The sequence below is a fragment of the Pseudonaja textilis genome, chromosome 7 (genome assembly GCF_049901715.1).
Source record: "Pseudonaja textilis isolate UNSWEBS1 chromosome 7, rPseTex1.2, whole genome shotgun sequence".
Classification (NCBI taxonomy): Eukaryota; Metazoa; Chordata; class Lepidosauria; order Squamata; family Elapidae; genus Pseudonaja; species Pseudonaja textilis.
In genome coordinates, this window is record NC_141996.1 from 8,775,780 (window position 1) to 8,847,868 (window position 72,089).

The 72,089-nt window shown below is 42.2% G+C and overlaps 1 long non-coding RNA gene across 1 annotated transcript; it reads right to left on the minus strand.

Moving 5' to 3' along the window:
* Positions 1 to 19,311: 19,311 nt before the first annotated feature.
* On the minus strand, positions 19,312 to 53,793 carry LOC148125238 (uncharacterized). The gene is made up of 3 exons (XR_015744400.1): positions 53,664 to 53,793; positions 39,223 to 39,308; positions 19,312 to 19,698 (listed from the first exon to the last, which is right to left on the minus strand). It is a non-coding gene; the product is annotated as an uncharacterized LOC148125238 (long non-coding RNA).
* Positions 53,794 to 72,089: the final 18,296 nt, after the last annotated feature.

The window sequence follows — 72,089 nt, forward strand, 5'->3', positions numbered from 1 at the left end:
TAATGAGTGTTTGATTAAAGTAGTGAGGTAGTATTGAGAGTCTGCAAGGAAAGGGTTAATTGTTTTACTAGCAGCTGTGATTTACTGGGTGGGAGGAATTTATTGCTCTGATTGCTGCTGCTATTACTCTGTAAACAATAGGCTGTAACAAGATGTTCAAAGCACGCTGGATTTTTGAAAGAGAGCAAAACTCGCTGAATTAAAACACTTTAACTACAATCAGTATGTCTCTGAATAAGATTGTTTTCCAATAGTTTCCTAAAGTTCTTCAAGTTGAGTAGTATTAAAAAAAATAGTCCAGAAATTTGGGTTAACCAATCCAATCTGTCCTTTACTTTTAAAGTTACTTCTAGTTGCAATATGCTTTTTTAAAAACTAAATCTGACAGTCACTCCAGATCGTTAATCACAGCTATTTTCCTCCTTTGAGTCCCACTTTCCAAGGAAAATTCCACTGCAGAAATTGGAGTGATTCTTACCAAGACTAAGCACGCTGATACAAGATCTTTCCTTTCTTTTTCACTTCTGTCTCAGCTGCCTTCCTGGCTTCGATTCAGCCATGCTGGCAGTTCTCTTTTTAGTTCGGATGGAGGGGTTTTCTTCCGGTCAGTCGAGGAGAATCTCCTCTCCTCGCCTGAATGCTAGGAATATCAGCCAATAGATGTGGCGAGTCTCTGATCAAGAAAAGCCATTTTCTAGAAACATTCATCTCAATTAAAGAAGAGGAAACAGAATAACTAATTATGTTTTGCTATGAGCCAATTGTCGACTTGGGAATTATCATGGTAGGAAAAGATGATAAAAAATCAGCAAATCAGTTAGAAATCCTCCAAGGAAAATATGATGGGAATGTCACGAAGGTACTTTTGATCGACATTAGCTTCTGAAATCTGTAGGTTTGCTTCTTCCAAATCTATGATCCCATTCAAGAATGTCAAATCTTCTGTGGGACAATATAGATGAGAAAGTTTAGATTCCTCCAACTCCTTAAAGCCCTTCTCCAGCCTCATATTTTACTAACCGTTTGCAGTGAGATTTTCATTATGGTAGAAATAATATTTTAAACTGACATTCATTTAAACAGATTAAACATATAATCAGAGTTGGAAGGGATCTTGTACGTCATCTAGTCCAACCCCCCTGCCCAAGCAGGAGACCCTACACCATTTCTGACAAATCGGAGTCCAATCTCTTCTTGAAAGTCTCAAGTGATGACGCTCCCACAACTTCTGAGGGCAAGTTGTTCCCTTGGTTGATTGTTCTCACTGTCAGAAAGTTTCTCCTTATTTCCAGGTTAAATCTCTCCTTGTTCAGTTTCCATCTATTGTTTCTTGTCTTGCCTTCAGGTGCTTTGGAAAATAGCTTGACACCCTTGTCTTTGTAGAAGCCCCTCAAATAATGGAATACTGTTATCATGTCTCCCCTGGTCCTTCTCTTCACTAGACCAGCCGTGCCCAGTTCCTGCAACTGTTCTTCATATGTTTTAGCCTCTAGTCCTCTAATCATCCTTGTTGCTCTTCTCTGCACTTTTTCTAGAGTCTCCGCATCTTTTTTATAGTGTGGTGACCAAAACTGGATGCAGTACTCTAGGTGTGGTCTTACTAAGGCTTTACAGAGTGGTATTAGTACCTCACTTTATCAACAGATTTATCAACAGATCCATGGACTCACACACTGATATTATGTTCTATTACTAATATGGCAAAATTTAAGGTTAAAACAGTAAATGTGTTTAATATAGTCACTACCCTACAAAAATACGGTATGTTGAGACTCTGGAAAGAGTGCAGAGGAGAGCAACAGAAACAGTTAGAGGACTGGAGGCTAAAACATACAGAATAGTTGTTGGAATTGGGTATGTCTAGTCTCATGAAAAAAAGGACTAGGGGATGACATGATAGCAGTATTCCATTATTTGAGGGGCTCCTACAAAGACAAGGGTGTCAAGCTATTTTCCAAAGCACTTGAAGGCAGGACAAGAAACAATAGATGGAAACTAACCAAGGAGAGAAACACCCTGAAACTAAGGAGAAATTTCCGAAAGTTGCCGGTAATCAATCAATGGAATAACTTGTCTCCAGAAGCTGTGGATGCCCCATCACTAGAAGCTTTCAAAAAAAAAAAAAAAGACTGGACAACTATTTGTCTGAAATGGTATTGGGTCTCCAGGGGTTAGACTAGAAGACCTCCAAGGTCCCTCTCAACTCTAGTATTCTAATATATTCTCTGTTCTCTGTTCTCATATATTGTTTAGTTTAGATTCAAGCCAGATTCCCCCATTTTAAATAAATCCTAAGTAAACATAAACATCTTTTGTTTTACCTCTTGATAGTCCTAATTTTTTTTTCTTTTTTCTTTTTTAATTTAGCTTGTAGAAATTTATGCTGTTCATCCTATGGGATAGCAGCTTTATTTGTTTAGTTTGTTTACTTATGCTAGCGTGCATCCAGAAGTCTGTAATTTTTATGGCGGTGGTGCAGCTACAGGAATGCACTCAGCCTGTTTAGTCATGTTCAGCTGACAACAGACTCTTGTGCAGAAATGTGTGTGTGTGTGCGTGTTTGTGTGTGTTTGTATATGCATGCAAATGATGAAACGTGGCTGATAATATCACCATGACAATGCTGTAATTAACTGAATGACCACAATTTCTTATATGTATCCATTTCATGTATTCATAACTATGTTTATACTTATACCTGTTATCTTATAATCGCTTGACAAAATAAAATAAATAAAATAAAATAAATTGAGCCCAACATTTCTGTTGTTAAGTGAGACATGCCAACTCATAAAACATTCCTATGCCTGTTTTAGTAGTTGCCAAAAAAGGACGGGGGGTGGGGAGGAGGAAGGAAATCTGGAAGAGCAGTTGAAAGAAAAGTACATTCCAACTCTTATCTTTAAAAGATTGTAACTAAACTACCAGAGCTTTTGCCTGTGAATATATTTAATTGGAGAACATGAATGATAACACCTGGCCTGTGAATGTGCTCAATTGGAGAATCTGGTTTATGAGACATTCAGGGGGAGGGGGAAACAGGGTCAGAGGAGACTGTAAATGACGTATGCCAGAGTTGGCTTCATACAGGGCAGTGCCAGTATGTCGCCTCTAAGGAATCCTTTGAAGTTTTTTGAAGTTTGGCTTGAGAATTATGATTTAATTAGAGCAATTGCTGGAATCCCGACAAGACATTTGTTAAGTGAATTTTGCCCCATTTTATGACTTTTCTTGCCACCGTTGTTAAGTGAATCACTGCAGTCAGTAAGTTAGTAACCCAGTTGTTAAGTGAATCTGGCTTCCCCATTGTCTTTGCTTCTCAGAAGGCCACAAAAGGGTGATCACGTGACCCCAGGACACTGCAACTGTCGTAAATATGAGTCAGTTGCCAAGGGTCTGAATTTTGATCACATGACCAGGGGGATGCTGTAATGGTTGTTAAGTGTGAAAGATGGTCATAAATCACTATTTTCAGTGCTGTTGTAACTTCAAACAGTTACTAACTGAACTGTTGAAAGTCAAGGAGAACCGGTAGTGGACATTTTGAGTAGTTTGGAGAACCGGCAAATCCCACCTCTGACTGGCCCCTCCCCCATCTGTTCTCTGCCTCCCGAGTCCCAGCTGATCGGCTGGGTCTTCTTTGGTTGCCCTGCACAGGAGAACGGAACTGGAAAGCAGGTTAGTGGGGTGGGAAGATAATGCGGATTTTGCAGTAACCTTTTTCCAGCCTTGGGGAGGGAATGGGGATTTTGCAGTATCCTTCCCTTGCCATGCCCACCAAGCCATGCCAACAGAACTGGTAGTAAAAAATTTTTAATCCCACCCATTGTTCGCTGAGGGCATGATTGTGCCAAAACCCAGAAACAAGTGTCAGGTTTTGGCACAACCATCATAAATCATGTTCACAGGACTATTAGATGGTGCAAATGGGTATAAATGTGTTTGTGTTACCAAGGGCCCGAAGAATGCTGAGTTTTGCTGACTGTGGGAACTTCAGATCTGGGTCGTAAGTCTCCTTTTTTTCAGGTAGATTGTAACATCGAACAGTTGCTTAGCGACCTGACATAAGTCAAGGGCTACCTACAACCTGGATGCGATTCTTTGCAAAGCTAGGATTCTATGTGGCCAATTTTCCAGAATGTGTTGTCCTCTGTAAAAGAAGATTTCTGCTTTCTGTTTCATTTTTATTGGAAGTGACACAATGCTGTCCCGATATCCATCAATTTTAATCAGGGGTAGGATTCAAAAATTAGCCATGGTGGGCGTTTCTTTCCAGGAGGCTCATTTTTCACCCTCCCCAGGCTCCAGAGGCTTTCCTCAGGCCTCCAGAAGGGCAAAAACAGCCTCCCCCGGGCTCTGGAGGCCCTCTGGAAGCTAGAAATAGACCCATTTCCAGCCTTCTGGAACTTCCGGGAGGCCCGTTCCTGCACTTACCGGCATCCAAAATGGACTCCGTGGAGACTCCCGGGAGGCGGGGCCGGGGGGGGCGGAGCCAGAAAATTGGTTCAAATGCTGGTCTGGCGAACCAGATATAAAATTAGCATCCGGTTCTTCCGAACCGGTCCAAACTGGCCGAATCCCACCCCTGATTTTAATCCCCCCCCAAAAAAAGCCATTTTGCCACCTTAAGCAGCTTCTCTCATAACACCTAAAGATCTTCAAACATCTCCCAAATGACACTGTGCTCCAGTTTCTTCATGCTCAATTTCAATAAGCGAGCATGGTGCACCTTTAATAAACCTGTGGAAGAGAAGAAACCATGCTTCTGAGCTTCCAATTTCCAGCTTCTTTCTGACTACATTCAAGGTGTTAGCCATCACCTTTAAAGGCTGATATGGCACAGTGCTAGGTTATCTGCAGGGCCACCTTGTCAACCTGGACACAGGTAGGGTAGGCACACTCCTAATCATAATCTTCTTTTAATGACCCCATAATCCCTTGTGGAATGGAGTCTGGGCAAGTGAATGGAGCTGAGTGTTTACTGGCTGGATGCCCTTCCTGTTGCCAATGTGGAGTTTATTTTCAGCAGATAAATTCTCATTGATGGGCACACTCCTAATCCTTTCCCCTAAATATTGCCATCTGACAGGACATAGGAAACAGGCCTTTTTTCCGTGGCAGCCCCTGTCCCACGGAACTCTCTGCCCTCTGAAGTCAAGCAGGCCTCCACCCTGATAATCTTCTAGCTTGGAAGAGCTGGCTTTCCTCCCAAAATGCTCAAAGAAGATTGGATAGTTGCACATTAAAAGGTTGACCTGGCACCAAGTTTTCATTGTTTTTAATGTTTAAATCTGCTTAGTTTTAAGTATGTTTTTATATGTCCTGCCCCTTTTCAACAAGTAAGTGATGACAGGAATAGAGTTTGCATTGTAACAGTGTGATGCTGCTTTAGATATTATACACACACACAAACACACACACACACACACACACTCAAGCACACACAAACAAGCACACACACACACAAGCACACACACACACACACACACACACACACCTTGCAGATCCTCTGGTTTAAAGCATCTATATTTCAAATGTTAAGCAAATTACAAATTACCCTTATTACTTTAAAGCTATTCCTCACACTTACCTCCAAAGTTGTCCCTAGAGGTCCACCAACATTTCTTTCTTTTTTTAATTTGTTTACTCAAAGTTTCAAAAAAAAATTTTTAAAAAGAGAAACACGTCCTCACATTTTGCAATGTTTTCATAACAGTGTACATATCTAGTAGTGTCAATTAAAGTCATTTGCTACAAGTAAATCTGTAACTTATTTCCTAAATCCTTACTTATGTTATTATTACATTATAATACAATATTTATTTATTTATATTACTTTACATATATACATAACTATATTATATACATAACTATATATAACTATTTCTATTTTTCCTTAGTATTTCTTTGTCATTTTCATTAGATATCTTTACTTCCTTTTTATTCAACCATTTGTATCATATATTCCATATTGTAAAGAAATCTCCCTCTTCCTTATTTTTTAATAGCTTGGTTAATCTGATCATTTCTGTGCATTGGTGAATTTTATTAATTACTGCCAGATCTGTGGGTACCATTGTTGATTTCCAGTTTTGGGCAAAAGCTATCCTTGCCACTGTGATGATATGTAATGTTAGATGCTGGTGTTTTTTGTTCCATGTTGGTTCTGACATTCCCAATAAAAAGGTCTCTGGGTTAAATTTAATCTTTAGTTTTCTTTTCTTTTCTAGCCATACCTGTATCTTAAGCCAGTACTTTTGTGCTTGAGGACATGTCCACCACATGTGAAAATACGTTCCCTGGCTAATGGTTGCACTTCCAACATTTAGGTGACAGATTGGGGAACATTCTAGCTAATCTTGCTGGTGGGAGGTGCCAACGATAGGACGTTTTATAAATATTTTCTTTATATGAAACTGATAACATTGATTTATAATTCGTTTGCCATATTCATTCTCATTGTTCTAATTGAATATTGTGGCCACAATTTTTGGCCCATGTTATCATATTCTCTGCCCACCAACATTTCTAAATACCTTTGCACTTCTGCAGCCTGGATGCTTTCTTTCTTTCATCTTTAAAAAAATCTTTCTTTTGTTCCTGAAAGAGCCGCTTTTGGCTTTGGCAAAATGGTCCTGTGCTGAAGTTTAGGTCTCTTCTTTTCTTTTATTGTGGTCTTGTGTTCATATTCCAGACGTCCTTCATAGCCTTTTCCTATTTCTTTAACTCTTTGTTCTTTTCGACAATGCTGGTCTCACTTTTGAGTTTCTCCCCAATTCCAGCAGCCGCCTTCTTCTGTTGCCTAGGTAACATCCTTCCTTCTCTCACTTTCTGCTTAGGCTGGTAAGAATCCACGCAGCCCCTAAGATCTTGGCAGCCTTAAACTTTATTTGTTTTCAAGACTTATTAGTTGGCTTCCCTGATTACAGGCTGCCTTTCGGCTTGAAGGACACAATCAAGGTGGCTTAACCTTGAAAGCAACTCTCCCTTAACACACAAGCATAATTTTAAAAGCTCTTTTAATTATATCAAATTGAAGATTCTCTTCAGTCAAGCTCATGAGAACATGGAATAACGGGGTTAGAAGGGATCTTGGAGATCTTCTAGTCCAACCCTCTGCTCAAACAAGAGACCTTATGCCATTCTGGGCAAATGGCTGTCCAGTCCCTTCTTGAAAAATTCCAGCACCCACAACTTCTGGAGGCAAGATATCCCACCGATTGATTGTTCTCATAATCAGGAAATTTCTTCTTAGTTCCAGGTTGGATGTTTCTTTAATGATCATCCACACATACTTCTTGTCCTATCCTCATGAGTTTTCTCCCCTTTCCTCCCCTTCTCTTCAACAGCTCCTCAAGTACTGGAAGACCGCCACAACCAGAAGCACATTCCATGCATACCTTCTTCAAGGTTGTATCCCAGGCTACCGGGACCAAGCTCAGAGGCCGTGATCTCTACAGCCCCCAAAGTGCTCCATTGGGGAATGTGATTTATAACCACACCTTGGGGGAAGGGGAGAAACAGGGTCATAGATGGGCCATAAATTACACGAGGCAGAGCTGACTTCATTTGAGTATGTGCTGACATGTTGCTCCTAATAAATGATTGGATTTTTTCTTTTTTTGAAACTTGGCTCGAGGCTCATGGTTTAATGAGGGCATCCATTGGAACCCTGACAACCACTATCACGTCACCCCTAGTCCTTCTCTTCATTAGACAAGACATACCTAGTTCCCTCAATCATTCATTTGCTTGCTTCTTGTATTTGCTGACTAAGGGGTACAGGAAGTCCATGATGAATGGTTGAAGAAGCTAAGCATATCTAGCCTATCCTAGAGAAAGACTAGTGATGACATGATAACAGTCTTCCAGTATTTGAGGGGTTGTCACAGAGAAGAGGGGATTGACTTATTTTCCAAAGCACCTGAGGGCAGCTTGTTAAAGAGAGCACCAACCTAGAAGTTAAGGAGAATGTTCTGACACTGAGAACAGTCAATCTGTGGAACAGTTTGCCTTCCGGAGTTGTGGGTGCTCCATCACTGGAAGTTTTCAAGAAAAGATTGGACAACCCTTGGCCTGGAATGAAATAAAGTTTCCTGCTTGAGCAGGGAGTTGGACTAGAAGACCTCCAAGGTCCCTTCCAGCTCTGTTATTCTGTTAAATTGGGGATTACCTGTATATTCTTTTTCCAGAAGTCTGCATTAGAGCTTCGTATGGCTTCAGGAACTCATAGACTCATGGAATTCTTTATTGGCCAAGTGCGATTGGACACACAAGGATTTTGTCTTGGTGCAAATGCTCTCAGTGTAAATAAAAGAAAAGATATATTTGTCAAGAGTCAAGAATCATCAGGTACATAATAATAATAATAATAATAATAATAATAATAATAATAATAATAATAATAATAATAATAATAATAATAATAATAGTCAGAGGGTACAATAAGCAATCAAATCATACTAGGAAGCAGTCAGTATAAATCATAAGGATACAGGCGACTGGGCCTGGGTTGATGTATCCAATTAAACCTTAATCCCAGTTTAAGCATTTGCTGTGCTCACACAACCTGCAATGCTACAGCAAACAGGTTTAATTTATGCCTCAGTGTGATCACAAACTATGTAAACTGCTTAAGTTCAGATTGACCTATATGATGTAAAATATTTTTTTAAAAAAAACTCAAGTTGCTGCCCCACTTGGAATATTGTACTTGCTCTATATTTAATTGAGTATCCTATGGACTCCCATTGAATTGCCACATAGAATAGAATAGAATAGAATAGAATAGAATAGAATAGAATAGAATAGAATAGAATTCTTTATTGGTCAAGTGTAATTGACCAATAAGGAATTTGTCTTGGTGCAAATGCTCTCAGTGTACATAAAAGAAAAGATACATTCATCAAGAGTCAAGAATCATCAGGTACAACCCTTAATGATAGTCATAGGATACAATAAGCAATCAAATCATACTAGGAAACAGTCAATATAGATTGTAAGGATACAAGTGACAAGGTTACAGTCCTACAGTCACAAGTGGGAGGGGATGGGCGATAAGGAGTGATGAGAAGATTAATAGTAATAGTAGTGCAGATTTTGTAACAGTTGAACAGTGTGGAGGGAATTATTTGTTTAGCAGAGTGATTGCAAAAGATCACTTATCACACACAATCTATAGCAACGTTAAGTGTGGGTTGAATAACTGGAGGAGGAATTGCCTAACAAGGGCCTTTCTCATGCAGATTGGCAAAGACTTCCATAGACCATACAATGTGCTCATTCTCTCGCCAATAACACCGCAATAACACATGCTGTTGACTGACTGGGACATATGGAGAAAGCTACGAGTTCAACCTGCATCAGCAGCTTTGAAGGATGTGTGGTGAGGAGCAACCCTGGTGTCACTGCAGGTCCTGGCTAAAGAGATGAAAAGCTATGTATCCAACACATTCCCATCTACAATTTCCACATCAACCAGTTTTGTTGGTTGGCTAATGCGTTTGGGCCCTATTACGTCCAGAATGAACTTCTCCCCGTTGAATTCCAATGATGGCTTGTAACCGGGAGTGGGCTGCTTAGTGGGTTGGCAGGCATTTGGGAGAGCCCCTAGCTAAGGTTCTGCACAGTTTGGAGAACTCCCAAAATCCCACTCCTGGCTGGCCCTGCCCACCCTGCCCCTCCCCCTCCCAGGAGACCCCACACGGCCCGTTTTGGATGCAGGTAAGTGCAGGGCGCGCATGGAGGCTCGGAGAGGGTAAAAAACAGGCCTCCTGGAAGTTTGGGAAGGCTGGAAATAGGCCTGTTTCTGGCTTGTAGAGAGGGCGTGCACAGAGGCTCAGGAAGGGTGAAAAATGGAAATTCGGGATGTTTCCCACTTCCAGAGAGCTGCTGGAGCCTGGGAAGGTGGTTTTCACCCTCCTGGAAGTTCGAGGAAAGCTCCAGAGCCTGGGGACTGCAAAAACGCCCCCCCCTGTGGTAAAGGAGGATGACTAGGCCATACCCACAATGGCCACGCCCACCCAGCAACCAGGCAGAAAACCAAGGGCTAAAATTTTTGAAGCCTACCCCTGCTTGTAACCTGAGCAAAACCTAGACACGAAGGCTATTTCCTTTTTATTAATACATTTTATTGAATACACATTACAAACAATTGGACACAGTACGACTTTCTTGGCCATCATTTTGGCCATACAAGCTATAGTATACAGATACACATAACAGTTAGTTTCCTTTTTCCCTTATGTGCTAGCTGCATATTATTTCTATTTACATTTATATACATTTATATACGATTATATACATATTTGCAACCGTTTTTTATACTCATGCATTCGTATCATCTCGTATTTGTCCATTATACTCCATTCTCTTTGGTTTATAAAATGTTAACTTTCATTCCTATAAAGCGTCAAACTTTTCTTTCTTTTTCCTTGGCTCTAGCCATTGATACATTTTGCTCCAGTCTTCATAATACTCTGTCTCATGCTATTTCCTCTCCCCAGTCCAATTACTTGGGTCGTTGAAATTTGGGCAGCAGTTTAGGTAACTATGATCATGATTGTATTGAGATGTGAAACCTGGAACCACACTGCTTGCCAAAGGAGATTTTTTATTTATTTATTTAAAAAATAAAATTGGAGAGGAAATTGAATAATGAAACTATAAGGTATGTTTAACTGATTATGGTGGTTGACATTAGAATATTGAAATGTTGAAAATAAGCAATGAAGTTGTGACTTAATGTGAATATGTGGATTAAGAGATATTATTAACTCTGCTTATACTAACATGCACGATACATTTATGCCACACTGTTAATGTATTGTTGTGTTTGTATATTGAAATAAAAAACTTGATTTTAAAAAAAAAAGAAATTTAGGCAGCAGAGGGTAGAATACACTCTCTCAAGCTATAAAGGCGGCCTTGGCAGAAGAAGCGTCAGTTTCTAGCGAGATCTTCTCAGTTTCCATTGTTATCTTTTGAGGGAAATGAGAAAAGCCACTGGCTTGGCTCCAACTTCATCAATGTGGCATTTGGCATTTTGGAAATGACCGTTTGTCCACATTGCATCTTTGATCACAATCTGCCAGGCTGCAGGTTTTGGGGAGAAAAAGATTGAAATGAAACGAAATGAAATAAAGATGAAGGTTAGCAAAGGATCAAACTACTGGTAGTGGGAATAAGGAGTTAGCCTGCAGTCTTTGGTTTTGGAATTGCTCAGGGATAATTTCCCTTTTCCTCCAATTTATTACGCACAGCTTTTTGTACATCATATCGAGAGTTTTGCAGTGATAATTCAGTGCCAGAAAAATAAACACAGATGGCTGATGCTTCATTTAACATCTTTATAAACATAATAAGTAGATTTTACAAACCAGTTGTAGATTTCTCCAACATGGAGCAAACTCAAAGAGAAACATGTTGCAAGTTCAGAGCAGAGCTCCAGTCTTCAGCAAGCAAGCAAGTTAGTTTCATCTTCAATAGACAGATTCAGAGCTGCAGAGTTGCAGAGCTTAATATAGAGTCACGCCTAGGCTACTTTTAGTTTCAGTTTCCAGCTTAGGCTACTTCTAGTTTCAGTTTCCAAACTATCCTCATTGGCTGATTTAGTTGCTATGCCTATTCATTGGCTGATCTTGTTACCAAGCTCTATTTGTCATGCCCCTGGAGACTGACTCTGAAGAAGAGGAGGAACAGCCAACAGGGAGTGGAAGTGTGGCTCCAGAGGTGGTGGAGGAGGCTGGGGAAGGGCAGAGGCCGGTTGAGCAATCAGAAGAGGATCCAGGCCCATCCCCTCTCCACCCTAGGGCAGAGGAGAGATCAGGGAAAAGCATGGTCTACTCAGGAGGAGAGGGCCATGATCCTCCTCATGGGTTGCAGCTGTGAGCTCTGTATAAGAGTTTGGAACTGCGTGTTCACAGATGCTGAAGTCAAATTAGTGCTTTTCTTGGATGAGGTTTATCTTTGTTGGCGTTCTTCCCATGGACTCTCTCCGGCTTATCTTCCTGGAATGTGTGATTAATTATCTTGGTTTGCCTTGGAACTCTTGTCAATCCTCTTGTTTTTGGTTTCCTTTTGCTTCATTATCTACTTTTTGTGACTAATAAAACAGCGAAGCTAAGTTGAAGGCATTACAAGACCTTGATTCATGTTTTAGTTTTTGTGCTATTTTTGAGACACTACGGGTCATCACACTATTCCAGTTCATGAATATACTGACACATCCTATCTCAGATATCGAATGAATGAGATGATTTGATTAGGGTAGCCTTTCCACGATAAGGCTCCAAGACACCACAGTATGTGCCATCAGTTTCAATACTTGATGAGCCGTGGTGGTGCAGTGGTTAGAATGCTGTATTGCAGACTAACTCTTTATTTCCACTGCCAGTAGTTTGATCCTGATCGGCTTAAAGGTGACTCAGCCTTCCTTCTTTCCGAGGTGGGTAAAATGAGGACCCAGACCTGTGATGGCGAACCTATTGCACATGGGCCGGAAGTGGCACGCAGAGCCGTCACACAGAACAGATTCACTGCACATGCGTGCAAGCCTCCTGCCTCCCAGCTGATTGTTGGGTATCTGCCACACATGCAGAGGGGGGCGTGGGCATGAGAGAGGTCATGCACGGATGCTCAGAGGTGCACAACGTGTGTGTCTGGGGGTCGTATGTGTATGCGTAGGGGGCAGGGAGGGTTGCGTGCGCATTGCATTATGGGTGCAGGCACATGTGTGCAAGCATGTGCAGCTTGGCACATGACGATGAAAAGGTTAGCCATCACTGACCCAGACTGTTGGGGGCAATATGCTGACTCTGTAAACCACTTAGAGAGGGCTGTAAGGTGCTAAAAAAAGAGTTGGTTGCGGTAAGATCAGGGGTGGGATTCTACCAGTTTACACCTATTCGCTAGAACCGGTTGTTAACATTCTAAGCAGTTTGGAGAACTGATTGTTAGAAGAAATTACTGGTCTAATCCTGTAAGGAAGGCAGGAAGGAAACATTCTGGTGTTGCTTACAGAAACTGCCTCTCTGTTAACCCTTATTACATTCTTGGCAGGACTAGAATTCCTGTCTCAGGAACTTCTCTGGAATTTTTTTCCCCTCCTTTGTTGGTACTTTGCTTGTGTGGAGTGACCATTCAAAATTACGATGGCACTGAAAAAAGTGACTTATGACCATTTTTCACACTTACGACTGTTGCAGCATCCCCACAGTCATGAGAGGCCAGGCGAGGAGATGCGTGCCTCGATGTGAGTGATATTGAGTTGGCCACGCCCACCAACTAAGCCTCGCCCACAGAACCAGTTGTTAAAAAATTTGAATCCCACCCCTGGGTAAGATGTTCTATTCCATGGCCAAGGCAGTTATAGGTCCAGGCATGGTGAAGATAGAAAGATACACAGATAGCAGTAGCACTTAGACTTGTATACTGCTTTTTGTCAGGTTGATACCAGGTGACACCAGGTATCTATTGTTAATTCATTTTACAATTGGGTCAGATCTGGAATAATGTCAGGTTTCCAAGTGAGGAAATCAATGTTAAAAGAAAAAGTCCATCTTCAAAAAGATTTCTTTTATTTAGGAAAGCATCAAATTGGCAAAGTCCATGGTAATTTTCGGATCTGACCCAACCTGAAATTACCCCACAATATTAGAAGTTAGAAAGAAAAAATTAGGAAAAAAAAGTTAGACCTAGAAAACCTAGAACTACGCCACCTGCAGTCTGATCTAAATATAGTATATAAAATCATACATTGCAATGTCCTACCTGTCAATGAATACTTCAGCTTCAACCATAACAACACAAGAGCAAACAATAGATACAAACTCAAGGTTAATTGCACCAAACTTGATTGCAGGAAATATGACTTCAGCAACAGAGTGGTCAATGTCTGGAATATTCTACCTGACTCTATGGTTTCTTCCCCAAACCCCCAAAACTTTAACCTTAGACTGTCTACTATTGACCTCACCCCATTCCTAAGAGGTTTGTAGGGGGCGTGCATAAGTGCACCAACGTGCCTACCGTCCCTGTCCTATTGTTTCTTTTTTTATTTTTCTTATATGTATCCATGCATTCATAACTATGTTTATACTTATACCTATTATCTTGTAAGCAATTAACAAATCAAATCAAATAAAAAAAATAAAATAAAAACCCCCAAAAGTCACATTCTCCAATAGAAGTAATTCAATGTTGTTTGATGTCATAAATTTCCACCTCCAGGGGCCCAAGCACGGACGGCTCGTTTCCCACGGGAAGAAGAATCACCTAGCCAAAACAACTCTCTTTATCTCCACTCCTCCTCCCTTAGGAATGTGGCAAGCCCAAAACCCTTCCCCCCATGACTGCCACAGAGAAAATAAGAAAAAGAATATAGACTAAGACAAACTAAAATGGCTACACTTATGTCAATTTCGGCCTTGACACTTTTCAGTGATTTACAGCCCTTTCTAAGCAGTTTACAGAGTCAGCCTGTTGCTCCCAACAATCTGGGTCCTCAGTTTACCCACCTCCGAAGGATGGAAGGCTGCGTCAACCTGGAACTGATGAGAATCGAACTGCTGAACTGCTGGCTGCTGGCAGTCAACAGAAGTAGCCTGCGGTACTGCACTCTAACCACTGTGCCACCACAGTTCTTATAGATCAGATTGTACAGGTGGTTCTTGATTAAACTCAAATTTACTGTTGCTTAATAAGGCATAATTGTTAAGTGAGTTTTGGCCCATTTTATGACCTGTTAAATGAATCATTGTAGTTGTTAAGTTAGTGACATGGCTGTTAAGTGAAACTGGCTTCCCCATTGACTTTGTTTGTCAGAAGGTCACAAAAGAAGATCACATGACCCTGGGACACTGCAACTGTCATAAGTACACGCCAGTTGCCATGCATCCGAATTTTGATCATGTAATCATGGGGATTCTGTAACAGTTGTAAGTATGAAAAACAGTTAAAAATCACTTTTTTCCAGTGCCGTTGTAACTTCAAACACACTAAATGAACGATTGTAAGTCAAGGAAAACCTACAAGCCACTTTTTTCCAGTGCCGTTGTAACTTCAAACACACTAAATGAACGATGGTAAGTAGAGGACTACCTACAATGACAGGACAGAAGTCAAGAAGTCTTCTTGTTATACAAACATTGGGGGTACATTTGTGGTAGCTTTTGACTCCATAACAAAGCAGAGTCCAAAACTTACAGTACAGGAAATGCATATCTAATTATACATGGATTAACTGCAGCTAGAACTGTATTTGCACAAAATTGGAAAAATAATGAGATCCCTATAGAGGAGAATGTGACTAGGGAACTATTACAATGTGCAAAAATGAATAGATTAATGCTTGCTATAAAAGAGAAAACACAAACTGAATATTATATGACATAAGAGTTATTTTATGGATGGTTGGAGAATAAAAATAGAAATGAGAAATAAATAGAGATTAGTGAAATAAAGAATATATATTAAGATAGAGATGTAAACAATACGATGACTATTATATATGACTGTTAAGGTGAGCATGGTATATTATATATTCCATTAGAATGTTAATGTTATATGTTAAGTGGAAGAAATGAATAGTTATAATGCTGATAATTAATGCTGATTATTAATATTGTAACATTAGAGAATTATTATCAATGTAATGAATATTGTAAACTTTGATTGTAATTGCACAGATGTTTGTACCCAGATGACACACTGTTTAATGGAAAATATGTTTAAGTTATTGTAAAAAATTACACACAAGAAAAAGGCAAAGCAGTTGCTCTTCTTAGCAGATTTAAAAATATCCCAAGTAGCTTTCTTTTTATTATCCCTTTGCTCAATCCCTTCCGTGTTGGGCTATTTTTATTTTTTCTTCTCAACATGCATCAAACCTGCTTCTCAGAGTGCCAGTTTGAGATTCCTATTTCTTAAGACTGCTTTAGCTTCCCGTTTTTGAAAAATGGAAGAGACATTATTCTCGGTGTTATTATCTGCTAAACCTTTGCAAAGAGAGGCTAATTCCTCTGTATCGGATGTGCCTAACGCAGCAAGTTGCAAATCTGTATCCTTACCGTCCAGTGGTGGGATTCAAATTATTTTACTACCGGTTCTGTGGGCGTGGCTTGGTGGGCGTGACATGGCTTGGTGGGCATGGCAGGGGAAGGATGCTGTAAAATCTCCATTCCTACCCCACTACTGGGGGAAGGTTACTGAAAAATCCCCATTTCCTCCCCACCTCACTAACCTGCTTTCCAGCTCCGTTCTCCCCACCTCACTAACCTGCTTTCCAGCTCCGTTCTCCTGTACAGGGCAACAAAGGAAGACCCAGCCAATCAGCTGGGACTCGGGAGGCAGAGAAGAGATGGGGGCGGGGCCAGTTAGAGGTGGTATTTTCTGGTTCTCCAAACTACTCAAAATTTCCACTATTGATTCTCTGAACTATTCAAAAGTTCTGCTACCGGTTCTCCAGAACTGGTCAGAACCTGCTGAATACCACCTCTGTTACCGTCCAATTATAGGATGCTATTTTGATGAAAACTCCAGATTGTTCTCCCATTGGTTTTGTAGCAGTAATTTTAGAAATGAATTTCTTCCATCACCGGGTAGATTAATAAGGTATGGTCCGTTTGTGGGAACAATTTTAATAACTGGAAAGAATTTTAATTCCATGTTTAGATGTATTATTGTTCTGTACCTGACCCTCATTTTGGTTATTAATGTAACCCACAAGTCACCAAAACTAGGGAACCATGTTGCATAGATCATTAATTGACTTCTTCCTCTGGTAATTAATGACTGGGCTAAAATAGTTCACCTGCACAAATAACAGCAAAGAGAGAAAAAACCTTTACGCAAACTTCTTTGAATCCACAAATGTATTGCCCAAGCCTGACCCACCAATGAAAAGAAAAGAGGTCTACAAACATGAGAAAAAAATTAATTAAAATATTTTCCCCATGGGAGTTACACATTCACCAAACTGAATGTTACCAGAAGCACATACTGGTAGTCTTTGATTTACAACCGGAGGGTGGGTGGGCTGCTGGGGGGTCTCAGAGGTTCAGGAGACCCCTAGCTAAGATTCTGTGCAGTTCAGAGAACCCCTAAATCCCACCTGTTCTGTCACCAGTAAAGAGACTCGCAGACCGGAGTTGAATTCAGCTCCTTAATAATAACAGTAACTTCAACTGCAGTCGAACCGCAGCAGCCCTTTTTATAGCGGCTGCTCCATGGCTCGCAACCAATGACATTTAGTTAAACCTCCTGTCGCTATTGGCGGCCAATCAGGTACTAATGTTACTAACCAATCGTATCGTTGTTTCTGTTAACCAATAGGAACATCGCCCTAGAAGTCTCTATTTAAATACACTACACCACCCCTGGCTGGTCTCGCCCGCCCACCCTGCCCCGCCCCCTCCCAGGAGTCCCCACGTGGCCCATTTTGGATGCAGTACAGGGCAGGCATGGAGGCTTGGGAGGGTAGGAAACAGTCCTCGTGGAAGTTTGGGAAGGGCGGAAATGGGCCTTGTTTCCGGCTTCCAGAGAGCCTCCAGGGCCCAGGGAGGCTGTTTTCGCCCTCCTGGAGGCTCAAGGAAAGCCTCTGGAGTCCAGGGAGGGCAAAATACCCCCAACTGTCATGGTGCAGGAGGTTGACTAGGCCATGCCCACCATGGCCATGCCCACCCAGCGACCAGGCAGAGAACCCTTTGCTAAAATTGGAAGTTACAACGGCACAGGAAAAGGGGACTGAACACCGTTCTTCACACTTACAACTGTTGCAGTACAGGGAGTCCTCGACTTAACGATCACAACGGAGCCCCAAATCTTTATTGCTAAATGAAATATTTGTTAAGTGGAGTTTGTCCTGTTTTACGTCCTTTCGTGTGACAATTGTTAAGTGAATCACTCCGGTTGTTAAATGAATAATATGATTGTTCACTGAATCTGGCTTCCTAATTGACTTTGCTTGAAAGAAAGTCACAAAAGGAGATAGTGTGATCCCAGGACACTGCAACCATCGTAAATATGAGTCAGTTGCCAACATTTCAATTTTGATCACATGATCATGGAAATTGTCATGCCCCTGTTGGAATCTGATTCTGAGGGGGAGGCCGAGCAGCTGACAGGGAGTGGGAGTGTGGCCCTGGTGGCTGTGAAGGAAACTGGGGAAGGGCACAGTCTGGCTGGGCATTCAGAGGAAGACCCAGGGCCACCCCCTCTTCATCCTAGGGCACGCAGGGAGGAACGGATAAGGGAGCAATGTGGGTTATGGGGGAGAAAAAGGCCCTGATTCCCTTCATTAGCTGCAGCTGGGGAAACAGGATAAAGAGGGTGTTTGCGCACAGAACTTTGATGGAAGCAAACCATGCATTATCTTTGTTTGTCAAGTCTTATCTGGGTTTTGGCGTCCTCCCAACTGTGTGTGTTTCGTTATTTTTTGAAGTCTGCAATTCCTTATCCTGCCCTGTCTCGTTAATTGCTGCAGCGTGGTTTGTGTTGGTTTTTATTTCTAATTTATAAGTACTTTGGGTTCAGATTGAATTTCTTCCTTTTAACAACTGTTCTTGGGAGAGTTTTTTCTCCAGCCAATGATAACTGGACATTGGGGGTCAAGTTGGAGGAATTAAAGGGACTTAACTTATTTTTGTGACTTTGTTACTTTTGTGGCACCTGCCCTGAGTCATCACAGAAATGCTTCAAAAGCCTTAAGTGTGAGAAACAGTCATAAGTCACATTTTTTCCAGTGCCATTGTAACTTTGAATGGTCACTAAATGGACTGTTGTAAGTCGAGAACTACCTGTACCATGAATTTTCTGACAATATGATATTTATGTTGAATTTATCATTGTTATTGGCTGAATATGATCATTTTCAAATTATAGTCTTTGACTTATAACCAGACACAATTGAGCCCAAAATTTCTGCTGCTAAGCAAGGCATATGTTTAGTAAGTTTTGCCTCATTTTATGACCTTTCTTGCCACAGTTGTTAAGTGGATCAATGCAGTTGTAAGAGTAATAGCATGGTTGTTAAGTGAAAATTTGCTGGCTGGGGAATTCTGGGAGTTGAAATCCTCATATCTTAAAGCTGCCAAAGTTGAAAAACGCTCATATTCGAAATGACTTAAAAACATAGAAGTTAGAATTTCAGCTTTGAAGCCCCCACCCAAAAAGCGGAGGCGCATCTAACAGAAACCATGGGCGTCCAACTTTATTTAAGAATAAGCTTCATTTCATTCACCCAAATATTTGGATTGGATTATTTTGAAAGGCGATATATATCATCATATTCCATCCTTCAGTGACTCGGGGAGAGAGAGAAAAAAAGGTACCGAAAACCCATTTCACTTAGGCCATTTTCCACAAACACAAATTAATAGTGAAGGGAAATTCATCAAAAGGAGAAAGTGACAAATCTGATCCAAGCTTTCAACACCTGTTCGCTTTCTGATGAAGAGAGCTGTACAAGCCAAAAGGAAAGGCAGATTTATTTATTTTTTAAAGCAAGAGGCTGCTCCTGGTTGAAAGGATTTAGCTGGTGACTTCGCTGTTGCCCTGGGGATGCCAGTTGGGGAGCTCCTTTCATATCCCTGGGAAGGAGCTAGAGTGAAGGACAGGAGCTCAACCATGCCCCATGGCAGCTTTCGGGTTTCGAACGTGGGCTTGCCTGCCCAGAGTCCCAAGCCACTGTGGTCCTAGCAGCTGTATTGAACATGGGGATAAAAGCACAAAAGAAAAAAAAAACAGAGCTTAATAAAAAATACAGTTGAATTCACCAGTATATTTCATCTTTACATTGCTCAATTTCCTACACCTTCAATGACATCTTTAAAGCTCTAATTTGCTTTTCCGGATGCTAGAAGCTTTGCCAGTAGGGCCCATCTGTATCCTGCATTAATATTCAGTTTTGTTTTTCATCAGAGAGGGTTTTTTTTTTTTTTGCAGATTCTTCTTTCTTGATCTTGAACAGTGTATGCACTGAAAACCTCATTTGTCATTTGTAATTCTGCCACTTCCGTTTGACTGCCATCAGTTCAACATTGTAGGTATTCGGGTTTTGCAAAGTAGAAAATCTATCAGGAATGATAGGTTTTTCTCTTGTGGTTGTGGTCCTGTTAGATGCCATCAAGTCGTGACCTACTGCTGGTGAGTCTATGGATAAATGCACATTATCTCTATATGTTCCTGGCATCCTGTGGCATTTGTGCAAGGACACAAGAGGATCCACTGAGATGCCATCAAAATAATGAAACATGCATTGTGATGTTATGAAGTAAACTCCATTCCTTATGTGCCTGTGTGTGATGTCAGAACATAGCCTGCCTGCCTGCCTATCTATCTGCCTATCTGCCATCTGCTATCTGCCTATCTGCCTGTCTGTCTGTCCGTCCATCCGTCCATCCATCCATCCGTCCATCCGTCCATCCGTCCATCCGTCCATCCGTCCATCCACCCATCCACCCATCCATCAATCATCTGTCTATCTATCATCTATCATCTATTTATCATCTATCATCTATCTATCATCTTTCTTACCTATCTATCTATCATCCATCTATCATCTGTCTGTCTATCTATCTATCTATCTATCTATCTATCTATCTATCTATCTATCTATCTATCTATCTATCTATCTATCTATCTATCTATCTATCTATCTATCTACCTCTATCTATCATCTATCTATCATCTATTTATTTATGATCTATCTATCACATATCTATCATATAACTATCTATCTATCTATCTATCTATCTATCTATCTATCTATCTATCTATCTATCTATCTATCTATTATCTCTCTCTCTCTTTCTTGTTCTGAAGAAGGAGGACAAGCGTGATGTTGTGACAAAAAGTTCATGAATTTCTGTTTGACATCCCAGTACAAATACAAAACAGTAGAAGGGAAAAGAAAATGTGTTAGCAAGCATTTATTGTAAACAAAGCTCATGCTGAATGTTCTTCCACTATGATTTTTGAGAAAAAAAGTAGTGCCTTGTTAACCTGGTGGACAGGATCATGTGTGCAATCAACAAAGCTTAATAAAAATAAATATCAGCGTAGGAACTCACACAGGTGTCTTTTAATCTCACTTCCCAGTATTTTTGATCATTGTAAGATCTACATATCATTCCCCCCATATATATATAATTGATATATAAATATCAATTTCCCCTGGATGCCACCATTTCCTTGCCTAGAGTTACTGGTGGATCTTGACCCATTCCGTTATTTGTAATCAAAATGCTGTTCAAAATGCAATCGGCTGAGTTAATTCCCAGATGGTCTGTGATAATTAGTCAAACCCAGCTGGCCACTCCAGATGGTGTAATATATACCAGCCAGCCATGAAAAAAAGCATATCTTTCTGAATATGAGTAGCGAACAGCAAACTTCAGAGTCCTTTTATAGCGTCGATGCTTCAAGCCACTTACCCATCAGATTAGCATGGTGCTCTTTCAGTATCCTAACAGGACTTGCCAAAGCACTGTTGTTGCTGTGTGTTGTTTCTCTGTGTGATAGAATATATGTGGGTATATACATAATTTTGTATTTATTTATTTTATTTTGACATGTTCATGTAGTGTATATTGGAGGTAGTGACCCTTTGAGAGCTGTATGCAATGACATTTCATTTTAATGTATGCTGATTAGTGTACATTGTAAGTGACAATAAAGCTATTCTATTCTATTCTATTCTATTCTATTCTATTCTATTCTATTCTATTCTATTCTATTCTATTCTATTCTATTCTATCCCATCCCATCCCATCCCATCCCATCCCATCCCATCCCATTATTCTACTCTAACTTTACTCTACTCCAACTTTACTCTACACTACTCTGTTCTATTCTTGCTCTTCTTCTTTCTGTTCTGCTTCTATTCTATTCTGTTCTGTTCTGTTTTACTACATTCCATTCTATTTAGTGTGATTATTTTTTCCCCCAATTTGGGGAGAAAGATGGAAGTTGCTTCTTTAAAGTTAATTTGATCAGTGAACCAATTTTTGAGGCCATAACTCCAATAATGTTACTTTCCCTGTCCAAGACATCTCTGGTTCTAGAGGACTCTGCTCATTCTGTTTCTTGGCTGAGGAAGCCAGCATTCTCCAAAGACACTTCCATGGTCATGTTGCTGGCATGACTATACATCAAAGTGCTTGGAATGCTGTTACCTTCCCCCCCACCCCCAAATGGTACCTATTTATCTGCTCTCATTTGCATGCTTTCAAAATACTAGATGGATAGCAACTAGGGCAAGAAACAGAAATTTACCCCGTTGATTGCCACTTGGGTTTTGAACGTGGGCTGTCAGTTAACAAGCTCAGTGTCTTTAAACACTGAGCCATCCAGTAGCTTTGTAGCAAGTAGCAAGAACCTTGGGGGGTTCTTTTAAACCCCTACACAATGTTATTCTGAAAATGTGCTAAAATAACAATAGCACTTAGGCTTATCTACTGCTTCACAGCCCTTCACAGCCCTCTCTAAGAGGTTTACAGAGTCAGCCTATTGTCCCGAACAGTCTGGCTCCTCATTTCACTGACCTTGGAAGGTTGGAAGGCTGAGTCAACTTTGAGCTGGTGAGACTTGAACTGATGAACGGCTGGCAGTTGGCAGTCAGCAGAATTAGCCTGCAATACTGCATTCTAACCACTGTACCACCATGGCTCAAACCATACTCAAAAGCAACTGCAAAATATGTGAGAGGCATGATATAGTAGGGTGCTGGTGGTTGTGCCCTCAAGTGTAAGAGAATAAGAGAGGGAAAGAGAGAGGGAGGGAGGGAGGGAGGGGGAGAGACAGAGCGAGACAGAAAGACAGACGGAAAGAGGATATTGTCACATAAGTGCTTTTTCAAGGAAGCAGCTGGACTTTCTTGATTTTTTTTTTAAAGATGTTTCTCTTCCCATCCAAGCAGCTTCTTCAGCTCTGACAGGATAGTGGGGAATGGAAGGATTTATATTCCTTGCAGACAGCTGGTCATTTGCATCCTTTAGAGCAAGGGTTCTTCAAAATTGGCAAGTTTAAGACTTGTGGACTTCAACTCCCAGAATTCCTGAGCTAACATGACCGGAGGAGGAGGAATTCTGGGAGTTGAAGTCTGCAAGTCTTAAAGCTGTCAAGTTTGAAGACCCCTGCTTTAGAGGGTCACTTGGACGTTTATCTATGTCCGCAGAGTCACCTGAATTAGTGCTCCTGGTTCCTGTAGTCCGCAGTTTTTTCTCCGGAAATCCATTCCTACTCCCACACCATTTAAAGGGTGTTCCTCCCAAATTGTATAGCTAAACATCTGCAGAGATTCTCAGTCATCCAAATCATGGTTGTCCTAAAGGTGCTTTCTCCCCTCCCCCCTTTTTTTTCCAAGAAGCAACTGGACTTTCTGTTTTTTCTTTGAAGATGTTTTGCTTCTCATCCAAAAAGCTTCTTCAGCTCTGAAAAACCAGAAAGTCCAGTTGCCTATTGGGAAAAAAACAAACAAAGCACCTTTGGGATTTTTTTGAAGACGTTTTGCTTTTCATCCAAGAAGCTTCTCCAAATCTTCCAGCCAGAGATCAGCTCAAACTTCTGAACCCAAGGCTAGGGTTCATGTATCTTTTCTTTTATGTATACTGAGAGTATTTGCACAAAAGACAAATTCCTTGTGTGTCCAATCACACTTGGCCAATAAAGAATTATTCTATTCTATACCACCCACATGCAGTATATAATGAATTCACCGTGTTTTGATTTAGCAACTGGTGACCCCGGTTACAAAGTCAACTTCACTGTTTACTTCCTTCTCCTCACACCCCGCATTTCATTGACAGCTTGATCGCCTCATCTTCTGCATAGTTATTTATGCGAGACAAAAAAAAGCAACGTATTACTATAATTTCGTCAGATGAATTACAGTAAAAACGACAAACTCTGCAGTGTTAAATTGTAGATTTGTGTCTTCAAGGTGCATTCATCACCAGTCAAATCCACTTATCCAATATTATTATTGATTCTGCCTAAGAAGAGGTCACTTCAGCGAACAACTTACTGCGAACTGTCAGTTATATTGTCCTTGGTTATATCTGTAATGTAATAAGCTGTCTCTTAAATGATTCATGGCCTAACTTGAAAGATGTCTCTTTTTAAGTGAGAGAAAATGAAACTCTTTGTGGAGACACAATCTTGCAAGCTCTGAAAAGGATATTCAGGAAAGAAATTTGTCTCCTAGAAGAACAGTAGCAGTACAATTAATACACCACCAAAAAGACCTTCCCCCCCCAAAAGAAGAACAAATTTGCAAACTATTGGTAATAGAATAGAATAGAATAGAATAGAATAGAATAGAATAGAATAGAATTCTTTATTGGCCAATTGTGATTGGACATACAAGGAATTTGTCTTCGGTGCATAAGCTCTCACTGTATATAAAAGATATTAAGTGATGAATCATGATCATAGTCATTATAAACACATTCATCATGAATCATAAGATACAATACTTAGTGATCACCCTAGGATACTAAATAAGTATGTAAAATCATACTAGGAAACTAAATAAAACTATATAAATCATAAAGATACAAGCAATAAGGTTATATTCATAAGTAGAAGAAGATAGATAATAGGAAGGATGAGAAGAACAATAGCAATACAGTGTTAGTAAATAGTTTGACAGTATTGTGGGAATTAGTTGTTTAACAGAGTGATGGCATGTGGGGAAAAACTTTCCTTGTGTCTAGCTGTTCTGGTGAGCAATGCTCTGTAGCATCGTTTTGAGGGTAGGAGTTGAAATGATTTATGTCCAGGATGTGAGGGGTCTGTAGATATTTTCACAGCCCACTTTTTAACTCATGCAGTATACAGGTCCTCAATGGAAAGCAGGTTAGTAGCCATTGTTTTTTCTGCAGCTCTAATGATCCATTGAAGTCTGTGTCTTCTTGTTTGGTTGCAGAGCCAAACCAGACAGTTATAGAGGTGCAGATAACAGACTCAATAATTCTTCTGTAAAACTGTATCAGCTATGCTGCCAGTAATACAGTATTTCTTGAATCCAAGATCGATTGAAGAGCACAACAGCAAGAGAACTTAGAAAATACCTTGACTGCATGTTATTCTTCTGTGAAAAACATAATTGCTGTTATTTTGTACATCATCGCCCTGCTTTCTGGAAAGTCATCCTACCTCAATCAGGGTCAAATGGAAGATTTTGGGTGGACAAGACAGGCAGTGGTGGGATTCCATTTTTTTACTACCGGTTCTATGGGCGTGGCTTGGTGGGCATGGCAGGGGAAGGATACTGTAAACTCTCCAGTCAGAGGGGGTCTTTTCTGGTTCTCCAAACTACTCAAAATTTCCACGAGTGGTTCTCCAGAACTGGTCAGAAACTGCTGAATACCACCTCTGAAGACAGGAGTTTCCATCTAGGAGCCAGGTTCAAAATCTTCATCTTCTAGTGCAGTGGTCGCCAACCGGTGGGCTGTGAGAAAATTTTGGTGGGCTGCAGAGAAATCTCACCCCCAGAGCAGCCCCCCAAAAGCAATTAATCCAGGCTGTTCAGAAACACAAGGCTGCACCGCAAACATGGCCCCCAGGAACCCTCCCCGCCCACTCACTCCTTACCTGGCAACCTTGCCTGAAAAAATGATATTTTTCCTTTTTCCGACTATCAGCTGTTCTGCTGTGCTGGGAGATTTAGATTAGCTAGAAAACAGGAAATTGTTGAATTTCTTGCTTTCTAGCTAATCTTTAGATCTCCAGCTCTGCTTTTAAGCAGAGCTGAACCTCCCTTAGTGCTGAAGGTTCTATTATTCAGTGCAGACTCACAGCAAGCAAATTTATGTGACAGAGTTAGGTAGCTGATGGCAGATAGATAGATCACTGAATGATTCTGTGAACAACTCAATCTGCCTCCTGCTTTGTCTGATTTTTGGTAAAAGTTGCTCCTTTTTATACATATAAAAAATCAATATTTACATACATGGTGTGTTGTGAGTTAATTTTGCTTGCAAGCAAATTTTATGTGACAGACTTAGGTAGCTGATGGCAGATAGATAGATCACTGAATGATTCTGTGAACAACTCAATCTGCCTCCTGCTTTGTCTGATTTTTGGTAAAAGTTGCTCCTTTTTATACATATAAAAAATCAATATTTACATACATGGTGTGTTGTGAGTTAATTTTGCTTGCAAGCAAATTTTATGTGACAGACTGAGCTAGCTGATGGCAGATACGTAGATCTCTGAATGAATCTGTGATTCTGTGAGCAACTCAATCTGCTCGCCTGCTTTGCCTGATTTTGGGAAAAAGTTACTCTTTTTTATTTTAAAAAAATCAATATTTATATAAATATTTATAATATTTACATATAAGCCATGCCCAGCCAGTCACATCACCACCAAGCCACACCCACAAATTAGGCCATGCCCACAGAACCAGTTAGTGGTCCCTGGGATTTAAAATTATGAGTTTGGTGATCCCTGAGGTCTCAAAGGTTGGCAACCCCTGATCTAGTGCCTATCTAGTAAAAAGAAGGACTAGGGGTGACATGATAGCAGTGTTTCAATATTTGGGGGGCTGCCACAAAGAAGAGGAGGTCAAGCTATTCTCCAAAGCATCTGAAGGCAGAAGAAGAAGCAATGGATGGAAACTAATCAAGGAGTTGTGCAACCTAGAACTAAGGAGGAATTTCCTAACAGTGAGGACAATTAACCAGTGGAACAATTTGCCTCCAGAAGATGTGAATTCTCCAACATACATCCTTCTTATTAAGGGATCCGAATTTAGCAACAACCTTGGTGGACATCTTGAAGCACTTTGGCTAACAAAGACTCCTTGTAAATAGTCCTCTCTTCCCAAAGTATGCTCCATTCCACCTAGACTTCCAGAGAACCAGAAGATGATTTTATTCTACCATGGATTCTAACCTAGGCTTCACAAAATCATGGAGCAGACTCCTCACCCTGACAAAACCCGTTTTTATTAGGCTAATGTGAATTCCTATCATTCACATCCAGCAAAGACTGGCAAACAGTCTTTCAAGGGTGAATTGCAACCACGGACCTTATCAGGCTTGGAGAGTTGCCAGGCTGATAGCATCCAAGCGCAACGCTGTACAAGGAAATACTTGGCATGGCATCTCTATGACTCACAAATCTTCACATGAATTAAACAAACCAATTGTCTCCTGCAAAACCCCACTCCCCTTTCACTCCTATTTATTCTCTGTGGGAGGGGCCTTTACCCCTGAGTTGACCCTTGTTCCTTAACTGTTCCCTTCTTTTAGCAGCTCTGCACATGTGCACATTGGGAACAGGCTCCAGCTGTTCTTCTGCCTCACTGATCTCCGACTCCGAAGGCAGCTGATAACTGTTGGATGGCCTTGGCCCCATCTCTGCCTCCGATGCAGAGCACTCGTCAGAGCCTTCCCCAGACTCCAGGACTGACCCACGTCCCTCCCCAGCTTCCTCACTGTCTGAGCCTTCCGCCAGCTCTGCTGGCCACTGGCAGGCCACAACACCATGAGGCTGTCCATATGGGTGTTTCACTTATAAAAAAACATGCATCATTTTGTGGATGTTATAAAAGTATTTCGGTTTGTAAGAAAAATATCACCTACTGATGCTGACCTTTGACTGAAGTCTCTTCCAAAATATAAATATGACCTCTAAAAAATAAATAGTGTCAGAGGTTCATCCGTGATCATTATTTCTGCCTTCAGTTATATGGGGAGCTTCAGCTGTTAGTTTACTGCAGATTTTTCTTTGTCAAGGTTATTGATTTCTCCCTGTTCTTTCACCCAAAAGATTTAAAAAAAAAATTACAGGTAATTTTGACTTACGACCCCAAATTGAGCCCAAAATTTCTGTTGAAATCAAGACATCCAAAAGTGCTTTTTCAAGAGGCACTTTTGTGGACTTTCTCTTTTTTCTTTGAAGACGTAATCACCGAATCAGATGCAAAACATAATCACCGAACCAGTAGTAACGCCAGTTGAATCCCACTCCTGAATGAACTGCTGTAAGTTGAGGACTACGTGTTCTGGTTTTCTACTGGATGCCCATTTATTAATAGATGTTGTTGAATTTCATTCCACAAGGTGCTTTTTCAAGAGACAACTGGACTTTCTGGTTTTTATTTGAAGATGTTTTGCTTCTCATCCAAGAAACTTCTTCAGCTCTGACCAGATGGTGGGGAATGGAAGGATTTACATTCCTTGCAGACTGTTGGTCATTTGCATCCTTTTAGAGGGTCGTTGAGGCCACTTGGAGATTTGTCTATGTCCTCTGTGTCCCTGAGGATGCAGATACCACCACCAAGTAGCCTCAATGACTCTAAATAAAGAATGAAAATGTCCAGCTGTCTAAAAGGAACGTAAATTCTTCTATGTCCCACCATTCAGTCAGAGCTGAAGAAGCTCCTTGGATGAGAAAGTGAAATGTCTTCAAAGAAAAAACCAGAAAGTCCAGTTGCCTTTTTTTGGGGGGGGGAGCACCTTTGGGACAACCATAACCTCGATAACTGAGAATCTCCATAGAGTTTCATTTCCAGTTTATATGGAATCGCATTGAAAAGAAGCAGAAAGTTGTTTTATTTTGGAAGAATTGTTGCTGCTGCTGCTGCCATTAGCAAATTTTGCAGTGACAATTTAGCGAACCAGTGTCTGTACAAAGCCTCAAGGTTTTTGTTTGGGTTTTTGGTCCCTTCATGACATTAAAAAGAGATGCTAACAGCTTTCCATCTGAGCAGTCTCCTTGCCTTGGGCTTTTCACCCTTTGAGCAAAGCATTTGGTAATACTAAAACTCCATTAATAATTGGTTTCCTCTCTTAGTCAGTGTTTAGATGGTGCCACTAGGACCAGTTTTGAGATGCCTTAGAGGCATCCTTTCTATTCAGATGACATCCCAGCTATTATTCTCTCAACATGTCAAGTGGAGAGGAATGAGTTGACGTGGTAGGCAATAGACTCTGCCAGCAAGAACCAAATGATAAACTAGCTCTCCATGACGCTTGAAGGGAGAACAGGAAAAAAAACACACTTGAAAATAAGCTGAAGAAGCTTCTGGGATAAAATGTCTTCAAAAAACCCCCCAAGAAAGTCCAGTTTTTTCTTGAAAAAAGCATCTTTGGGGCAACCATGACCTGGATAACCAAGAATCTCCATAAACATTAAGTGTACTTAAAATAAGGTTCAAGAATTCATTTCCCTCCATACTAATTAGCAAGAGCAAATGGAATACAGGTGGTCCTCGAATATACGACCACAATTTGGTCCAAAATTTCTTTTGCTAAGTGAAACATTTGTTAAGGGCATTTCCCCCCATTTTACAACCTTTTTTCTTTTGCCATAGTCATTATGTGAATCTCGGTTGTTAAATTAGTAACACATTTTTATTAAGTGAATCTGGCTTCCCCATTGACTTTGCTTGTGAGAAGGTTGCAGAAGCTGGTCCCATGACCCCAGGACACTGCAACCGTCATAAATATGAGACAGCTGCGAAGCATCCAAATTTTGACCGTGGGGCTGCTGCAATCGTCGTAAGTGTGAAAAAATGTCATTATTTTTCCAGTGCTGTTATAACTTTGAACGCTCACTGAACAAATGGTTGTAAATAACTAATCAGAATCAAGCCTAATTATCCTGTTTCCCCCAAAATACAACCTATTCTGAAAGTAAACCCTAGATTGATTTTTACATGTGAGCCCAATATAAGCCCTACCCCCAAATTAAGCCCCAATTAAGATCCCAGCCACTCCAGAGTGCACGGGTAAAAATTAAGCTATGGTAGGGGTGGGTGGGATCTTTCGTCTCAAGGGGATAGCAACAGGCAATCCTATTTGAGTTTGGATGTCTATGGAGGTTGTCAATCACCCAGGTCTTGGTTGCTTTTCAAAAGGCAATTGGACTTTCTTGGTTTTGTTTTTTCTTTGCAAACCAGAGGTGGGATTCAGCAGGTTCTGACTAGTTCTGGAGAATCGGTAGGGGAAATTTTAACTTGTTTGGAGAACCGGCAAATACCACCTCTGACTGGCCCCGCCCCCATCTATTCTCTGTCTCCCGAGTCCCAGCTGATTGGCTGGGTCTTCTTTGGTTGTCCCACACAGGAGAACGGAGCTGGAAAGCAGGTTAGTGGGATGGGGAGGAAATGGGGATTTTGTAGTAACCTTCCCCTGCCATGCCCATCAAGCCATGCCATGCCACAGCACACCACACCCACCAAGCCACGCCCCACAGAACCAGTAGTAAAAAAAATTGAATCCCACCACTGTTGCAAATTTTTCGCTTCTCAACCAAGAACTGAAGTGTCTTGGATGAAAAGCCAAAATTATTATTTTTTTAATTTGTCAATTGCTTACAATAGAATAGGTATAAGTTCAGATGGTATGCTACAACAACAGGGGTGTTGCGTAGGAAGATACATAGTTGGATAGATTGTGAACCCAGAAAAGGGCAGAGACTGTGTATTTGAGCCTGTATATAAACCCCAACATTCCTGGGAACCATGTCTTCTGCCCAAGGGCAGTATTCCCTTTTTGCAAAAGCTTCATAATAAAGCTCTTATATATTGTTCACTTGTCTCCAGTATTCAGTTGTCTGAATACCTGAATGGTTGATTTTTATCACAGTGTGTGTGTGTGTGTGTGTGTGTGTGTGTGTGTGTGTGTGTGTGTGAACTTTCATGTCTGCAGCTGCTCCCTCAGCAGATGAAAAAGGGAGGCCTGCAAAGGTCAGTCTTTTTGTTCAGCCTGAGAGAAGAGCAAGGGAGTTTTACTGAAAGGTAGTTTTTGAAGACACCTTTAAGGGAAGAGTAAGCGAAGAGGGCACTGTGGGAATAAGTGTCAGCGATTAAGCCTTGCGGTCATAAAACACAATGTAAATTTTGCTCATAAACCGCAAGAATAAACTCTGGGTTTTTTGGCACAGCTGCAGGTTTTATATCCAACAGAGGATTCCACTTTGTGTCTCTGATTAAATGGATTCTAATTTACAAACATGTTTTCTACAAGAAACCTGTTAGGGAACAGCTATGGGAACAATACGGGATCCAAGATGCCATATATTTCCTTCTTTCATTTTAAAAAAAAATGCTGGGCAGAGAATTTCCCCAAAATTATTTAGCTCTCAATTTGCATGGCATTGAAATCAAGAATAGAATAGAGTAGAGTAGAGTAGAGTAGAGTAGAGTAGAGTAGAGTAGAGTAGAGTAGAATGGAATGGAATGGAAAGGAATGGAATGGAATGGAGTAGAATAGAAATAGGAATAGAAATAGGAATAGAATAGAATAGAATAGAATAGAATAGAATAGAATAGAATAGAATAGAATAGAATAGAATAGAATTCTTTATTGGCCAAGTGTGATTGGACACACAAGGAATTTGTCTTGGTGCAAATGCTCTTAGTGTACATAAAAGAAAAGATACATTCGCCAAGAGCCAAGAATCATAAGGTACAACACTTAATGATAGTCATAGGGTACAGTAAGCAATCAAATCATACAAGGAAACAGTCAATATAAATTGTGCTGCATGGGGACTTCTGGGAAGGGCGGGGTGTGACGTGTGGGACCAGCCGGAGTAGGATTTGCCTGTTCACTGAGCCAGCCATAAAATCAGCTACTAGTTAACTACTGTTCACCTGAACCAGGGTAAACCTGTAGCAGCCCATCCCTGCATACACACACACACACACACACATATGTGTATGTGTGTGTGTGTGTGTAGATGATACAGAAGAGATGAGATGATAGATAGATAGATTGGTAGGTAGGTAGGTAGGTACGTAAGTAGTAAAAAACAAAAGGGAAGGGAAAGAGGGAAGGTGTTCTGACCCAGGCTTCATCAAACTTAATAAAACACAAGCTGAATTTAAAACTCATTAGACACAGTTCCTCCACATAAGAGCATGCGTTTCAGTACTGTTGAATGCTGCCAAGAAACAGAAATCCAGTTAAGTCTAATCATAAACCAACCCAAAAAACCTAAAAAAAACAAAACCCGACCAGACTATAGAGCTTCATGAAGGACTTGGAGATTACTGAACTGCTTTGCTTCCTGCAAAGCTCTTCGTCACTGAGGACTGACTTTTATCCCTTATGGGAGGGTCAATCACCTCCCAGCCTTACTCCGGAGTCGCCCCTTTTGTTTCAGCTGCTCTTGCCTTCTAGCAGCTCTGTGCATATGCGCACTGGGAACAGGCTCCCCTGGGTCCTCTGCCTCGCTGCTGCCAGACTCCAAAGGCTCCAAAGGCAGCATCCCACTCCCAGAGGGTCCTGGCTGCATCCCGGCATTGGATGGAGGACCCTTGTCCGAGTCCTCTCCAGACTCCCTGACTGGTTCTCTTTTATCCTCACTGTCTGATACCTCTGCCATCTGCATTGGCTGCCAGCGAACCACAACAGAAGGGGAAAGGGGAAGGGGAAGAGAAAGGGAGGCCATTACAGTGATTAGGCAAGGATTACCTATATGCTTTTTTGGCACACTGGCAACAGTAAGAAGGAATTCAAGAAATGCTTGATTGTATGTATTTTAGGGAGCCTTGCATCTAATTTTGTGTAGGGCATTATCCTTAAGCTTTTAAAAAAAGTTTCTCACTTCTTTGTTTTTGGTAGAGAGGAATTTGTCCAGTTTGCTCTCGAATGTAAACACAACCGATTGTTCATTTAAGAAATTCACAAATCCACACAATTTCTTCATCAAAATTTGTTCCTCAAAGTTCATAATGCGTGTGCCCCATCAATATATGCACTCTGGGTAGGAGATGAGCAGGCTGAGCTGGAGGGGAAGGGTTAAACATGTCATCAGTTTAGAATTGTTGAGCTCACACAATTCTACTTTATTCCCATTCCTGGTTAATTGCGCCTGACAATCTTGGATTTATAACAATAATCATCCAGAAAAGCTGTGGACACCAGGCTGTGAAAAGGCATTTCTAGTACTTGCCCACCTATTATCTACTGTATAGCTTTCGGGGGAATATTGAATAGAATAGAATAACAGAGTTGGAAGGGACCTTGGAGGTCTTCTAGTCCAACCCCCTGTTTAGGCAGGAAACCCTACACCACCTGAGACAAGTGGTTATCCAACATCTTTTTAAAAACTTCCAGTGTTGGAGCATTCACAACTTCTGGAGGCAAATTGTGCCACTGATTAATTGTTCTAACTGTCAGGAAATATGAGTTACAAGAGGGAATGTTGGATTCCAATCCTGGATTCCACAGTTTCTAGGTTAATTAGGCAAAGCCATAATTAATTCTAGAAATGTAACAGGACCACAACATTTTTATGAGCTTTCTATTTTAATGATTTGCAGTTTTATGAAGATCTTCTCCCTTGTGGTCATCTGGATTCCATTCATATTAATCATTTATGTTTAATCAAACATAATAATTTTTTACATTAATATCAGCCGAATTTGTAGATGCTGAAGTTTCTGCTTCACCTTCAGATGACCTAACTCAGAGAGCTGTAAAATTTGGAAGGACTGCAGGAACATTTTCTGCAAACCTGCAGGATCAAAATGATAAATTCCACCCTGTCTTACACTTGGTTCAAAATCTGCTATATTTATGCATTATTCTGCGAAGCTCAACTACAACATTTTAAAAATTAAAGCATGTAGCTTGTACCAGTAAAGATGCCAAAGCACAGATGCATTTTTTAAAGTTCATTCTGAGTTGAACAAAAAATTAAGCAAAACTGTGACAATTCTTTGAAATGTTAGAAGTAAATATATTTTCCTGCAGTTGCAATTCTTCAGTGAAATCTTGTGATATACTGGTGGGAGTAGGGAATGATGGTGCTATAGAAATGTCCTTAAAACTGAGCTATAGGGCTCCTATTGATTATTACGAGTCTGAACGGAATATTTATGCATCTGACAGTCATGCAAGTATGTGTAGTTAAAGATTATTAAAAATTCCCCAATCAGCACTGTCTACATTGGAAAATGTCCATAGCATACTAAATTACAAAAAATAAATTACATTAGCTCAATCAACTGGTTGCCATTTATGACATCTGGTTTAATTAAACATCAGTGTGTCCTATTAAACTAGGTTGATGGATTTTTTTCAGATTGAATAATGCAATGCACTTGGCATAATAATCATCATGTGGGATTTTTGCCGGAGAGGTAAAGAGACCTCTGGAAAGATTTACACTGGATTAAATGCCTGTATAAACTTGAGGTCCAGTTTTGGGCAGCCTGATAGGAACAAATGTACATGAAAGTCCAGGTTCTAAAGTTTGCTCATTATAGGGAATCGCATCCCCCAGGGAAAGTTTTAGAGTCTGCGTGTTGAATTTGGAAAGACATCTTCAAATTTAGAAGGTGAAATCAGCCATGTGAGCTGTGGTGGTGCAGTGGTTAGAGTGCAGTACTGCAGGCTTCTTTTGCTGGCTGCCGGCTGCCTTCAATTTGGCAGTTGGAGTCTCACCGTGCTCAAGGTTGACTCAGCCTTCCATCCTCCCAAGATGGGTAAAGTGAGGAGCCAGATTGTTGGGGCCAAGAGGCTGACACTGTAAACCGCTTAGAGAAGGCTGTTAAGCACTGTAAAGCGGTATATAAGTCTAAATGCTATTGCTATCAGGTCTCCCTCCAAGGTTTTCTGATGACTACCTGGACAGGATGAGAAGCAACATATGGAAACTAATCTAAGAGGGATCCAACCTAGAACTAAGAAGAAACTTCTTGACAGTGAGAACAATTAATCTAAGGCAGTGGTCACCAACCAGTGGGTTGCAGCAAGAAAATTTTGGTGGGCCACAGAGAAATCTCACCCCCAGAGCACCCCTCAAAGCATTTAATCAAGGCTGAGCAGAAACATAAGGCTGAGCAGAAACACAAGGCTGCGCCACCCACATGGCCCGCGGGAACCCTCCCTGCCCACTCACTCCTTACCCAGCAAACTTGCCTGCTAAATTGCTATTTTTCCTTTTTCTGGCCATCAGCTGTTCTGCTGTGCTGGGAGATTTAGATTAGCTAGGAAGCAGGAAATGGTTGGATTTCTTGCTTTCTAGCTATTCTTTAGATCTTCAGCCCTGCTTTTAAGCACAGCTGAACCTCCCTTAGGACTGAAGGTTCTATTATTCAGTGCAGACTCATGGCAAGCAAATTTGAGAGACTGAGCTAGCCGATAGCAGATAGATAGATCACTGAATGATTCTGTGAGCAATTCAATGTGCCGGCCTGCTTTGCCTGATTTTGGGTAAAGGTTGCTTTTTTATAAAAAAAATTCAATATTTATATAAATATTTATAATATTTACATACAAGCCATGCCCAGCAAATCACATGACCAAGCCACACCCACAAATTAGGCCATGCCCACAGAACTGCTTAATGGTCCCTGGGATTTAAAATTATGAGTTTGGTGGTCCCCGAGGTCCAAAAGGTTGGTGACCTCTGATCTAAGGGACTGCCACAAAGAAGAGGAGATCAAATTATCTTCTAAAGCACCGGACGGCAAGACAAGAAACAATGGTTGGAAACTAATCAAAGAGAAGAGCAACCTGTAATTAAGGAGAAACTTTCTAACAGGGAGGACAATTAACCAGTGGAACAGCTTGCCTTCAGAAATCATGGGCACTTCACTGGAAATGTTTAAGAAGAGACTGGACGGTCATTGTCTGAAATGATATAGAGTGTCCTGCTTGAGCAGGGGGCTGGACTAGAAGACCTCCAAGTTCCTTTCCAGCTCTATTCTAAATTCTAAATCAGTGGCACAGCTTGCCTTCAGAAATTGTGGCTCCCTGGAGGCTTTTAAGAATGGACAACCAATCTTTTTATGTTTTAGATATGCTAGTGAAGATTTTGCCTATCATTACAGCAGAGGCAATAACTGGGACAGGTTGACCGGCAAATTGTACGTTGTATGCTGATCTAGAAATTGCAAGGGGATAGGTTACGAAGAAAAGTAAGTAGTTAAGCAAAAACCTTTCCATGCATTTGAGTAAAAGAACACAGGGTGAATGTTCTTTCAATTTTAGCAGATATTCATATTTGGCTCAGTGATTGAAGTGCTAGCCTGGAAACTGGAATAATGTGAATTCTAGTGCTATTTTGGACATGAAAGTTAACTGGGTTAACTTTGGGACAGTCTCCTTTTCTCGGTCCAACCCACCTCACAAGGTTGTTGTTGTGAGCAAAGCAGGAAGAAGGAATATTAGTTGTGTTCCCTGCCTCGAGTCACTTATACAATTTTAAAGGTGGGACAAAAATCAAATAAATAAATAAAATGACTGAATGAATGACTTAGCAATCTATATATATATAAAAGTGAAATACCACTCATGCGTCATCACAAAATCTCCAGAACCGTAAAGCCTACAAACTTGAAATTTGGCATGTATGTTCCTTTTGGCTTCTAGGTGCTCACTAAGAAAGGATTTTTCAAGATGACCATCAGAGCATTAGTATTTTGTATATTATTATTAACATGCTCTGATGCTAAGGAGTTCTACTCCCCCTCTCCCCCTGAAAAGAAATCTGTTTCAAATGCAAAACACAAGCAGAGAAGAGGAGTTTCAGTTTTAGTTTGACAGCACCAAGCAGTTTTAGTACAGAACGGTTGAGTTAAGCCACGCCCAGGCTCCTTGCTGTCTCCTTTTTGCTCACACAGCAAATACTGTTTGAGTTTCCAAACAGCCCTCAACTCTCTCACACACTGACAGGATACTAGCCAAATGAATATCAGTGGATGCTGGTAGGCAGAGGCAGAATTTTTTCCCCTTATTTTCCTCCCCCAAAACTAAGCCCAACCACATAGTTTCATGGGTATTGAGCTCGTACAATAATAAAGACGGGACAAAAATCAAATAAATAAATAAACAAACAAACAAATGAATGAATGAATGACTTAGCAATATGAAATAAAAGTAGCTTTTAAATAATGCAATATACCTGGGAAAGATACATAAAAAGACCCTATTTGAAATTATTATGTATGATATTTTAATCCTCCCAATAACGGTATTTAGTCTTTAAGTTTATGTGTTGTTTTTTTACGGTAAAAGTTAGATTCATTAACTAGCTCTGCAGTTTAATTTGATGTTTGATGCTTCCATGTGCCCCCAGATGCTTCGATAAATATTGTACTGTGCAGAATACGTATATCTGCTCTGCTTTTGTATTATTAAAGTCTCTCTGCATTTTGTTTGATTGAATTTTCAAGTTTGTGCAGTGAAATATTTAATAAAGCAGCCAGACAAATGAAAGCATCCGAGAAAGCGAAGTTCAAGGGTTAAGCTAAAACAAAATTCTGGAGAGACATTTGCTCAGACAGAATGAGTTAGTTCTGACTTCCATTAGACTTCAATATTTTTCAGCCAAGAAGCAATGAAGACTTTCAAATAATTTCATCATTTTTAGACGTTTTATGAATAGTACAATTTTCCAGTCTTCACCATTTTATTTCTCTCTTTATAAATGCAGCATAGAGGTACTCCTTGATTTCTGACCACAGAAGTTTGCAAAATGGATCCCATGACCCACATGGTCTTTTATTCTTTTTTCTTTTGGTAATGTGGTGAACCAAAACTGGATGCAGTATTCCAGGTATAAACAGGGGTGGGATTCAAATTTTTTAACAACCGGTTCTGTGGGCGTGGCTTAGTGGGTGGGTGTGGCTTGGTGGTCATGTTATTGGCTGTGTGTGGCCAACTCAATATCACTCACATCGAGGCACGCATCTCTTCGCCTGGCCTCTCATGACTGTGGGGATGCTGCAACAATCGTAAGGGTGAAGAACGGTCATAAGTCACTTTTTTCAGTGCCATTGTAACTTTGAATGGTCACTCCACACAAGCAAAAAAACAGCAAAGGAGGGGAAAAGAAACTCCAGAGAAGTTCCTGAGACAGGAAGTCTAGTCCTGCCAAAAATGTAATAAGGGTTAACGGAGAGGCAGTTTCTTTAAGCAACACCAGAATGTTTCCTTCCTGCCTTCCTTACAGGACTAGCCCAGTAATTTCTTCTAACAACTGGTTCTCCAAACTGCTTAGAATGTTAACAACCAGTTCCAGCAAATAGGTGCAAACCGGTAGAATCGCACCCCTGGGTCTAAAGCCTTGATAAGACGACAAACAGAATACTGCAACCAATTTTGGTCACCATACTATGAAAAAAGATGTTGAGACTTTGGAAAAAGTTCTGAGAAAAGATACTAAGATTATTAAGGGCCTGGAGACTAGAACATATGAAGAACAATTGGAGGATTTGGGTTTGGCTAGTTTAGAGAAAAAAAGGACTGGAGGGGGGCGGGACATGATATAGCAGTCTTCCAGTATTTGAGAGGCTGTCACAAAGAAGAAAGTGGTCAACTTATTTTCCAAAGAGAGGAGCAACTTGGAATTAAGGAGAAACTCTCTAACAGACAACAAACCAGTGGAACGGCTTGCCACTGGAAGTTGTGGGTGCTTCATCACTGGAGGTTTTTAAAAAGAGATTGGACAGACACTTGTCTGAAATGGTATAGGGCAGTGGTGGGATTCAATTTTTTTTTTTTACTACCGGTTCAGTGGGCGTGGCTTGGTGGGCATGGCAGGGGAAGGTTACTGCAAAATCTCCATTCCCTCCCCACCCCACTAACCTGCTTTCCAGCTTCGTTCTCCTTTGCAGGGCAACAAAAGAAGACCCAGCCAATCAGCTGGGACTCAGGAGGCAGAGACTAGATGGGGGCAGGGCCAGTCAGAGGCAGTATTTGCCGGTTCTACAAACTACTCAAAATTTCTGCTACCGCTACTCCAGAACTGGTCAGAACATGCTGAGTACCACCTCTGGTGTAGGGTTCATGCTTGAGTAGGTGGCTAGAGTAAAAGACCTCCCAGGTCTATTCTATTCTATTCTATTCTATTCTATTCTATTCTATTCTATTCTAGATAGATTGCAAGGGTGGATCAGGGCGTGAAAACTTGAGGGACTGACTGTGACCCCTTAGCAGGATTGGGCTACTGTCCTCATACATATGGGAGGTCCAATTACTATCCTGTCCCTGGGCCCACATGGCCTCTCTCACCACGGCATATAGATCTATAATTGTTAGAAATTCCGTATATAACCCTAAACGCATACATACTTATCTTGTCTCTACAAGTGGTTGAAGAAGGGAAATGGCAGCTGAATAGCTTTTTCCAAACCATCATTGGACGTTATTTGTCCTTCTAAAGTTGATTTCACGACAGATAAAATTTTCAGCATGCAAAATCGTAGCGTTTCATCTCCGCATAAATTCTAAAATAATGGGAAGCACTTACCCCGTCAGGCCTGCAAGTCGCCGATTAAACATCGTCTGCAAGCCGACCGCCGTACAATCACGGAGATAATGGAATCATAATTGACTCTGAAAATTAGATTAGAAGGAGAAATGACATGAAGCCACGCTCCTAATGAAAACGAAGGCACTAGCAAGGTGATCACTTTGATGACAAAGATGCTTGTTAAGAGAGAAGCCAAGGGGAAAACCATAAACATGAATGCATTTGTCAAGGGATATGTGCGTTTGTATTTATGAAAATAGTGAAATGGCGCAGTGAGCCCTATCATAACATATGGTGCTGTGAATTCACAGCCACCAAGGTACGATGTATTCCTATTTCAAGATAAAAATGTCCAAGGCAACAGCAGAAAAAGTAGTTTCCCTCCTTCAAGTTTTTCAACTTTTTGACCTTTTAGTATTATTTGAAAGTTAAAGGTCTTAGAGAAGGATAGCATGCCATGTTTTCCCCCAAAATACAACCTACCCTGAAAGTAAGTCCTAGCTTGATTTTTATACATGTGCCCAATATAAGCCCTAGCCCCCCCCAAAATAAGCCCTAAATTAAGATCCTGCTCATTTCAGAGTGCACAGGTAAAAATTAAGCTAGGGTGGGGATGGGAGGAGTGGAGCTGCCCTACTACTTACCTTTGAACAGTTGTAGCCAGGCCTCTCACACCCCAACATCTGCCTTGCCGGCCCATTTGTTCTGCAGCCAGCAAGGCTGGCAAATCTTTACTGTAGGCCACTGTAGCAGATAACAAAGCTCCGAATCGATCTGGAACTCTGTTATTGGCTGCAGAGGCCTTCAGGAAAGCCTTGCCGGCCATAGAAGAAGATCCTGAAGACCTCTGACAACGAAAAGGAGGCTGGGGGTGACGCACGCAAGTGAGGTTAGTCAGTGGATGACCACCACCCCAAAAATAAGACCTGGTGCCTTTTTTGGTGGCAAAAAAATATAAGACGGATCTTATTTTGGGGGAAAAAAGAGCAAGAGCACTTAAACTTATATACTGCTTCCTAGACTTACAACAATTCATTTAGTGATCATTTGAAGTTACAATGGCATTGAAAATGTGAATTATGACCGCTTTTCACACTTACGACCATCGCAGCATCTCCATGGTCTTATGATCAAAATTCAGACCCTTGGCAACTCATATTTATGATAGTTGCAGTGTCCCGGGGGTTATGTGATCATCTTCTGTGATTTTCTGAGAAGTGAAGTCAATGGGGAAGCCAGATTCACTTAACAACCAAGTTACTAACTCAACAATTTCAGTGATTCACTTAACAACTGTGGCAAGAAAAGTCATAAAATGGGTCATAAAATTAACAAATGTTTCAAAACAAAGTTTTGGGCCCAGTTGTGGTCATATATGAAGGACCACTATAGTGAACTTACTGTAAACTAGGACATTAGCTGAGTTGAATGGTTGCTTTTTGTAGAAGACTTTTCGAATGCCTCTTCCTCTTGAATGTATTATAAATTTCATATTTCATTTTGAATTCACTGTGTCTCTCTGAGAGTGCTCTTCTACAAATCACTCAAGATGAGAAAAGGCAGTCTTTCTCATCATCTTCATCAGATGGAATCATCTTCCTTTCCTTACTAAGATGATAAAACCATAATAAATGAAGATCAAGATTTGCTCATAGATGTGTGGAGAATTCACCCAGGAATTCACCCAAAATACGAGTCAATTTATCAGGCACTGTTTACCTAGTCCTCTCTCTTGAGAGAAAGTTGAGAGGAAAATTAAATTATGCTGTGCCTTCTATCCAGTTTGAGAATTAAATACCAATTCTATCAATCTTACTGTTATGTCCTGAGGACTCAAGGAGTTCTCACTCAGGTCCACTCACTTTGTGTGGGCGTTATTCCCCCATTCCCATTGGTCAGTTCTCCCCAGCAGCCAGCTATAAAAGCAGGCTGCGGGGTCCAACTGGCTGCTGATTGCTGCGAGCCAGTTCCAGGCTTGGCAAGCACGGTCAGCCCTTTATTTGTAAAATAAAGTACTGTTGCACTCATGCTCTGGTTCAGCCTCTCATTGCTCAAACTTAACACTGGCGACGAGGATGGGATGGCTACCAGAAGCACCTTGCAACCGCTGAGTCACTAGCCACCGATCTACAGCCCAGAGAGAGCGATCGGCTGGCAACAAGGGAAACGCTGATCCGCAGCCAGAGAGAGCGGTCAGCTAGCGAAAGCGAGCGATCAAAAAGAGCAAACGCAGATCCGCAGCCAGAGAAAGCGGTCTGAGTCAAATAGTTAGAAGCGTCTGTAGCCGCTTGTTAGCCTCGCTACGGGAAAGTGAAGCGCTGCGAGCCGCAGCCGCTCTGCATTTTTGGCGCGAAATTCAAACGGGTGTCATTTGAATTTCGAGCCAGTAGGAATCACAGCACAGCGCTGTAGAGAGTCACTAACGCCCACTTTTTTGGCGCGAATCAAGACACCTCCAACGGCTAGCAGCCAACGTGGTAACCCAGAGAGAGAAAGAGAGGGTAGCAAAAACCTCTCCAGAGCTGATATCACTAGTAACTCACGAGCGTTCGTAGTCCCAGAGAGATTTCTCCCCAGGTAGCCCAGCCGTTCCAGCACCATGAGTTCCAATCCAGTATTCCCGGCGTTTAAACCAGACGAAGAGAAGTGGGAATCGTATAAGAACCGTTTCAATCATTACATCGATGCGGTCGGCCTGTCGGATGCGGGAGAGCATCGGAAAAAATCCTATTTCCTAATCTACTGCGGAGCCACCGTTTTGATACCGCTGCAGCACTCGTGGCGCCGAGAGAATTAAAAACGTTCCGTGGTCCGAAGTTGCTTGAGATCCTCACAAACCACTACGCTCCCAGGCCTTCACAAATCGCCAGGAGGTTCACGTTCCGAATGAGGAAGCAATCAAGTAAGGAGACCATCAACCAATATATGGCCGCCCTCAGAACAGCAGCCCTGCACTGCGGGTTTGGAACATACCTGGAGGACATGCTCCTCGATCAATTGGTTTGTGGGGTCAAGGATCTCAACCTACAGAGGCGACTGCTAGCTAAAAAGACCTCAACCTCGCGCAAGCGGTAGAGGAGGCCCTAGCAGCCGAGCTAGCAACGAACTCAGCCACCGAAATTCAGGGCCCAAGCGCCAAGCTAGCAGCGTTCCCAGTCCATTCCGAAGAGGTGGAAGCAGAGGAAGGCCACAACGATGAGAACGATGTCCATCGCCTCACCAATGACAGACGGTCGCAGGTAGGGGCCAAACAAGAATACACCGGTCCACCCAAGCACATCACCCTGTGCCTAGCCTGTGGGGATCACATCAAAGGGCCACCTGCAAGTTTAAAGGAGCCGTTTGCAACAACTGCCATAAGAGGGGCACATTGCGAGAGTCTGCCAAGCCCCCAAAGCGCTGCACAAAGACCCCGTCCTCGCACTCGGGACCACAGAGGCAAGTATTAAACTGTCGCATGCGCACCGCCTTGCCAGGCGTACTTGCCACTCTGTTAGTAAAATTTCTCTCTCCGTTTCCTAGAAGGTAAACCGTGCCACATGGAGGTTGACACAGGGTCAGCGCTCTCAATAATCTCGTGGAACACCCTCAAGAGACTCCACCCCAGCCTATCTACTACCCGGCTTCAGAGATGCCAGTTCGGTCTGAAGGACTACCAGGGGAAGGCCATTCCCGTGATCGGCAGAGGCAAGTTCTTTGTCAGTTTTAGAGCTTTTAAAGGCCACCTACCTCTAGTGGTAGTTAACGGCAATCTACCCACCTTATTGGGGCTCGATTGGTTTCCCCACCTCGGCCTAGGGTTAACAGGAGTCCATGCTGTCTCAACCTCAGACACTGACTCCTTATTCGCTGACTACGCAGATGTGTTCAGCGAGGAGCTGGGGTGTTATAATGGAACCCCATCTCGTTCACCGTTGACCCCCAGGCAGTCCCAATCAGATTAAAACCACGTAGAGTTCCATTTGCTATTTGACCAAAACTAGACGCTGAATTGGATAAACTACTAAAACAAGGGGTCATTGAGCCAACAGATTTCGCCAAGTGGAGACGCCCATTGTCACACCCTCAAAAAGATGGTAGCCTGAGAATTTGCTCGGACTACAAGACAACAATCAATAAATATTTACAAGTTAGCGCCTACCCGTGCCCGTCATTCAGCACTTATTGCACACATTCGAACCGGGCAGTATTTTTGCTAAATTGGACATGTCTCAAGCATATCAACAGTTCCCTGTTGATAACCAAACAGCGGAACTTCAGACCATCGTCACTCACAGGGGTGCCTTCCGATGCAAGCGTCTCCAATTTGGCGTAAGTGTTGCCCGGGTATTTTTCAATCCCTCATGGGCGGATTTTACAGGGCCTCCCTGGTGTAGTACCCTACTTGACGACATCTTGGTCTCGGCCAGGGACAGACCCCAACTCTTCCAGAGAGTGCGAGCAGTGTTAGAGAGGTTCAGACAGCATGGCCTCAAGTTAAAAAAGAAAAATGCGCCATTGCCACTAGACAGGTGGACTTTCTGGGTTATAAAATTGACGCCTCTGGCATTCACCCCCTGGAGTCCAAGGTCAGGGCGATCCACGAAGCTCCCACACCGACCTCTAAAACGGAGCTACAAGCTTTCTTGGGACTCCTAAACTTTTATGCATCCTTTTTGCCCCATAAAGCCTCAGTAGCCGAACCCCTACACAGATTACTAGACAAAAAGTCACCGTGGCACTGAGGGCACAAAGAAGACCAGGCGTTTAACGCCGTCAAATCACTACTTACGTCAGAGGCAGTGCTCATCCAATTCGACCCCAACCTTCCTTTAGTACTGGCAGCAGCGCATCCCCTTTTGGAATTGGGCGGTCCTTAGTCACCGACTCGCCAATGGCGCCGAGGCCCCCATCGCCTTTTTCTCCAGGACGCTCGGCCACGGAGCGAAATTACAGCCAAATAGACAAGGAAGCCCTAGCAGCTGTTGCAGCCGTGAAAAAGTTTCACGAATTCCTTTTGGCCACTTCTTCGAACTGGTCACCGACCATAAGCCCCTCCTGGGCCTACTGGCCGGCGACAAACAGACACCTCAAGTCCTCTCCCCTCGGATGACAAGGTGGACGCTTTTCCTAGCGGCCTACTCATACAAACTTATCCACCGCCGGGCAAAACTCTATCCCACGCTGACGCACTCAGTCGCTGCCCCTTACCCGCTCCGGCTGAAGACCCAGCTCCTGTCAATGCCATTTTTGAAATCACCCAGTTGGACCTGCCCATCACCGCCCTTGACATCGCCGCCAAAACCAAGGCAGACCAAACGCTCGCCCAGGTGCTCGACTGGGTGAGGAGGGGGTGGCCGGAGGCAATGTTGATAACAAATTCGCGCCCTTTAAGACTCGCATGCAGGAGCTGTCCAGTTTGCAGGGTTGTCTACTGTGGGGCACTCGAGTGGTCATCCCGACCTCGCTGCGCACCGAGTCCTGGAAGCGTTGCATGAGGGACACCCGGCATTGTGAGAATGAAGGCGTTGGCACGCAGCTACGTATGGTGGCGGGTCTAGACGAGGACATTGTCAATTGGGTAAGTTCCTGCAGCATTTGCCAGGAATCCCGTCCTGCTCCCCCATCGCCACCCCTACCAGATGGGAGAGCGCCAGCGCCCTTGGTCTAGAATCCATATCGATCTGGCCGGCCCGTGCATGGAAAGATGTTCCTAGTGGTCGTGGACGCTTATTCCAAGTGGATAGACGTGGCGCAGCTATCCACGACCACCACACTAGCAATCACCAACGTGTTAACGCGCCTGTTCGTTACCCATGGACTACCCGACTCCTTGGTCTCCGATAATGGCCCACAGTTCGCATCAGTAGAATTCAGCCGTTTTGCAGCCAACCTAGGCATTCGCCACATTTTCACAGCCCCATTTCACCCTGCGAGTAATGGGTTGGCTGAAAGGGCCGTCAGGACCACCAAAGAGGCCCTCGCTAGGTTTGGCAAAGATGACTGGCACCACAAACTCTCACGGTTCCTGATGAGCCAGCACTCAACCCCCTGTGCAGTCACCAATAAGTCCCCAGCGGAACTTCTGATGGGCCGGCGCCTGAGGACTGTATTAGATAGACTGCACCCACAATACTGCCCTGACTCTCCCCTCGCTTCCACTTCGGGGTTAGACATTTTATGTTACAGGAGCCGATATTCGCAAGGAATTTCGCTGGGGACCCACTTTGGATTCCGGGCGTGGTCATCGCCGTCACCGGACCGAGATCATATAGAGTCAGGCTGGAGGATGGTCGCGTCTGGAGGAGACACATAGACCAACTCAGAAGGCGCCTCAGCAACCTCGCAAACAAGAATCCAGAGTCTCCAGTCGAGGGGAACCGTCCCATCCGCCACCCAGCCACACCGCACCCAGTGACCAGTCTGCACCAGCGGTCGCCCGGTCAGCCCAAACTCGGACAACAGCGCCCAGAGAGTTGATCAACCGGATCCAACCCACGAGAGTTTGACTCCAGAAACCAACCCGGTGGTTTCGAGGATGCCCAGTCCAGAGAGAGTGTTGGCGACACTATGCCAGCTCAACCGTCACAGACTGATACCGAACAGTCAGACAATGTTCCCGAGTTGCGCCGCTCCGAGGCGCCAACACAAACCCCCATCTACCTCAAGGACTATGCGTGTTCGCATCTGGGGGAAGGGGTGTTATGTCCTGAGGACTCAAGGAGTTCTCACTCAGGTCCACTCACTTTGTGTGGGCATTATTCCCCCATTCCCATTGGTCAGTTCTTCCCCAGCAGCCAGCTATAAAAGCAGGCTGCGGGGTCCAACTGGCTGCTGATTGCTGCGAGCCAGTTCCAGGCTTGGCAAGCACGGTCAGCCCTTTATTTGTAAAATAAAGTACTGTTGCACTCATGCTCTGGTTCAGCCTCTCATTGCTCAAACTTAACACTTACCAAATGAGCTCTATCTGGAGGCAAAAATAACAATAGCAATAGCACTTGGAGCCACACTCCCACTCCCTGTCAGCTGTTCGACCTCCCCCACAGAATCAGATTCCAACAAGGGCATGACAGGCATCTTCAGGTGGTATTTCAGACATCTAGTATGCCAAGATGGTTGACCTTGGCTTAGACAGATAAGGGGCTACATCTGTGCAGTAAGCAAGTAAGCATAGTGAAAAAATATCCCAACTTTAACATTTCACCAACTTAAACCTCTAGCACTCTTCCTCCCACCCAGCCCAATTATTCTTCCCTCCCCCCATTTTTATGGCAACCAGAAAGACAAGCAGAAGAAGGATTCTTGGAGGCTGACACTTTCTACTGCAACCCCGGTGAGTAAAACAGCTGAGGCGCGGCAAAACCACTCTGCCGCACGAATCAGCTGTGCTCCAAAACAAGGAAATAAAGCACAGGGAAAGGGCAGGGGCAGGTGGGCGGAGCCAAATGATCACCAGAACTACCGGTTCACCAGAACCGGTCTGAACTGGTAGAATCCCACCCCTGGTCAGAAGCTCCTCTCGTCAGCAATGTTGTAACTTCAAGCAGTCACTAAGTGAACTGCCGTAAGACGAGGACTTCCTTGTAAGATCAGATCCCATTCTCCTGCACACGGATGATCTTAGCCTCATCATAAAACATCTGCAGAGAGGAAATATAAGTTCAGCAACCGTGAAAGCTTTAAATTCTTTTCCTCCCAAATTGCTTTTGTGCTTCTCACCCAGATGGTCTTTGCTTCATTACCCTTTATCATTTTCCTTCGATAATTGCTTCATTCTCTCTGAGAGATTTGGAGAGACATTTGCAAATCTACGGAAACTAAGAGACGGGTCTTTCTCAGCCACGCTTCCTGTTTCCGCTCCCTTTCTTCGAAAACATTTGCTTTCTTTTTGCAAGCCAACATTTTCTGCTTCCCTCAGAATGCAATCAGGGAAAATCCTAAACCAATTAAAATACATCATTTGCAGATTAACAGAGTTGGAAGGGACCTTGTAGGTCATCTAGTCCAACCCTCTATCCAAGCAGGAGACCCTACAGCATTTCTGACAGAGCCAGTCTCTTCTGGAAAGCCTCCAGTGATGAAGCTTTCATAATTTTGGAAGGCAACTTCTGTTCCATTGGTATGATTGTTCTCACTGTCAGAGAATGCCTCCTTATTTCTAGGTTGAATTTCTCCTTGTTGATTTTCCATCCATTATTCTTTCTGGTGCCTTGGAAAAGAGCTTGACTCCTTCCTCTCTGTGGCAGCCCCTCAATTATTGGAAAACTGCTCTCATGTCTCCTCTGGTCCTTCTTTTCACTAGACTACCAGTCCCAGTTTCTGCAACCGTTCTTCATTTGTTTTAGCCTCCAGTCTTTCCATCACTTCCTAAAAGAAATGACCAGAAGCAGGGGTGAAATTCAGTCACCTCGGCCCACCTTGGGAGAGGTGGTAGGGACGATTTGAATTGGTAAAAAATTGCCCCTGGTTGCTATTACTATTATACCAAGTATACCAAGCCACTCCCACAGCCATGCCCACAAAGCTGATAGGGGAAAAAATTGAATGTCACCCCTGATTCACCCACATCCTCTCCCTCAGCCGACATTGAGATAAACAAGGTTTAACGCAGACCAACAAGCAGAGAATAATATTCTAATCAACGAACCTCCAAGGAAGAAACTGTTTCCCCACCGCAAGGGGCACAGCAAGCTATTGTAAATAAACAGAGGGAACAAACCCCTGTTGTGGTTGGCCGGCAGCAGGTGCAGATGGCTGAGGAGAGCGAGGACTTTGATGAAGGGCCAGGACCTATCAGGGAGTGGACTGCTGCCTTCAGGGATTGTGGGGGCTGGCAGCAGTGGTGAGGAGGTTCCCGAGGAGCCTGTGCCAAGTGCACGTGCACGAAGGATTGCTCAGAGGAAAGAACAATTACAGCAAGCTGCAAGGTACTGGCCCCTCTCTGAAGTGGATAAAAGCCAGGTTTGGAAAAGCATTCTTTGCAGACAGCATAGAAGCTCTGAAGCTCAATTGGTGGGCATCTTTGTTCGTGTTTGGTGAATTCTGTAAATTAGTTCTTATCGCTGGGTTTTTGGCAGCCTTGACAAACAACTTGGCAAGGCTCTTTCTTGTCGGAGCTAATTGTTGGAAAGCAGCCTTTTATCTGTAAAGGAACAGAATTGTGATTAAACCTTAAAAGGTGGGGGCTGCTGCCTTTGTCTGTGTTTGCTCTCTGGGTTAGGGTTAGGGTTAGGGTTGTGACATGTATTGTTTTCTACTGGAAATAGAACACTTAACTTTCAAATCAGAATACGTTCGGTCATTTCAACTATTGAAAATTAATTCTCGGATCATTCCCTGGGTTATTTTGGAAGGTTTTGGTAGAACTATCTTATCATATGGTAGCTTTTACCATCATCATGTTTTAATGAGCTCCTAATCCCTTGCGGGGTGGAATCTGGGCAACTGAATGGAGGTATAGCAGAGTGTTTACTGGCTGGATGCTCTTCCTGTCACCAATGTGGAGTTTTGTTTGAGAGACTGTGCCCAGAGAGAGAAATATCTGCTTTTTACCTAGGATCAAATTCACAGTTTCCTGATTGTGAGGTGAGAGCTCCACCTCTAGGCTACCGCACCACTTCATACGGCTCCTTTTATGCTGTATCCTAATTGAAATTCTACCCACTGCTGTCCAATGATATTACATAAGGTGTAAGTTCTAGAAGTAAACCAAGGTCATTTTTGTGTGTCTGCTGCATGAAACAATCTTATTTGAAATGTCACACTGATTAGGAATGTGTCACAGAGAGCACCTGTTCTTCTTTCCTAGTGTCATATATTAGACCTTCTCCACACTGTCAAACAGACTTTGTCAACAAGAGAGAATCCATCACTGAACGAGGAAATAAGCCTTTGCAAGCTCTCTGTCATCGGAGAAGCATTTGAAAAGGGTAAAGTTAGTATAGGTAGTTCTTGACTTACCCCCATTCATTTAGTGACCATTCAAAGTTATGATGACTTATGACGCTTAGTGTCATGTCCCAGTTGGAATCCGATTCCGAGGAGAAGGCTGAGCAGCTGACAGGGATTGGGAGTGTGGCTCCATTGGCTGGGGAAGAAACTGGGGAAGGGCAAAGTCCAGCTGGGCAGAGCAGGGAAGAAGTAGAACAAGGGAGAGGGAATTCAGAGGAAGACCCAGGCCCACTCCCTCTTCATCCTAGGGCACACAGGGAGGAACGGAGAAGGGAGCAATGTGAGTTGCATGGCTTACAGGGGAGGAAAGGGCTCTGATTCCCTTAATTAGCTGCAGCTGGGAACATAGTGTTTAAAAGGGGGAGTTGCGCACAGCCAACTATTGAGAGCAAATTGTGAATTATCTGGTATTGTTGAGGCTTGTCTGGGTTCCTGGCGTCTTCCCAACTGTGTGTGTTTTGCTGGCTTTTCAAATCTGCAATTCCTTCTCCTGCTCTGTCAAGTCAATTACTGCAGCGTGGTTTGTGTGGATTTTTCTTTACAGTTTGTATGCACTTTGTTTTCGAACTGAGTTTCCTCCACTTAAAGAGTTTTTTCTCCAGCGAAGGTAACCTGGACATTGGGAGCAAAATTGGAGGTACTTGTGGTTTGCCAGCAGCAGGTGCAGATGGCTGAGCTCTTGGAGACTAAAGATTCAGATGAGGAGCCTGCGTGTGATGCAGGGATGAGGCCAGGACTATCAGGGAGTAGAATGCTGCCTTCAGAGATTATGGAGGCTGGCAGCAGTGATGAAGAGATTCCCAAGGACTCTGTGCCCAGTGTGCATGCGCGCAGGGCTGCTCGAAGGAAAAAGCAGCTGCAGCAGCATGGGCAACTTGAGAGAAAGGCTGCAAGGTAATGGCCCCTCCCTTCGGAGATAAAAGCCAGCTGAGAAACTAGAGTTCTTTGCAGGAAGCAAAGAAGTTTTTACACTCAAGCCTTGTGGACGTTTGGAATATCTTGGTTGGTGTTTGGAGACTCTTTGTGTTTGAAATTTCTTAGTAACTTTATCTAAGATTCTTGGCAGCCTGGCGCAACCTTATCAAGGCTCATTCTTATCAGAGACAATTAGTTTGAAACAACCTTTTAACCGGGAAGGAACGGAATTCATAAAGAATCATTAAAAGGTTTTGCTGTTACCTCTGTTTTGTGTTTGCTTCCTTGGAACAAGGTTTGGGTCAGAACAGTACTAAAGGGACTCTTCTTACTTATGTGACTGTGTTGCCTTTGTGCCACGCCCCAGGTCATCACACTTAGGACCATGTCAACATCCCCGTGGTTGTGGCAACCATGTAGCCATTAAGCCAAAATTTCCATTGCTAAGCAAGACAGTGGCTAAGCGAGTGCGTTTTGCCTCATCTTACAACTTTTTACCATGGCGGTTAGTGAATCACTGCAGTTATTAAGTTAGTAACATGGTTGTTAAGTGAATCTTCCTTCTCTATTGACTTTGCTTGTTCAGAAGGTTGTAAAAGTCTTTAGAAGAAGCGCCAGAGTCCCAGTCTATTCAGAAGACAGTCCACCGTTATCGCTTATAAAATTATCCTCTTCACCAGTTCACACAGGAATAAGCCGCCGATTACATCTTCGCCTTACCAACTTGAAAGCGATGTTGACATTTAATAAATGAAAAATAAAACAATAGCATAGCACTTAGCAATAGCACTTAAACTAATATAACCGCTTCACAGTGTTTTATAGCCCTCCCTAAATGGTTTACAGAGTCAGCCAACAATCTCGTTTTTCATTTTACCAACTTCAGAAGGATGGAAGGTTGAGTCAACCTTGAGCCAGTCAGGATCGAACTGCTGGCAGTGGGCAGAATTAGTCTGCTATCCTGCATTCTAACCACTGCACCACCATGGCTCTACCATAAATAAACTTGCCTTGCAGTGACACAATGCTGCTTTTGATATTTTTGCACCTCATTATGACTTCAGGAGATGCTTCTGGTTATATTTGGTCATTCTGCTCTTAGGAAGTTTCCTTCTCACTTGCCAGACCTATGGTGTTTGGTGTCTTATGAGCATCTGTTGGCACGGTGGTTAAAGTGCAAGATTGCAGGATAATTCTGCCAACTGCCAGCAGTTGGATTCTGACTGGCTCAAGGTTGACTCAGCCTTCCATCCTTTCAAGGTTGTAAAATGACGACCACAGATTGTTGGGAGCAATATACAAATAATGCTTACATTGTAAACCTCCCAGAGAAGTGCTGTATAGCACTATGGCAGGGGCCTTCAAACTTGACAGCTTTAAGACTTGTGGACTTCAACTCCCAGAATTCTTCCTCCGGTCATGTTAGTTCAGGAATTCTGGGAATTGAAGTTCACAAGTCTTAAACTTGCCAAGTTCGAAGACCCTTGCACGATGGGGTGGTGCATAAGTCTAAATACTACTGCTATGCTATCCCATAAAATGGAAGGAAACTTTCTGTCTCTCACTTAGGCTTGCCAGTTCTAATGGGGTTGGAAGAATGGCAGCTTGTAAAGGAAGTATTTGGGACAGGTAGACACCCACAGGTTGCAGAGTGATACATATTTTATGTTCTAGTTCAAAATAAGCAGGTGGACAGGGAAACCCTAGACTTCTGCAGCTCTCGGCACGCAAAGGAATCATAGCCGTGTGATATTGCAATATTAAAATGGATAGGAAATAATAGGCTCTATTTGTAGTTATGTCTTTTTAGCGCTAAACCGTGATAAGAAACCAAGGTTTCTCCCGCACCTTCTTTTTCTTGCTCATGATCAGAGCAGACCCATTTTTGCCCAACCTTAAAAAGCAATTTTCTGAACGTTTAAAAAATTCTGATCGTGCTGCCAATGTAACCTGTGGTTTGGTAGTAATTGAGATAATATCCTATACTTTAACAATTTTTGCCTAGCGCTTCAAAGTTAAATCCGAGCAATTTCAAAAACATCTGTTTCTATAACCAATTTCCCAGCTGAAACTGAAATCTTAATAAGATGTAATTGAGAGAATCGCGTAAGCGACTGCCGCCTTTTACTAATGTGTGCAAAGTGGTCTCCCCCCCCAAATTGTGGTCTGCAATGCATTAATCCACATGCCAAGGTGTCTGTCTCTCTCTCTCTCTCTCTCTCTCAATATTGAATAGTGAAGTATAGGAAGGAGCAACGTTGTGTAGGGAGCAAACTACAGCATAATAGATGTATTTCTTAATGTCTATGGAGATTCTCCATCATTCAGCTCATGGCTGTCCCAAAGATGCTTCTGCAAGAGGCAACTGGACTTTCTGGTTTTTCTTTGAAGACATTTCCCTTCTCATCCAAGAAGCTTCTTCAGCTCTGACTAGTTGGTGGGGGAAGGATGTACAGTCTGTCTGTCTGTCTGCCTCTCCCTGTCTCTTTCACTCTGTCTATCTGTCTCTCCCTCTGCCTTTTTCACTCCGTCTGTCTGTCTCTCTTGCTCTCTCCCTCTCCCTTTCTTTCTCTGTCTCCCCCTCTCTGTCTCTCCCTCTGTATCTTTCACTCTGCCTGTCTGTCTATCTCTCCCTCCCTGTCTCTTTCACTCTGTCTGTCTCTCTCTGTCTCTCTCCCCTCTTTCTCCCCCCTCTGTATCTTTCACTCTGCCTGTCTATCTCTCCTCCCTGTCTCTTTCACTCTGTCTGTCTATCTCTCCTCTGCTTTTCACTCTCTTCTGTCTCTCTTGCTCTCTCTCTCCCTTTCTTTCTCTGTCTCCCTCTCTGTCTCTCCTCTGTATCTTTCACTCTGCCTGTCTGTCTATCTCTCCCTCCTGTCTCTTTCACTCTGTCTGTCTCTCTCTGTCTCTCTCCCTCTTTCTCCCCCTCTGATCTTTCACTCTGCCTGTCTGTCTATCTCTCCCTCCCTGTCTCTTTCACTCTGTCTGTCTATCTCTCCCTCTCTGTCTCTCCCTCTCTCTCTGCCTCTCCTTCTGTCTCTTTCACTGTCTGTCTGTCTATCTATTTCTCCCTCTGTCTCATCCATCCATCCATTCATTCATTCATTCATTCATTCATTCATTCATTCATTCATTCATTCATTCATTCATTCTGTCTGTCTGTTTCTGTCTCTGTTTCTCTCTTTCCCTGTCTGTGTGTAGTTGTCTGAAGTGTTTTTATAAACTACATTCTTGTCTTGGGGCTCATGTCTTGTTTATCCATTTGTTACAGAGGTGGCATTCAGCAGATTCTGACCAGTTCTGGAGAACCGGTAGCACAAATTTTGAGTAGTTTGGAGAACCGGCAAATGCCGCCTCTGAATGGCCCTGCCCCCATCTATTCTCTGCCTCCCAAGTCCCAGCCGATCAGCTGGGTCTTCTTTTGTTGCCCTGCACAGGAGAATAGAGCTGGAAAGCAGGTTAGTGGGGTGGGAGGGAATGGGGATTTTGCAGTAACCTTCCCCTGCCATGCCCATCAAGCCAAGCCACGCTCATCAAGCCACGCCTACAGAACCGGTAGTAAAAATTTTTGAATCCCACCACTGATTTGTTACCTTGGTGGAGATCTTCCCTCTGACCTTCAAACCCATCCTCTTTACTCCGTACACATTGTCTGAGCAATTCTGAAACTTTGTAAGAATAGATGGATCTCAGTATCTGACTCTCTTTTCCAAGGTCTTTGTGGCTACTCTGTCAAGTGCTAATAATCTGTGGCATATTTCTTGACAGCCAGTTCCTTTACCGTCAATAACTGACTCAAAGAGCCGGAAGCTGTCTACCACTTCAGTATCTTCATTGTCAGTTCTAAAGTTGATTGCTCTAGCTGGTGTGTCATTAGTTTCTCGGCGAGCCCTTTCTAAGCGTTCCAATTATTCTCGCTCCTGCCTCGCTTCTGACTGCATTCAGCAATCATCCTTCAACCCCATCAACATATGAAGCATTCCATAAGTCAAATTTATTCCCTTTACAATATGCTTTAGCTAAATCAATAAATATTCTAGCATTCCTACATTCCTCAAGGATAAACTAAAAATCTGGCATGTGCATCCAGGCTCACATTGCAATCTCCAAATTATCCCACTGTCACCTTGAAATCAGAATTCTGCCCAATGCATTTCCTTGAACATTACACAAACAGTCTCTGGGAATTGTTGCATTCGTATTTCCTATTTTTTCTCTCTCTCTACGTTACAAGGGAGCAAGAACTTCATTTTCCCAGTCATTGGGCGTAGGCTGTCTCTACTCCAATACTCAACAGATTATACAGCCACTCCCCAAACAAGCCACATGAATATTTTATCATTTTGTCTTTCAGCTATGCTCTTATTTTCTGATAAATAAAACATAAAACATAGGATGATAGAGTTGGAAAGGATATTGGAAATCTTCTAGTCCAATCCTTTGCTCGAACAGAAAAATCCTATACCATTTCAGACAAATGGCTGTACAATCTCTTTTGAAAGCCTTTAGTGATGAAGAACCCACAACTTCTAAAGGCAAGCTTTTCCACTGTGAATTGTTCTTCTTGTTAGGAAGTTTCTCCTTAATTTCAGGTTGCTTCTCTTCTTGATTAGTTTCCATCCATTGTTTCTTGTCCTGCCTTTAGGCGCTTTGGAAAATAGTCTTTGTAGGAGCTTCTCAAATATTGGAACAATAGATATATACCCAGTTCCTGTAACCATTCTTTGTATGTATTAGCCTCCAGTCCCCTAATCCTTTTTATTTTTTATTTATTTTTTATTTTATTTTATTTTATTTGTCAATTGTTTACAAGATAATAAGTATAAGTGTATACATAGTTATGAATACATGAAATGGGTACATATAAGAAAAATAAAAGAAAAATAAAAGAAACAATAGGACAGGGATGATAGGCACATTGGTGCACTTATGCACGCCCCCTAGAGACCTCTTAGGAAAGGGGCGAGGTCGATAGTAGACAGTCTAAGGTTAAAGTTTTTGGGGTTTGGGGAAGAAACTACAGAGTCGGGTAGAGTATTCCAGATATTGATCACTCTGTTGCTGAAGTCGTATTTCCTGCAATCAAGCTTGGTGCGGTTAACCTTGAGTTTGTATCTATTGTGTGCTCTTGTGTTGTTATGGTTGAAGCTGAAGTATTCATTGACAGGTAGGACATTGCAATGTATGATTTTATATACCATGCTTAAATCAGACCGAAGACGGCGTAATTCAAGGTTTTCTAGTTCTAGAATTTCAAGTCTGGTGGCATAAGGTATTCTACAACTCTGCACCACTTTTAGTTACATCTTCCCATCATGATCTTTTTCATTATGTTTTTCACTAAGTTACTCTCATTACATCGACACATAATGATTTCATTATGTTTTTCACTAAGATTTCTAGCATTGGTTTTCATTCCACTTGTAGACCCATCCCTCTCATTCCCAAAGATCGATCATTCCTTTCTATATTCAGTTTCATTTTATTGTGTGACTCTTTCATTCTCTTAAGACAGGGCAAATTGTGGCAGGGCTGTCTGCCAGGAGAAAGGAGAGAATCGTAAGTATAGAAGGACCTTAGAGGTCTTCTAGTCTAACCCCCTGCCCAAGTAGGAGTCCTTATACCATCCTGGACAAATGGTGGTCTAATCTTTTCTTGAAAACCTCCAGTGAAGGACCACCAAAACTCTAGAGACAAGCTATTCCATTGATTCATTGTTCTCAACGTGAAGAAATTCCTCCTTATTTCCAGAATGGATCTCCCTCTGTTGAACTTCCACCCATTACTTCTAGTCCTGCTATGGAGAGTAAGCTGACAAACCTTTAAGTACCGGAAGATGGCTATCAGATATCTCTTATAACACTAAACATGGGTGAGATTCTACCGGTTCGGACTTGTTCGGCCGAACCGGATGTTAAATTTGCGTCTGGTTCGCTGAATTGGTATTTGAACTGACTCTCCCAGGAGTCTCCATGCAGACCATTTTCAATGCAGGTAAGTGCAGGGTCAACATGGAGGCTCTGGGAGGAAGAAAAATGGGCCTTCTGGAAGTACCGGAAGTCATGAAACAGGCCTATTTCCAGCTTCCGGTGGGCCTCCAGAGTCCAGGGGAGGCTGTTTTCCCCCTCCCAGAGGCTCGGGGGAGGGTGAAAACTGCCTCCCCCAGGTTCCAGAGTCCCACCAGAAGCCAGAAACAGGAAGTTCCAGTAGGCCACACCCACCAAGGCCATGTCCACCCAGCAACCGGGCCACGAACAGGTTTGCTGGGATTTTTGAATTCCACCCCTGGCTTCCATCCATTGCTACTTGTCTTGCTCTGGAGAGTAAGCTGACAGTCTGTCACAAACCTTCAAGTAGTGGAAGATGGCTATGAGATCTCTCTTACAATGCTAAAACATAATTAGTTCCTTGAATTGTTCATCGTATAATTTAGCCTCCCTGCCCCTTATCGTCTTTGTTGCTCTTCTCTGCAAAATCTTTTTTGCTTTGTGACAACCCAAACTGGGCGCCATATTCCAAGTGTGGTCTCACCAGTGCGGCATAAAGCAGCTCTATCATTTCTCATGATCTTGATACTCCCCTTCTGTTGATGCAGCCTGGAATCGCATTAGCCTTTTTGGCAGCTGCAGCACGCTACTGGCTTATAGTTAAGCAGTGGTCCACCAGGACATGCAGATAACCTCTCACAGGTACTACTGTTGAACCAGGTAATGCCTGTCCTCTACCTGTGCGTTTGTGTTTTCCCGCCTAAGTAGGACTTTACTTTTCTCGCCGTTGAATTGCATCTTGTTGGTTGTCGAAGCAGTCAAAATAGTGTTGACCGTACAATGGAAGCTCCTTCTTTTTGACACCTTGAATGCTGATTAGTCTTCCATCGATGTATTAGAGCAGGGGTGTCAAACTCAAGGCCCGTGGGTCAGATCAGGCCCACAAGATGCTTATCTCTGGCCTGCAGGGCTGCCCTGAAATAGCAAAAGGCTGGCCTGTGAGGCCTCTGCCAATGAAAATGGAGCTCGGGAGGGCACATACTCCTCTCCCAGGCTCAGCTTTTGGTCACGAGGGCCTCCTGCAGCCCTCCGCCGGTGAAAACAGAGCTCAGGGGAGCTGCACGCTCCATTTTTGCTGGCAGAGGGCTAAAAACAAAACAAAAGGAGAAATGTTACTTCTTTTGCATTTGAGCACGCAAGAAGGGACAGGAAAGGAGGAAGGGAAAGAGGAAAGGGAAAGAAAAGGAAGGAAAGACAGGAAGAAAAAAGAAAGGAGAACGAGGGAAGGAAAAAGAAGAAAAGGAAAGAAGGAAAATTATATTGTGAGGGTCTGAGGAAAGTCCTGCCTTAGCACTTGGCCACCACAGGTGCCCCCAACACAAATAAAGTTTAGCTGGCCATGCCCACCCTAGCCACCAGTACCCAACTATGCCCCCATGCCCCCGCAAGGTCAAACACAAAATTGTTGCAGCCCTCAATGAAATCAAGTTTGACACCTCTGCATTAGACACTATCAAATCATATTTTATTATCCACCCCTCTCTAAAACTCATTTTTGAATAACCCAAACATTACTACTCTTCTTGCTATACAAGTAGCTCTCGACTTACAACAGTTCATTAAGTGACCGTTCAAAGTTACAACAGCACTGGAAAAAGTGACTTATAACTAGTTTTCACACTTATGACTGTTGCAGCATCTCCCATGGTCACGGGATCAAAATTCAGCCGCTTGGCAGCTGACTCGTATTTATGACAGTTGCAGTGTCCCAGGGGTCATGTGATTGCAACCTTCTGACAAGGAAAGTCAATGGGAAAACCAGATTCACTTAACAACCGTGTTAGTAACGTAGTCATGGCATTGATCCCCTTAACAGCTGTCGCGAGGAAGGTCATCAAATGGGGCAAAACTCACTTAGCAGATGTCTCACTTAGCAACAGGAATTGTGGGCTCTATTATGGGTCTAAGTCAAGGACTACCTTTACTGTTACCACTGGGGAGACCAAAGATCTAATTTACGGTAAGAGTTTATTGCAAAGGCAACAAAATAATCTTCCAATGGAAATCGAAATTTCCCAGATGGCAGAAAAAGTACCCCAATACATATTTACAGTTTTCCCAATTGTCGGCTGTGAACTCCACACAAGAAATATTCTCCAGTTCTCCTCTTTGTCTAGTTAGGCTGCTGTGAGGCCATTCTTTGGCCAGCTTCCCTTCTTGTAACAAAATATATCATTTTTATCCTCTTTCCTGGAAGTTATTAAGTGGTTATGCCTCTATCTGCGGTAAGAGCTCAAAGAGGAATGGAATCACTTAGAGATGTGCAAGATAGCAGGACACGAAATCTTTACAAAAGGTTGCAATGCACCTTCCTAAACAGGACAGCCTTTCATCATCCAGTGTTGTAAGTGCCAACAAGAGGTTGGGCGGAGGGAAAGAAGAGGCAAAGGACATTGCATGTGTTATGTTATCAGGGGTGGGATTCAGCCGGTTCGGGATGGTTCGGGTGAACCGGATGTTAAATTTATGCCTGGTTCGCTGAACCGGTAGTTGAACCAACCGGCTGGCCCCCCCACCCCCCCACCCCCCTCCCAGGAGTCTCTGTGCACCCCATTTTGGATGCAGGTAAGGGCAGGGTCCGCGTGGAGGCTCTGGGAGGGCAAAAAAAAATGGGCTGAACCAGAACTTCTGGAAGCTCAGAAATGGGCCTGTTTCTGGCTTCTGGACTCCTCCCAGAGGCCCGAGGGAAGCCTCTGGACTGTGGGGAAGGCAAAAAAACAGCCCTCCCAGAAGTTCCGGCAGGCCAAGCTCAAGATGACTACGCCCACCCAGCAACCAGGCGGAGAACTGATTGTTGGGATTTTTGAATCCCACCCCCTGGTTATGTTGTCATGTGTACGACAACGTTGTGATACAGCGAGGAAAATGCGTCTAAAAATGGATTTATTTTCCATGTCCATATCTAAAAGAGAAGAGTAAAAGGATGCAATTCTTCTCTTTTAGAGAAGAATCATTTTAGAGTGAAAACCATTTCATTTCTTGGTCTAGTCCCAAAGACCCAAATTGACCCTCCCTATCCTAGAAACCCCCTTCCTGCAAACCCATCAAACCAAAGAATAGAAGTCCCGTCACCGGTTGACACCACAGCGCAAGAGCAGCCCCAGCAAGGGAGTTGCAACCTAGAGAAACCCAACCTTCCCTGGCTCCATCAGCCAGCACGTGACTTCAACATCTCCATCTCCTTCATAGGGAAGTTCTTCAGCTCTGCTGTCCTCCTGAAAGGTCCATTTTGCCCAACAGCAGAACTACCTCCAGCTACAGTGTCATGGCCTTCTTTCTCATATTAGCCAGCAAATCAAATCTCTAGGGTTTCCCAATTTGTAGCCCTCAATTTCTATAAAATCTTTTGTTTTTTCATTGTTCAGGGTCCTTCCGCCCTCCCTCCCTCCCTCCTTCCCTCCCTCCCTATTCTTTTCCTTCCTTTATCCCTCTCTGCCTTCTTTTTCTTCCCTCCCTCTTCTTTTTCCTTCCTTCCTTCCTCCCTCCCTCCCTCTTCTTTTCCTTCCTTCCTTCCTTCCTTCCTTCCTCCCTCCCTCCCTCCCTCCCTCCTTCTTCTTTTCCTTCCTTCCTTCCTTCCTTCCTTCCTTCCTTCCTTCCTTCCTTCCTTCCTTCCTTCCTTCCCTTCCTTCCTTCCTTCCCTCCTCCCTGTCTCCCTCCCTCCCTCCCTCCCTCACTTCTTTCTATACCTCTCTGTGACTTAATCAAAAAGCCCAGGCATTTGAGTGAGTGAACTGAAGTCTGTTTGGATACCCGTTCCAGTTATAAATCACTGGGAAATTATTTCAGCTCCACTAAACTGAAAAGGAAAAAGTGTGCAAGAGAGAGATTGAAACCTTATGTGAAAGGCCATATCACCCCAAGTAATGCCAAAGCCAACCTGTCAATTCAAGGATTAAAAAATAAGGAATGTTTTGTTTTACCTTTGAATTGGGGAAATCCCAAATCCCCTACAAAATTCAGACACTGAGAAGACCCCCCCAGCTATTTGAGAGTCAGAATTGGCTGGGAGGGTAGAAGGTTTTCATAGCAGTTATTGATATGAAAACATCTAAATAAAACACAGATTATTTTATCTAGCCTAGGTGAGTTGTAATGTCTGCAGTCTTATTGTTGAAGATTTTTGTCTTATTGTATTGTATTTTTATATTATTTTCAGCCATCCAGAGTCACCTGACATTGAGATGAGCAGCGTACCAATTTAACAAATCAATATTCTTTAAAGAATGGACAAGTATGACAACAAGAAATAATTTTGGCATATCTATTGCATTATGAGTAGAAAATAATGCAAAGGAAGACACACAGACATAAAAACTGTATTCTTTCATTTAGGACTGACAAATGTTTTGGGTTGGAATTTCAGAAACCATGTTGTTTCCAAAATGGCTGCCCTCAAAAAGTCCAGGGCTTGTCAATACATAAAATGGCTGCCCCCGTAACTTCATGACCAGGACATAAATTGATAAGGTCGAACTCTACTACCCTTTTAGGCTTCTTGCAGTGCTGTGCACCATCCAAGTTTATCTGGTGCAGTGGGAGAGGCTGAGACAGTTCGAAATATACGAATAAAGGAAGTATAGGTTTAAATATAGTCAGTCCTTGATTTATGACAGATCAAATTGGAAACTCCTCCCACCCACCCAAAAGGTGCTAATGACTGGTCCTGAAGTTTTGACAGCTGCCCTCCTGCCACAGTCATGTGACCAGAATTTGAGCACTCAGCAATTGGCCTGTATTTACAGCTGTTTGCACCATTCTGCAATCACATGAGTGACAATTTGCAATGTTGTTAATTTTAGTACAGTGGAGCCTCGGGTCGCGACCGTAATCCATTTCAGGACCACAGCTGCAACCTGATTTGGTCATAACCGATAGCACGACTGTCTGTGCATACACAGACAAACAAAAAAAAGATGGCACCGAAGGGGAAATCAGTGCAAAAAGGGAATCTTTCCATGCCAATTTGTTTACCCAATTTGGTCACAAAAACAGGAGCATTCTCAACCTGAGGTTCCACAACCTATTCACAACCTGTATTTGGCAACAAACAGCCCATAGCAAACCATGGACTTGCTTTATGCCTTAACATCCACTTAATGACCATCACAAAATGGACAATAAAATGGATCTGGTCACATGACGGTCAACTTTCCAACCCTGATAACTTAGAACCATAATGGCTAAACTCTTATACTTATACTCTATATAACTTGGGGACTTCCTTTATAAAGCCTTGAGCTGAACTCACTCATGATTTTTATGTTTACAACAGTTCTTGTGGGGCCTATGTGGCATTCTTGGAAATAAATATAATGCTGGAGACTTGTTTTTTTTTTTTTTTAAAAAGAATATTTAGGAAAATAAATAAAGGATGTCAATGAACTTGCTAGGACCCCCAAAAGCAGCATGGGTGCACTGGTTCCTGATCCCCATATTATCTTTCTCCCTGCTATTTGATATGAACAAAGCATAATTACGTAGAGTGGCTGTAATTTAAAGAGAAATTCAGCTAGTAATCTCTGAACAATAGATCCCTGTGGCTGCTCCATCTGCTGTCCAGATGCTTGCTGGTGAGGATAACTCTGACAATTCTGCTTTTCTTCTTGGTGATACTTGCCAGCACCGGGATCAAAGCCAGCATCCTTACCGCATATCAGACGTTAATACCATCAAGCGAGTTCTGAAGTACTTTACAAGAAATGCCTTGCATCCTTCTGTCCATAATAGAATATTGTCAGAGTTTGTTGCAGAAATCAAATCCAGAAAGCGCGCACAGGTAACTGATTCAGCAGGATTCATTAACTTCTCTTTATCTACATAATAACACGTGAAGTAAATTTACAATACCAACAGCAGATTCTTCCAACTTGGTAGAGAGGAGAGATTGTAAGTAAATTCAGTTCAGCAGGCAGACAAGGGCAGGCTAGTTTCGTTTTAGAGCTGAGCACAGAGCTAAGCCACGCCCAGATTCCTTCCTTAAGTTTCTGTTTGCAAAACAGCCCTCATTGGCTGACCCAGTTGCCATGCCTATTCATTGGCTGACCTTGTTACCATGTCCCTGCCAGTTCATGAATATTCTGACAAATGTCTTATGCTATCAAACTTGAAATGCTTGGTTTGGATCGCTTAGAATGGCAATGCTTGCAGTTAGGCTTAGTTATTGCATACAAATTTGTACGTGGTAACGCTTTATCTGTAAATGACTTTTTAAAGAGTTTTAATTGTAATGTAATGTGTATGAACAACCACATGAAACTTAATGTAAACTAGACGAGGAGACCCAAACTCATTGGTAGCCTCACATCGCAATGAACAAGGACACACATTCGATTGTGCTGCTACTAAGATTGTCAGCTGAGCAGGTACAAAGATAGCCTGGGAAATGATTGAAGCTTGGGAAACAGGCCCCTTGTCAGTCAACAGGAGCACTGAATTACCACCAGCCTATCACATACTTAGGAGTTGAGGGCTTGGCAGCCCAAATGACAGCCAATCGCCAGCCATCAACATTCCAGTCAGCCTATAGGAAGGCACCACATAAACATGACTCACAGAACAGCCCAAAGCATGTATTCTAGTAGAGAGAAATTCCCTGGAGATGGGCTACAGTGTGAGTCTGAAAGTTCGGAAGAGTACATCTCTGGTCCCAATGACCGACCCAAATTCAATCTCACAACCCTATTCTGGGACACATATATTTGCCTTTATCCATTAATGTAAACTGTTCTAAACTCGTTTGTATAAAAAAAAAAAAACACCACATTTTTATAACACTGTTGTCAAAGTCTGGAATATCTTACCTGATTCAGTTGTTTCTGCCATGGACTTTCATGGTTTTAATTCTAACTTAACTTCTGTGGACCTCACCCTGAGGGGACCTATCGTCCCTGTTTAATATTTAAATTTTCTTATTTTGCTTGTTTGAATTTGTGATTTTTGTTCGATGAATAAAGTAAAAAAAAAAAGAATACCTGGCAATGAAGAAATTGCAAGGAGTAGCCAAAATCAGTCTGGTTAAGAGAGGAGGACTCATAACCAATATTAACTGCAAGATAGAAAGAAGAAGAAAAACATAAACTCAACAGCAACTCATCCCATGTACACGCCAACAACCTGAAGAGTTGTAGCTATAGGATATCAAATCTATTGGTGGAGAATTAGGAACAGTGAATATATTCATGTATGAATATGTGAATATTCATATGTTCAAGCCCTTTCGTCTCAGCCACAGATATTTAATCACTATAACCTGTTACCAGCAAGCCAGAAACTTATTTTATTCACGTTTTCTATTTTCCATATATTTTAGAGTCAATACATTGTCTTCAGCTGAACCTGTTCTTCAGTAGTTCTCAATTTATTCCTTGGTGAACCATATTCATTCATTCATATTTATACAAACCTTCTCACAAGAGTGTGACTCTAGGAAGCATACAACAGTAAATTAAATTCTCTCTCTTTTTTCCTTCCTTCCTTCCTTCCTTCCTTCCTTTCTCTCCTTCCTTTTTTCTTTCATGAGCCAAAGATGTACCCTTAGACTTAAAATAAGGAAGCAAAGGGCATTTTTAATTTTTTTTCATGCTTTATTTTCTTTCAATGAATATTTGAAAATACAACAACAACAACAACAAAGCCCAAAAGATAGATTCAGGTTGACAACCAGGGATTGATGGGATTGCTAAGAATAAACCAGGTGTGGGATTCAGTCGGTACAGCCGGTTCGGGCAAAACAGTAGATCCGGTGATGAGTTGGCCCCATTCACCCTCCCCTGCCCTAGCCTGTCCTATATTTCCTTTGTTTGAAGCCCAGCTGATAGGTGCAGCAGAGTGGATTGCACGCCTCAGCAGTTTTACTCATCGGGGCTACAGTAAAAAGTAAGCCTCAGAGCTGTTTTCAAACATAGCACATGCAGCGCATGCAGAGCGCGCCACACACAAAGTGCACGCTCACCAAATTGGTTGTTGCACCGGTTGAATCCCACCACTGGAGTAAACACAGGCTTTATGATACATAATTACTTTGTATGTGTGCATGTATGTGTGTGTGTAAATAAATAGAGAGAGAGAAAAACAGAGAAAGAGATAATGATAGACTATAGATAGTGATAGATAGATAAATAGATGAATAGACATGATAGATAGATAGTAATAGATAGAGATAGATAGATAGATAGATAGATGATAGATAAGATAGATAGATGATAGATAGATAGATGATAGATAGATATAGTGATGTAGAGAAATATAGATAGATAATAAATAGTAGATAGCAATAGATAGATAGATGATAGATAGATATAGTGATGTAGAGAAATATAGATAGATAATAAATAGTAGATAGCAATAGATAGATGGATGGATGGATGGATGGATGGATGGATGGATGGATGGATGGATGATAGGTGTATAGAGTTATCTCATTTCTTTTCTGATCCTCTTTTAAGCAATAAAATACATTGACATTTGTTAAAAAGAAAATTTACCTTGAAGGGGGAGCTCCTTTTTCTGCTGCATTGTGTGGATCTGTATTCCGCACACAGTCAGAGCACTCTATAATTTAATCAGAAGAATTTCCTTCCTGTCCTATCCCAGCTATTTGTATACTATGCAAATCAGAGACCTGGAATTGTGAAAGCAGAATGCAGAGATATCTTCATCCAATAAATTTAGGAAGTGCTCATGACTCTGTGTCAAAGATGGATGATTACCCAGGCAGCTGACAACCACAACTATTTCTCTCTCCCATCAACTCTCAGACACATTGGTGTGATAATGCTATGCTAATGAAACAGAAATTTGTTTTTCACAAGCAGCCAAGAGAGAAAGTGACATAGTTTAATCATTTTGGACCACAGCAGTGAGGCCACAAGTGAAGTATTACTCCACCAATGCATAAAATGTGCAAAAATTGTAACCTCCATGTTCATGGCACAATTATATAGTGATACAGGTACAACGTGGCTTACATGAGTTCATTTAGTGATGTTCAAAGTTACAACAGCACTGGCGTATGACCATGTTTCATACTTAGGACCACTGTAGCATCCCCATGGTCATATGATCAAAATTCAGATGCTTTGTGACTCATAGTTGTTGGAAGTAAAATCTGGTCCGGTTCCAAGCTGGGAGAAAAACGCTGGAAATAAAATGGAGACTGATTGGAAAGCAGGACTCTGCTTACTGGGATGTCAGAAACTTTCTGGAGTGGCTGACCCCTTGGCTTAGGAAGGGATGGGTTTTTATAGGGTTCTGAGATGCTCCAGGGGCTGTGCAATTTAGTGAGCCTTTTGTCTTTTACTATTTCAATGGTGGTGGATTAATCCTATTATGTCCTAGTGGTCATGTCCTTTCTTTATATTTTTTTGTGGGGAATGTAAATTATTAATCCCATCAGCTGGAGTTGAAGGTGTTTTGTTTATGAATAGATTGGCCCAGTCTTTCATAATAGGTACATAATATCCATCTCTAAAGACTTCAGGAATCTGTTGGAAGTTTTTGGGAGCTGCTTTCTGCCTTTAAGAACATGTTTCTCCTTTTGGGAAATATCATATTCTGCCTCTCTTAAAATTACAAATAAAGAATATTTTAATCTAGGGAGGGGGGGCTTCCTACATATTTAAGATAGTTGCAGTGTGCCAGGATCATGTGATTCACTTTGATGAACATCTGATGAGCAAACTGAATAGGGAAACCAGATTTACTTAACAACCATCTCACTAACGTAACTGTTGTGGTCCACCAGCTCCCAGCGGAGGCTGGGGAAGAAGTTCTGGAGCCCGGGGAAGGCTCTGATGGGTGCTCAGCATTGGACACAGAGATAGAGCCAGGGCTGTCCGGCATTTCCCAGCCAGAGAGGCAGCTGCCTTTGGAGTCAGAGTTGAATGAGGAGGATGAACAGCTGGGGCCTGTTCCAGGTGCGCGTATGTGCAGAGCAGATAGGAGAGGTGAACAACGGAGGATAATGAGCCAGCTCAGGAAGCAAAACAAATGTGGACACTGATTGGAGAATAAATAGGAGGAAAGGGGAGTGGTTTGGTCATTGCAGACAACTGTTCGCATTCCTGGAAAGTTTGCTCCTTGTGTGTTTCCTGCAACAAAGACTGCCTTGCCAGAACTGAGGTTTGTCTATTTCTTTGTTTGAACTGACTCAATTTGCAGTCTTCCAGTTGGGAGCTCACAACGTTGCATTTATCATAACAAGCTGATAAGGACTATTGCTTCAGTTAACTCCTTGCAAAACTCTTGCCTGGACTTTCTGTCAGTGAGTGCTGTTAATTCTCAATGTGTAAACAAAGAGGGGTTTTTCTTTGCAAGGAATCTGTTTCTTGCTTCTACAAAAGCCAGGTCAGAACATTAACAACTGCAGTGATTCACTTAAAAACTGGGAAAAGAAAGGTCATAAAATGGGACAAAATTCACTTGACAAATGTCTTGCTTAGCAACAGAAATTTGAGGCTCCTTGGTGGTTGTAAGTCGAGGACTACCTGTATTCATAAAAACACCGTTGACTAGGTTTTACTGCAATGGTGGGATTCATTATTTTTTTTTACTACCGGTTCTGTGAGCGTGGCTTGGTGGGCATGGCAGGGGAAGGTTACTGCAAAATCCCCATTCCCTCCCCACCCCACTAACCTGCTTTCCAGCTCCGTTCTCCTGTGCAGGGCAACCAAAGAAGACCCAATTGATCAGCTGGGACTCAAGGGGAGTCAGAGAATAGATGGGGGAGGGGCCAGTCAGAGGTGGGATTTGCCGGTTCTCCAAACTACTCAAAATTTCCACTTCCGGTTCTCCAGAATTGGTCAGAACCAGCTGAATACCACCACTCTTTTACTGCCTTCGTACCTAGAAGTCTCCATTTCTTGGGACTGGTGGGACACAATGCAGCGAAATTAATGGAGAAAAGTTGCACCACGATAAAATGAATTAGAACTATAGAGTGATGAAGCTGACATAAATCTGCCACAAGGAATCCTATTTTTGGGAATAGCCCCTAAAGCGTTTTTTGAATTCAGCTGTTTCTGCAGCTGCCTTAAAAAAAATGGAAAAGGGGTGAGTCTCGCTGATTTTACTTCTATCTGGTTTCTATTCCTATCTGGTTGTTTGGAAGATGTTATTCAGCATTCGTTGCCTCTTTCTAAGGGGCGTGATTACCGTATTTCCCCATGTATAAGCCACCCCTTTTTTCCAAAATTTTCAGCCCAAAAGTAGTGGGGTGGCATATACAAAGCAGGTACACTTTTTATACGTGAAAATGCATAAAATAATAAAGTAGGAATAAACTGGTTTTCCAGCAGTATGCTATACTTTTTGTAAAATTGTACGTGATAATACGATTACGAGTGCGAGCACGCGATAGAAATGCATACGCTAGGCATCGGCCTGAATGCTTCGTTCCTACTCTCGTTCCGATGCGTAGATTGCTAGCGTCGCCGCACCGCTAGCGTCATGACCGAAGTTGTAGATCTAGACGTGAATTTTGTTTCTTTTGTAAATTTTCTTTCTTCATAACTTGTTTCTCTAATAAAATATTTTTTTCAAAACTTCACAGTCCAAAAATTGGGGGGGTGGCTTATACAAAGGGGGTGCTTATACATGGGGAAATATGGTAATTGTGAAGCTCAAGTGTGTGTGTGTTTAGTTATGTGTGTGTATACATATACATACACATCAGAAGTGGTATTCAGCAGGTTCTGACCAGTTCTGGAGAACCGATCCCAGACACTGTGAGTAGTTTGGAGAACCAGCAAATACCACCTCTGACTGGCCCCGTCCCCATCTATTCTCTGCCTCCCATTGAGTCCCAGCTGATCGGCTGTGTCTTCTTTTGTTGCCCTGCCCAGGAGAGCAGAGCTGGAAAGCAGGCTAGTGGGATGGGGAGGGAATGGGACTTTGCAGCAACCTTCCTTTGCCACACCCACCAAGCCATGCCCACAGAATCGATAGTAAATTTTTTTGAATCCCACCACTGGTACAAATGCACACAGATGACTTAGGCTTAGAATAACTTTATTGTTACCTTGAATGTACACTAATTGGCATACATTAAAATGAAATTTCATTGCATACAGCTGTCAAAGAGTCACCCACTCCAATATGCACTACATAAACATGACAAAATCAATAAATACAAAATTATGGACTTGATTAGATGAATTTCATTAGATGAACTTTACATACACACAAGAAAGCAGGAATTTACCTTATATTACCTGCTTCCAATAAACAGTGACAGAGACAAACGTTAGTAGGAAAACCCACTTTCTTTCCCGCTTCCCCATATTAATATTTTTCCACATTTGTCTCCCATCATACATGAATTAACTCCACTTTGGTGACAGGAAGGGCATCTGGCCAGTAAACACTCAGCTTCATTTAGATGGATCTTGACAGACTAGAACACTGGGCCATATCTAATCAAATGAATTTCAATAAAGAGAAAAGTAAAGTCCTACACTTAGGCAAGAAAAAAACCAAAAGTACACATATAGACTGGGTGAAACCAAGCTCAATAGCAGTGACTTTGAGAGGGATCTTGGAGTCTTAGTGGACAACCAGCTAAATATGAGCCAGCAGTGTGCAGCCGCTGCCAAAAAAGCTAATGCAATCCTAAATTGTATTAACAGAGGGGTACAATCGAGATTAAGAGAAGTACTAATACCACTCTATAAAGCCTTAATAAGACCACACATAGAGTACTACATCTAGTTTTGGTCACCACACTATAAAAAAGATGTTGAGACTCTAGAAAAAGTACAGAGAAGAGCAACCAAGATGATTAGGGGACTAGAGGCTAAAACATATGATGAATAATTGCACTGGCTAGTCTGGTGAAGAGAAGGACCAGGGGAGACATGATAGCAGTCTTCCAATAACTGAGGGGCTGCCACAGAGAGGAAGGGGTCAAGCTATTTTCCAAAGTGCCTGTAGGCCAGACAAGGAATAATGGATGGAAACTGAACAAGGAGAGATTCAACCTAGAAATAAGGAGAAATTTTCTGACAGTGAAAACAATCAACCAATGGAACAGAAGTTGTCCTTTGAAGTTGTGGGAGCGCCATCAGTTGAGACTTTCAAGAAGAGATTGGACTGCCATTTGTCAGAAATGGTGTAGGGTCTCCCGCTTGGGCGGGGGGTTGGAATGGATGACCTACAAGGTCCCTTCCAACTCTGATTATCTGTATCAGTTACCCAGACTCCACCCCGCAAGGGATTATGGGGTCATTAAAATAAGATGATACATGAACTAACTCCTTTTCTGGGTTTCCACCATACACTGGGTCACCAATTTAATCAAAGAAGGTAGCTTCTCACAACCTCTCAATCACAAAAGAACTACCCAGATAGTAGCTGTCAAGCATGTTGTATCAGCACAGGCTTTATTGTGATTTATTTAATTTTGTTTTTAATCACATTTATACGATCACCCATCCGTTGGAAGCAACTCTGGGCAATGTACAACAATAGTTGGAAGCAGTTGTTAAAAAAATAAATAAAATCAAGATTAAAAATGAAAAGACACTATAACATTTAAAATCTGTGAACCACTTGAAGAGAGTGAAAGATTACCTACAGTGCATGTAGTACATTGTACAGTGTGTGTGTGTGTGTGTGTGTGTATTCATTTTTACATACATGAATACACCCATAGTCTATTGTATGTACTATACGATACACAGTATATTGTATGGTGCATTGCACAGTAAACACAAATGCACATACACACACATACATGTATAGTATACATATACTGTAGTATACATTTGTATATAGTATATATACATACTATATTGTACAATACATTGTATAATAGAGTAGAAAATAAAATAGGATAGAATAATACAATAGAATAAGGAATAAAATAGAATAGAAGAATAGCATAGCATAGCATAGCATAGCATAGCATAGCATAGCATAGCATAGCATAGCATAGAAGTCTTTATTGGCCAAATGTTATTGGTCACACAAGGAATTTGTCTTCGGTGCATAAGCTTTCGGTGTACATAAAAGATATAGGTGATAAATTATGATCATAGTAATCATAAATTCATTCATCATGAAGCATAAGATACAACACTTAGTGATAGTCATAGGATACTAAACAAGCAATCAACATAATTCATACTAGGAAACTAAACACAATAACAAATACATAAAACAAATAAAACAAACAGTATCAGTATTTATATAAATACACACACATGCACACATACATACAAATATATTCACGTGCACATATACTCAGTATACTGTATAGTTCATAGTACCATGTGCATACTGTAGTTCATTGAATTACACACTAACCCACTAAGTTGGATTTTCATGACTACACCACCACCGCACCCAAGAAAGCTTGAATGTTAGCATTAAATGAGCTCACCAGCTGTACAGATGCAGTGGCAACTGAATTAATTTAGCATGATGTGTGAAACCAGCCTCTCTGAAATATTAATTTAACTCTCCCCCTTCCCCCAATTTAATGGACTTTGAGTGCAATAAACCAATTTTCTGTCTGAACATCCTCGGGCTAGCCTGTTGCTTCCAACGTGGTCCAGACAAGATAGTTAAATAATCATTAATTTTGCATAATGCACGGTGATTGACATCGCTTATCGCATTTGCATCAGGAGGCTACTAACATCAATCATCATGACTGACAAATTTACGGATATTAAAAAGTGACAGGAACACCATCACCCGCCAATTGGTCTGTTACACTGTGGCTATACTTCTGAATTGTCTTTGGCCCCTTACTTTTTAAAAACTTTCTCATTCTTTCTTTTTAATGCTTCCTGTCACCCTTTCCTTTCTCTTCTTCCTCTACTGGCAGTCCTTAATATAGTGACTGCAGGGGTGGGCTGATACCGCTTCGCCCCACTTCAGGCAAACTTGATTCAGTCAAACATGACTCCACATGGCCCCATGGGAGTCTGGCTACAACCAATAAAATACATTTCTTGTACAGGAACAGGAAGCTCCAGGGTAAGGTATAAGTTACCCTCATTCTCCACTCCATGGGTTCAGCTGCCCAGGACCTCAAGCCCATGTGGTTCTGTTCCTCAATAAAACCATCTTTCCAATCAGCCTCCATGTCTTTCCAGTGTCTTTCTTCCCGCTTGGAACTGAACCGGATGGATATTTCTTCCAGCAATGGTCATGTGATGAAAATTCAGATACTTGGCCACTGACTCATATTTATGACGGTTGCAGTGTCCTGGGGTCATGTGATCACTTTTTGCAAACTTCTCACTAGGAAAGTCAGTGGGGAAGCCAGATTCACTTTGCAATTGTGCTACTAACTTAACAACTGCAGTTGTTAACAGCCGTATCAAGAAGGATCATAACACGGGGCAAAACTCACTTAACAACTATGTTGCTTAGCAACAAAAAGGTTGGGCTTAATTGTGGTTGTAAGCAGAGGATTCCCTGTATCTGTTCCTTTTTTCCCTTCTGCTATTCCTTCCGCCTTTTATAATACAGGGGGTGGAAAAAATTCAAACTTTTAGTCTGAAAAATCTACCAGACATCACAGGAGATTGAATTTATTCTGAGCACAGATCCTTGTGTCAGAAAATTTCCCTTAAAATTGTTCTGATGTTTTCACTCACCAGATTCATCTGATACAACCTATTTTTCAAGCCTATTAGACACCATGGCTATTTAGACTAATTAACCAGATAGGTTTTATGCCACATGTTAAGCCTAAGCACAGCCTTATTGTGAGAAGTTTTACATCCAAATATATTTTATCCTTTATACTGTTTCCATCTCCTTTAAAATATTAACGGACTCTAAAATCAGGGTCTCCAAGTTGATCAAATTAACAAACATTCTTAAACCCAGACATAAGTTACCGAGACCTAATCCACGTATCAAAAGGATAAGATCTGCAAAAACAAACAGAGTTTAATTAAGTTAGATCTCCCGGTGGAACTGCGTGTTCACAAGCACACATATTTACACACACATACACAC